Genomic DNA, 60,948 nt, shown 5'->3' with positions numbered 1-60,948 from the left:
TTGCCGGACTGGACTGGACTGGATTGTTCATCACAACTTCTTTTCTCTATTCTCAAGACACCCCACACCACAAGCAACATCCCTCTAACAAGTATCTGCCTATTCCCAATGAGTTTACTCTTCACTAATATGGAGTTTAGTTGATTTGGGTTTGGTTAGGTGTTTGATTTAAACAAGTCAAATTTAAATGATAAAAAGATCCATTTTTTCATCTTGAGATTAATGTTGTTGTTGGAGTTAATCTTATTGAGCAACTTTTTTTTTTAAATAATTTTTTTCTTCTTTGGTATTATTATTTATTAGTTTGAGTAAGACGAATTCAAGTTTAAATAAACAGTTATAGATTCAAATCAAATTTGAATTATCTTTTACCACAAAATGAATTTTTAGACATAACTGACTTAAAAGGATAATAATTTATTATTATATGCATTGAATCACATGGAACATGGAAGAAAATGAATACATATATAAGCTTTAAGCCTCCACTCTAAAAGATCACATGGGTCTTTCAGTTGTAGCTACCCCGAGTTTTTTTTAGTTTTATTTTATCTTCGTCACCTTCTTCATGAACTGCAAAATATTGAACCCAAATCATAAACTTACGTATAAAATATTTCAAGTTGCATGATTGGGATTATGACTCGCAATCCAATTTTTGGCCTTTCATTTGAAAAATGGGAGCATGAAATCAGAAGATGGATGATTGGCGTTGAAATCTTTTTTCAATCTCATAATATCATTCTACTGTCTTTCGCTCCGATTTTTGTCACAACATTTAATTGGGCTGAACTGAGCCCAATGGATTATGTCCGAACGGAGTTTAGAACCGAGTTCGGTTTCCTTCGCTTATAAATGGGTCGCGAAGGGTGATTAGTGACTGTTGTTTTTCGGCCTTACCTTCTATTAGGGTGGGTTGGAGTCAGTTCGAGACCAAATCCAAACAAGCCCCAACTTTGAAGATTAATTTACATTCAAAATGTTCAGTTTGTGATCCACGAAGTAAGACTTAAACTCATCTTGAAGGTAATCAAATAAGACATTTGATCTAGGTCAAACTCATATTTAAATGTTAAAATTGGTTTAACTCGACACATTTGAATTAAATTAGTCAAATCTAATCCAATTTTTAATTAAGAGCAATGATTTTAAAATTGAACCGGACCAAGTGGTTCAATTGATTCAATTGATTGAATTAGAAACCGATTTTAAATCTGATTTGATTAATATAAAAAAATAGTTTCTTCGTTAACTCAATCAAAACCAATCAATGGGTTTGACCAAATTTTTTAATTTTTTTTTAAATTTTCATTATTTTTGAGTAATTTATTTTTTTGTATTCAATTAGATAAATTTCTAAATGTTTGTAAAGAAAAACAAGTTCAAAAATAAAATAAAAATGAAGAAAAAAGTATTTCATATATATTGAATTGTCTTCGATAGACAATAATTTATAGAATTATATATATTTTTTGTATTATGAGATTGAAATTTTTTTATTTTAATTGTTTCATTGAAATCAAATAAAAAATTATTATTTCTTAAAAAGATTATGTTTTAATCTCCATAGGTTTGGGTATCTTGATTGATTTTATTTTTTACAAATTTTTAAATAAAATCTATTCATTATAATTTGATAATAAGTTGAACTGGTCGATTATTTGATTGAACCAATCAAACCATAAATTAATGAGACAACCAATTAGATCATCGATATAGTTTTAAAAATATTGATTAAGAGTGGATATGATACGAGTTAACTTGATTCGGATGAGTTAATCTATAATTGGAGTTTCAATTTAAAATATTGGTTTGATATTAACTTGTTTGTTAAATCAGTGATACTATTTATCTTTTTAACATTATTCACCCACCGGTATTTCTCCTATGATATTACATACAAACTCTAATAAGTTTGAGATATACATTATAGATTCAATCTAAACTCAAAATGCCCTCATACTCTTTTCAACTTTGATCTAGTCATACCATCGACTTAGGTTTATTCATCATAGTTTTCCAGTGACGTCAAACTTTCTTCTCTGAATGTCTGGAGGGCCTCTTAAGTGTTAACATATAGAATCAAGCCTTCGACAAAAATGCGTTTTCTGGGCTCTGGTCCGGAACAGCTTCATACGATTAATTAAACAATAAAACTATATATACCTATTTTGGTACATAATTTGTATATACAAATGAGGTGTTATCATGTGATTAGACATTTTTTTATCATATGATGACACATATTTTAAAATTACCTAATTACATGATAACATATCACTGTGTACATGAATTATGTACCAAAAATAGGTACACATAACATTGCTCTTAATTAAATTCCTTGGGGGCTTTTATACAAATTTTATTTTCTAAGTGCAAGACAAAGCTATATATCATTGCCAATATAATAATATTTCATAGGCCAAAGACTATTTCCGACCAAAACAACATTGAAATTGTGAATTTTCACCTTTATGTTTTGATAGTCGAAACTTTCGCTTGGTATATACTGAGTTCTGTTTGTTTTCACAAGAATGTTTTATCTTTTATTGAAATCACAAAAGTACCCTTAACTTTTATGAGAAAAACAATTACTAATTTATCTTTATTAATTTAAAATTTTACCACTTAAACCTCTTAATAAAATAAAAATCTAATTGAGTTTTTGGTTCTAGATACTATGTTGTATTGTCTAGAAATTAAAACTTCCTATAATTCTCTATTAATAAAGTGAGGAGGCTATGTCTAGTATTCTTCAAAGGAATTTATTTATACAAAATAGGGAAAAGAACGGTTTTCATATAAATTTTAGTATAAATTTAAAATCATATCTACCGTAAATAAAAAAAAATCAAATATCTATCTATGTACTAATTATCATCTAAAATTTTAATTAGAGGCAAAAATAAAATCGTTATTTTACTTATAAATCTTAGAACCTAAAAAATTTGTATCATTTCCCCTATTTAGTTTAGAAAACTCATATTTACCTTTCATGATTAAACATTGAAAATTTTACTTTTCCCCTCCTGCCAAGTTTCATCTCTAATGACTTAAGAAATCGGCTGGCAATCAGAAAAAAGTGGAGGTTTTCTCTAACAAAAAATGATCTTTCGTCGTTCAGATTAGGAAGACTTGACGAAGGACGACATTTTATTGTCCTTTGTCGCATTGTCCAAATGTAATGACTAAGGATGATGAAGCATCATCCTTTGTCGTCACATCTAGATGACGAGACAAAGCGTCATCTTTTGTTGTCATAGTTGGACGGTTGTCTTTCGTAGCTGGATTTGGAAAATAGATGAAAAACAAGGTCGTTAATTGGAATGATAGTGGCCAAAGAAAGAAACAAACCCTAAAGGTGAAATCTTGAAGTGTTAGTTTTTAAAACATGAGGGAAAATGATATAAATTTCAATATTTTAGAGTTTATGGATAAAATAACGATTTTACTTTTACTTTTAACTGAAAATTTGGACAGTAGTTAATCCACAGGTAGAAGTTTGGGTTTTTTATTGTGTTATGGGTATGATTTTGAGATTAGATTAAAATTTAAGTGAAAACTTTTCCCTACAAAATAATATCTTAATACGTTTTCACTATCTGGCAGGGGAGAAATTGAACTTTTGAAACTTAAGGGTGAAAAATTGTGTCATCAAAGTTTGGGTTGAAACTTTTATACTTGTGTTTATAATAATGGGCGCTTATACATGATTAGCATAATTGCTGTTCATTAATTTCCTCTTTAAATTTATCTTCTTATAAGCTTATCAGTTCCTTCGTCTAGAGCACGAAAATAATCTGCAACTGATTCGAGAATCGAATTTGATCTTTCAGTTTCTATAAATTGAGTTATCAGTTATTTGATTTTATCAGCAACGAAAACAGCGCGCTTGGTAATTCCGTTGGACTCTTTTGTTATTCCTTTCAATTTTTGGTATTAGGGTTTCGTTTTTGATCGGTTTGTTGTTGATTTTGAAACTTTGTTACGTTTATTAAGATAACATAGAAGGCTTAGTGGTTGTTCTGCAGTTCATTTAATACAGATGACTAAGAGTAGCTTCAAGATAGAGCATGAATTTGGTAAGTCGTTGATGAGTATATTCTGTTACAAGAATCTTCTAATTATTTGGTTATATCTTTGAGTGCTTGCGCAACTAATACGAATTGTGTCTACAGAAAAAAGGCGTGCCGAGGCTGAAAGAATTAGGGGGAAATACCCTGATAGATTTCCTGTGAGAACTGAACTTTTGGTTTTTTTTTCAATGTTTTTGTTCCCAATTTTATTTTAGTGCAATCATATGTTGATATGTTAATCGTAATTGTACTACATTGCTGCTATTTGTTAATATCTGGTACTTTCCTTTTCAGGTTTAAGTGGTAGTTTTGTGTTTTATGTACTTCGTTTGATGTGTTTTGAATAATTAACCTGTTCAATGGAATTGTTCTCTGATGTGGTCCAGCCCCAATATATCTGTTCACTTTTGTTTGAAGGATATATAATCAAGTTCTGTTTAGACCACTAGTAGATGGTGCCACTGGAGTTTTTACTAAACATTACTGATCCTTTTTCCTTTTGAGAAATCAATTTGACTCATCTAAAAAGTTTATTTTCATTGATGTGTAAATTACTGCAGCATGATGGGTTTATGAACTTTTTTAACTGTTTGAGATCTGATGTCAGATAATTATAACATTTTATTGCTATTTTATGTAAAGGCTTACTCATTTCTACATCTGTTGTTCTTTAAGTCAAAATATGAATATTGGATGACCATACTGTAGACAGCTCATACTGTCCCTTTTATCTCCTGCATGTGTCCTGGGGTGCTCTTGGGGTTCCTGGGTATATGTCTCTTGGAGTTCTGAGGGTTTACTGGAAGGTGTTTTGAACTTGTTGATACTGCTGAGGAATTGATCTGCTTTTAACTTTAGTTTTCTGTGTGGTATTTTTCTAAACCTCAGCTTGTGTTTTGAAAGGGATCATATCATTAAGACAGGATTCTATATTGATGGAATTTGTAGTTTCCTTTCTGTTCTTGGAATATATTGGGCTTGCTGGGTTTGTGAGTGTAGCTGGTGTACTGAAAATAATTTAAATTAACTAAACAGAAAAATGGTTTTTCCCCATGTTCTTCAATTTGCAAGTTGAAAGCGACCAAGATTTTAAAAAGTTCCAACCACCATCTGAAAACAAAGCATCAATGCCAGCTGTTTCTTGTGTGTTAGTGTGGAAAAAGCTCGTGGTTACAGTATTCGTTCTCTTATGCAGATAATAAATTAGACTGTGTTTTCACAGGTTTATTATCTGCCTACCAGATAAGCTCAGGTTTTGTGGATGAAAGTCTCGCTGTGCTTTGTGTCATCACCATCTTACTTCTATTAACGTTTTCTATGTGCATTATAGGTGATTGTTGAGAAGGCTGAGAGAAGTGATATTCCCTCCATTGACAAGAAAAAGTAAGTGTCAATTTTGTGCTGCATAAGCTTTTCTGTATCTTCATGTTACTGTTATGCAAATTGTTCATTATAGTGCTTATCCAATTTATGGGCCTATTACCAAATTTGGACAGAACAGACTTCGGAGTTTGTATTAACACGGTTTCCATATTTCAGATATTTAGTGCCAGCTGACCTGACAGTTGGTCAGTTTGTTTATGTGATACGGAAGAGAATTAAATTGAGTGCAGAAAAGGCAATCTTCATATTTGTTGACAATGTCCTCCCACCTACAGGTTTAAAGCTCTCTTCCATTCCCTTACTCTTTCATTATTCTGATTGATTGTGCTTGAAATATATAGCAATTTGAAAGTTTTGATTTAAAAAGACTGATATTTGTAACCGAAGAGAGATCTAAATTCGTTTGATATTGCAGGAGCAATAATGTCTACCATTTATGATGAAAAGAAGGATGAAGATGGATTTCTGTATGTTACATACAGTGGAGAAAACACATTTGGGTCATAGGTCCTGGCATAGCCCAAGTGCTTTTTCTGTTATCTATGCTCTACTTCATCTTGTATTTATTTCCTTCCGGTTATATTCCCCCACCTTGGTTATACTTTGTATATAGTTTGCTTTATGTCTATAATCTATGGGGCATCATATCGATGAATAATTTATTACCCATTTGGTTTTGAATCAGCATTTGATTTTTCACGAATATTTAATTTTAAGAAATTAGAAATGCAATCATACTCATTTTAAATTATTTGGAAAAGAAAAAAGACCTTTAATTTTCTTAGTTTTTGAACTCTATAAATAATTTTCAAATATTTTAATAGAAAAAAACAGTAAGAATAGAATTCATTATTTTTATGACATTCTAATTTTGAAAATCATTTGATGGAGCAAATGATATATGCCGTTAATTTTCTTTAAAATAAATAAATAAATTGTGCGTCCCTTTTAATGCTGCTTATGGCTCCGAGGGTCTCCTTTTGAAATATTCCATCTAGAAATTCTTTCCAACTTTCAGAATTAATTAATTTTATGGGATCTTTCGGGGTGTATGGGTCGCTTGTGTTATTGGGTTCCATTTCTTAGTCGTGTTTCCTTGGAAGAGTGGATTCATTGTAAGCTACTCAAGTTTATATTGAGGCGCGGTTTGGTTTAATTTGAATTCTTTTATTGTATCAGAAAATTGACTTTTTTTTTTCATCTCTATTGATAACAATTTCTTTTCCAACAATTTGAACAAATTAAGTTTAATATCAAGTTAGTTATTTTAGATAAATCGCAAATGAGTTGAGTTATTTATGAGAAATTTGTGGTTTAAATTATCTCGAGTTAAATTTGAGTTTAATATTGGTTGGCTTGATAAATTTGTTATTAACAATTTAAATAAAATATTAATAAACTTTTAAAAATTTTAAAATTTGATCTTTTTTTTTTAATTTGAATATAAAAAATAATTATTAAATATATGAATAATTAAAATAAAATTTAAGGGATAAAAATAGGTTTTGATATTAACTAGAGCCAACTATTATTGTGTTAAGCTTGAGCCAAATATTACTCTATGATTTGATTCGTGTGCACACTTAGTTCTTAATTGGAGCTGAGATGAATTCACTCTTAGTTAGGAGGATTGACTGAAATCTGAGCCTATGCTTAAATTCCTTGTAGGAAATGAACACAGACGCGTAAACGAGCTGATTCTCCACTTGAAGTCCACTAACCATCAGAAATAAAAGAAAAGGGGCTTCATCTGTGTTTGGAGCTTTTCAACGGCCTTGCAGGTAATGTAGTTTAAACGGCAAAGGGGTAACATAATGTTTCTCATATTTAAAAGATAAAATAATACAGGAAGTAGAGTTTGCTTCTTTTTCAGCCATTGGATCATGGTCCAAGGTTGACCATAATCCCTTGGATCATGATCCATGGGCTGCTAGTGAAGCTAGCATATCCTTCCTTCCTCCACTTGAATAAATAATTATGATAATTCTCATTGTCAGAATCAGGAACATAAGTCGATAAGAAGGCGCGGATTAAGCGAAAATTGCCGTGGGGACAACGAAGCCGAGTCGACCGAGAATGCTTGACTTTAACACGACACACCGGGTCGAGCCGATTGTCAACCGCCAAGCCCGAATCCCCAGCCACCTCGGCAGCCGAGCCTGTCGCGCCGTCGTCTCTCTTTCACAGTTACACCATCAATACTTACAGATGCATGTTACCAAACGAAAAATACCAAAGAGCAGGACCACCATTCCACGACGATCAAAGACGTGGGTTACGGTGGCCCATGTTGAGGCCAAAGTCTACGTGGCAATTCAATTAGTCACATGGGTGACTGCCGCGTGTCATTTGTGGCGGTAATGACGGTTCGGTCAGTGTTTTTGTGTTTCGCGTAACATTAACAAGGAGAGGCTCTTCCATGTATCCTTGTCTCCTCAAATCCTCAAAGCCTTTCGCTTGTCGACCGCTGTCTTTGACCCCACTCACCTAACGTGCCATGTACATTTCACATTCATTATTTGCTCTATATCATCTATTCCATTTTGCGTGACAATTTTAACGATGAAACATATCTAGCGTCACCGAATCAAGATTATACGTTAAATTAATAAAGGAAAGCCATAAAGGGTAGTATACATGTATCCATAACAGCATAAAATTATGAGATTGATTGAATTTTACATCTAAAATTCACTTGCAGAGAAAGCCATTCTCTCATATCAATTTATTGATAAACCATGAGTAACAATCCAAAAGAAAATTAGGTTTTAGGAGGATCTCAATTAATTTTATGCATCCATAATAGCATTAAATAATGTGATCGATAGAATTCCATGTCTAGAACTTGCTGCAGAGAAAACTTTTTATTTTTTCCCAATGATGAGATATATAATAATACAAATGAAAATTTAGGTTTAAATAGGGGACCTCAACCTATTTATATTTATTGTATTATATTTTACATTATTATATTATATAAAATAAAATATAATATATGTGATCTTAACATTACGAAACTCATACCAAATACAAATCAATAAGATATGTTTAATTTATATTAATACATAGGTCCAACGTAAAAAAATAAACTTAAAATCTTTATTCCAATATAAATACATGTATTATTTTAACAGGGTAATTTATTGTATGTTTTCTCGGCGAAATTTCGGCTTAGGATCATTATTTTTCTTGCTAGAATGATTGGAGACTCAATGGTTAACGAAACTATTAATAAAAATGAACATGTGCACGTTACTCTAGCCTATGCTACTTCTAGCAAATATTAAACGAAAAAACCATAGCTCCTCTATGTTTTAAAGAGAAACAGTCTAATATTTCAGTGGCATTTTCGACCAACTTGGAACGAACAAGAGTGTGTTGAATATGAAACAAATAATTACACTCGATAAGAACAAGAACACACATTTATTTATTCTGGTTTATCTATAAAGCAAGCAATATTTTTAGCAAAATTAATATTAATTTAATATCTTCTTGTCTTTCTCATTACAATGAATTTATATGTCAAAGTTATACATCATTTATGTAAGAAAATAATGTATTTATATATGAAGATTCTTATCTTTAAAACAAAATCTATTAAAATTCTTATTTTCAAGAGAAATTCTAAAATAGCTCTTTATTGTTAAACCCAAACCATAGTTCAGGACTCTCACCCATTGACCTGGCAACGAATCCTGTATAGATCAACTTGAAGAAGTGGTTACCAATTTCAATAAGACGCCAATTTCAATATATTGGTGTCCAAGTGGCATTTTGGTCTTAAGTGTCTAACATACTTTATGAATTTTTGAAGGATGTTTCGTGTCTTCTCATACCGTAAAAGGACTCCAACTTTTCGCAACCAAGTACAAAAATCACATAAAATAGTTCATATAATGATATTTTCTAGGTAAAAAGAACGGTAAAGTGCTAGTAACATGGAAACAAATGAGAAAACCAAGTAAAACTTTGAATAAATTAAGCATTTCTATAACACGTTCTCTTGGTTTATTTCTCGTATATGGACCTACTTTCTTTACTTTTTCATTGTTTATTGTTTATTATAATATTATCTCTTAGGAAAATCTCTCCTTGGACTATGTTATATCTCTCTCTCTCTCTCTCTTCCACTCTCCATATATCTACAAGAAGGCTTTATGTTGGTTCTCTTTCCCTGGTGGGGGGTCTGTTTCTTGGGACCCAATTGATTTGAATTGTGAAAGAGAAGAGACAAAAAGGGAGGGCAGCCATATCTTCATCTTCCTTTCTTACTTCTCCTCACCCATACATATGCATGTTCTACAGTAGAACATCTTAAATCTCTTTGAGAACCTGCATTTAATGTTTGCACTACAAATATTGCCACTATCACTACTATAACTCCAACACTCTCCCAAACCACCCCTTGCAATCTTAAAATCGTTTGCCTCCTGTCTCTTAATATGTCGATCTCGTATCTTCTTGTTTTCCTTTTATGCCTTTCTTTGCACACATGCAATGCTCGGCCTCTTGGTGACCCTCTTGAAAAGAAATTTCACACTTCTAATAAGGTCAGTTTCAGTTTGCATGTTATAAATTTATCACTGTTATTATTCTTTACTGCCTGTAACATCATCGCACGGCCACTACATTACTGTTGTAACCTTTCTGGCTTTGTTGCAGCATGATGAGAAGAAGGGTCTAGACACTGTACCAGTTGCACCGAAGGCAAATTCATCGTTGTCCGATGAGCTTGTGACAATGAAAGCTGAGTCCAACGACACAAAAGATGCCAAGATGAAGATATCAAATTATGAAATGGGAAAAACAACAGGTGCTGCTCAAACTGATGAGTCTCTAAGTTCAGTTTCTTGGCGTGTGCATCACGGTCAACGTCCCGAAAAAAACCCTGGTTTTAACTCGGACTACTCACCTCCAAAAACACATCCTCCTTCTCATAATTAACTAGATATTTAGAACTCTATGTTGTGTTGTTTTTTATCTAAGACTTGAGGTATCTATTTTGTCTTTCATCGTGTAAACCGGTGTAGAAATCCCAGTAGCAAGCTAGTAATGCGAGCATCAATATCCTAGGGCATGACACGTACTATATTACATAGGCTTATGATATAGCTACGAAGGCTTTGTATTTTCTATTCTATGTATATCATATATACTGTTTCTCAGCTCAATGGACTCTTTTCTTAGCTTGTTGACTACTTATGGCATTAATTTTTCTATCTGATCTTAATTTCCTCCTTTTCTTCCTTACATTCTGGTCATTATCAGCTTCAAGATTATTTCATTAATTATGTTATTAATATCTCGATAATGACCCTTGGAGTGAAATGCAGGAAACTAGCTACATATATACATGATTCATTTCTATATCTGAAGGCTAAATGTTTAGGACTCGTAGACATGTACCAAAGTGATTCATCATTAATGGTTCTTCCAGATGGATTACCAGAAATGATATGGATGATATCGTCCCTCTGCCTAAGCCACTACCATAAAAATAAAGGCAACTTAAAATATTCACACCATAACTGGCAACTTTTATCTTGCTTTTTGATGCAGCAGTTGGCGGAATTGATCATAAAATTCCAATTCACTACTTATCAAAATAGTCATGTACAAAGGTTTATGCATATGTTATCTTCTTCTTCTTCTTCTTCACCATACATGCATGCCCCAATTAGGACACAGAAAGTATCCACATAAGAATTTCATGCTACGTGAATATGCATGGTGCATGCACGTGCTTTAATCATGCATTTACATCACACACACACATGCATGCATTTACATCATGCATGTATAGATACATTGTTCTTGCCATACCATTGATATGGATATTTATTCAATCTGTGGGAAAAGTTGCAGTCATAGTGCATTTGAAAAACATAAGTCTTGTTGTGGTTGTAAATGAAAGGTATGATATCTATGGATGGGCGGACACATATGTGAGATATGGTGGTTGGTTTTTTCTTAAATGAGGGCGGCAGTTATAAGTCCGTTTTTTCCCCACTTTCAGTTGATCCTTGATTGAATCTTCTGTCACATGGTATTTGGTCTTTTTGTCTGCAAGGACTTCACCTCTTTCCCCTCATAAAGAAACTTTAATGAGGCTGCCTCGATATCTTAGTGATTTATTTATCTCTTTAGAACCTAATTTTTAAGGCTCTCTATAACTTAATTGGCTTGCGGAAAAAAAGTACTTTTGACTGTATTAACTTAATTATAGCCTAGCTTAATGTTCTTATAACCATGGTTTTCTTCATATATAAAAATTCTTCCAGGCAATCTCTAGATTAGGGTTTGATTTGATTCATGCCAAGCTAAAATAAGAGTTAATTTAAAATTAATTCAAACTCAATAAACCAAGGTTTAAACTTGGTTAAAAGACAATTTAATTTTGAATTCGATCCAAGTTATCAAACTGAAGCATAGGATTGAATCTAGCAGTGTTTCTACCTGCTGACACGGTAATAGTAGTGGGTAGACAAAGACTTATTGCTTGATAAGGACCAAAAGTTTGAAGACATGAAATGGTAAAAATTTCTCCATGGACATTGACATTTTACTCCAAGATTTAAATGTTAAGGTACTGCACATTCAATGAATTTTGTTTCTGAATTGGTCAAATATTAATTTGGTACTGCTTTTAAATTAATTACAAAGGAGTAAAGAGGCTCCCTACCTGTTTTTATTGTTCACGCAACTGCACATTTTACCTATGAGTTTATCAGAGTATTCTCAATCAATCTATAAAACATCATAGTAGCAAATTTAAAGAAATAATATACATTCAACTCAATCTATGAGTTTGTTTTGATTGTCGTACAAACTAGTTGCCACCGGAAAGCCATTCCAAATTAGAGTTGGATTTCAAAGTAGAGCTCAAACTCGAGAGAGATCTAATCTAAAAGAATTAATTTGATATTAATAAATTAAGACTCGAACTCTTCTGAAAAAATAATTTAAGTTTAGATCAAACAAATTAAGTCCAAGTCAGTTTAGATCAAATTTAAAGTTACCATTTTTTTGAACTGAATTCAAACCTCAATTTCACGATCTCAAACTGATTCTTTCATATCAAAACTGATTTGAAACTAGACCTTATTTGAATTTAATCACTAACAAATCTAGCCCTCACAATAGAGATTTACCCAGGCCCATTTGTACTATAGTGGGCTGGGTTAGACCTGCCAGCCCATCCATGTGCAGGCTTCAATAAACCATTCGCATAAATTCAGCGGGCTCATTTAGGGCTAGCTGCCTGTGCACTGAACCTGCAGGCCTTGGGCCTGGGCCAGCCATATTGACTCAACTGTTTAAGATCAGATCGCCGTTTCGTTCAAATGAATTGAGCTTTAGTTTAAACTTTTTAGTTGAACGTAATCACGAACTAGTCATTTTTTATTTAAACCGGCTTCCAAGAGCCATTTATTTGAATTAAGCTCATATTCAACTATAACTGATGCAGGTGCTCCCTAGTTTCCTGCCAAAACACATCTTTGCTTTTCAATATTCAAATCTATTTCAAGTTTTAAAATCCATCCCTACCCCTCTAGATATCCTAGAATGGACAGAGTGAGAGCGAACATACAGAGAATTGGAGACATGGATGTGAAGAATGCAGGACCTCTGGTTGATTCTCTGATGTCTTCCTTTAATACGCGAATCGCAAAGCTGCAGGAACTCGTAATTGCCTGGAAGAGTGAGTCTAACAGGGAATCCAATTGCTTGACTCATTTTTCCGTAATTAAGTTATTTTAGTCTTTCTTCAGTCTGAATTTGGATTTGTATTTGCCTTTCTCCGTGCAGTGTACCAGCTAGTAGTGTCGTTGATTTGTCGGCAGTGTGACGCGGCAGTGAAGGCCATGGAGCAGCAAATACAGGCGATCAAGGACCGATTGAACGAAGAGACCGAGGCTATTCCCAAAGCCATAGTAATTTGCTCTCTCTTTGAAAATTAGGGTTTGTTTTGTTGTGATTTCGGTTTTATTATTTGAGGAAGCTGACAAATTAACCCATATTTTTCCATTTCCTTGTTTAGAGAATGTAGAAAAATAATAGAATTTGAGTTTTTGCCCGTTCGGGGAGTTAAATATTTCGAAGTCCTTTTAGACCTGGAAAAAGCTATGATACCGGTTACAATTAGGCTCGACTTGTTGAGTTCCACTCGATAAAGCCTAAAACTCGATAACTAAGAACATCCATTTAAGTGGAGCGTTTTCGTTCCTTTTGAATTGAGATTTTAGCCAGAAAGTTATCTGGAATATATTATGTACTAACAATAGGTACATATTCAGATACGATTGAACAATATGTATATATACAGTTATAAATAATGACATGTTATTTTGTGATAGAGTGTTATATATCTATAATTCAAAATCATATACTCATATGATTACATGTCTTTTATTTGTACCTCTCGCTTGTGCACCAAGTATAATTGTTATGTCTATTGAGTGTTTGCTCTCAATTTGTTAGTTGATATCAATTGGATTGTTGCCCTGACTGCATAAACTCATAGATTCATCACCGCGGCAGCAGAAGATACTGCAAAACACGTCTGTCCATGTACCATGATACATTCAGATACTACTAGATGGAAATCCTCTACTGTCAGCTTATTATTGTAGATCATTATACTTGTGAAATTTGAATCGGATTTTAATTTTGTATTATAGTTCATGTGGAACGCTGATTTGGGAGTGCCAAGTTAATTTTAAGATGATGTAATAAATGATATGATTTGCCTAAATCAGTTAACCCACTAGTTGGGACTGGAAGTTGGGATCTTAACTTTGTTTAGTGTTATGCTGTTGTAGAATTGTTAGTTCAGCTACATTTGCCTCATATAGATAATCAATACTTGCGTAGTTTGGATTTCACTTTTCTTCCAGGAGCTCCTAAACAGCAAACCGATGTTGGGTTGATGAAACCAGACGAGCCACCAGTACTGCACAAGGAGTGTGACTCTTTTGTAAAGAACAGAAGCATAGCACTAATAGATGGTTTTACAAGAACAGAATAAGTACCAGTGTACATTCCTCTCTCTAAAATCTGCTTGTTTTGGTCAATTATAGGAGGAAAGGGGTCGTGGCTCTCCACCATTATGGTAGATTACTGCTCATCGATTATACATTTTCTTTTTGATGAATGGACTCTGTTTGCACCTATTTTATCCATTAAATTGGTTAACCTGCATGGAGCAACTAGTAGTCTATGACTGGTGATGAGGACAAAAGTTTAATTTGTTGTTGAATTCTCCAATGTGACAACAGTTACTAGATATAGAGACTGCCGTGTTTCTAAGAATTTCTTCACTGAGCATGTGTTATGATAACATTATTAACTTCAAATGGAGATACACGCTAAAAAGGATCACATGTAACCTATTTTTTAATTGTCAAATCATGCTTTATACTAGAGATTTTAATCAGGTACCATACCCTAATATGGAGTTAATTCTATAAATGATAACAAAATGTAATATTCAATGCAATTCAATTCTATTTCTTTCCCTTATCCTTCCTTATGTTCTTTTTGATGGACGACGGATTAAACACTAGGTTTGGGGCACTTTCATTATATGGTTATATAACAGTATGATAACTCTTGTGAGTTTGAGAGGAAGGCTCGCACTTGAGAAGCAATCAATTCCATGGCAACATATGCTGAAGCTAATACCCAACTAATTTGGGCTTCAAAGAATGTGAGTGTTTTCATTCATTTTGCCACGGGCTCATGCTAGGCCATCTGTAATCTGCAAATATTTATAGTTAGTAGAAAGAAAAAAATGCAAAAAATAATTCTATACTCACTGTTTTCTTTTGTTGGACAAGATTTGACATTTTATTTGAACAATTTTAGTATTGCGAAGATTAATGTCTGTTTAAATAAAATGTTACTTAATATACATAATACTGTTGTTGAAGTCTTGTTATACAAATGCCTTCTTAATAAGGATGAAAGCATATTACTGATCAACTTTATGAAGATGTTTCACAGGTCCCATGTCACGCATGGGGCATCACAGTGGAAGAATCCTTTGAAGGCCCAGCGAATGTTCCTGCTTTCCTAAATACACATGGTAATATTATTAATCTTTTATTTTAATTTTAAATTATTTCAATAATCTGTAAGCTTGTGACTAAGAATGAGTACATGTTTAAAAACTTGGGGTACAGAACCTAGAGTAAAGCATATACTGGCTTTCAATTTAGGCTTCGAATATCAATGAAATCTATTAGTTATGGCCCTGAAATAGATATATTCAATTTAGAACTCGGTAACATTGAGTATTAAAGTTGGATTTGAGTTTAGTCAAGCCAAAACAAGGTTAAGTTTGAATTTGTCTTAGATATATGGTAGTCAGCTTGACTTGGTGAATAGTAACACTGAAGAAGATGAATTGTCAAAGAAAAAGAAAAAGAATAATTTACAAGACAAGTTTTAGTATGACGATGTAAACTTGGTCATGGTTTATGAATTAGTGGTTTCGATTCGAAACTATCAATTCACGATTCAAAAAAATAAAAACTTTGAATCAAAACCGTTACAGGACGATTTGTAATCGATTTGGAATTGACAGTTCAGGTTCATAACCCTAGTTAGTAGTTTGAAACTGATATTAAACTGTCGGTTCTGATTCATAACCCCGATTTATTTTTTAATTAATAATTATAATAATTAAGAATAAAAAAATTTTAAAAAAAACTTAGACTTAATTTTTCAATTAAGCTTTTTACATATCCTATTGAGATTTGAAGAATCAAAGTCTACATAATTCTATTTACTATTTTTTATAATTAATTTTATTTATCATCTATTATTATTATTATTATCTTTTATAATTAATTATATAATTTATTTTATTCATTATCAAAAAATAGTAAATAAAATTACGTAAACTTTGATTCTTCTAAATCTCAAGAGGAATAATTAATTATGAAATTGTACAATAGAAAAATAATAATAATTAAATTATAGAAATTAAAATTAGAATTGATAAAAAATAAAGAGAGAATTTAATTAAATTTGAGATAATTTGATTGAAGAATTGAGAGAGTATTAAGAATGGAGAGAATGAGAAATGAGAGTTGAAAGAATGAATAATATTTATAGGTAAAATTTTATATTAAAGAATTAAAAAAAAAACAGTCAAATAGTAGCCATGTTTTAAACATTTGTCCTCTACAAATGTTTTAAACATTTGCATTTGTCGGTTCATGTAAATTTTTTTAAATTTAAAAAATAAAAAAATCAGTTTATGAATTTTTTGTACTGTCAATTCATGAATCGGCTATGAACCGATGATTCTACGGTTCAAAAACATTAAAATCAAAATCGAATCGTCAAAATCTGATTTTAATTCAGGTTCATAACGGTTCCAGTTTTGACCAGTCTGGTTCACGGGCCAAATCGGCTTGTGGCTGGGACTATGACGATGTTGTGAGGTGTTGATCTCAAGCCAAGCTCGTTGAGCTAATACGTATTCAACTCGAGCTTGGCTGGTTCGAGCCGAATGACAAGCTCTACTACCTACCTACTTATTCATAATTTGTTCTTCAGTTTGGTATTGATCTTCATTTACAAATGTTAAGCACAAAACTGGTAGATCCCTAACATCTAACTCAAACCGGAAGTAATTGATAGATAGGGCAAAAACCTAATCGTTGTAACCCGTGATTTGTATAATGAAAGAGAACCAAGAGTGGATAGCAAAAATGCCCAACAGTTAAAGCTACAAGAAGAAACGACAGAGACTGGAAATACTAAACTCGAATACTTACGTACAAAAACATAACAAGATTCGAAATTATCATAAATTTACCTATTTACCAGCTGTTAATAGAAAATTGCGTCTCTCAGGGATTATTGAGTAGAATTTTCATTAAATTGTAAATTGTTAGGCCTACCGAATGTGTCATCTCCAAAATATGGATTCGGAAGCTTGCCTGGTGATTGAAAATGATCATGGATTGATGGCAGGCACTGCATCACTTATAAATACCATCACCAATTCCCTTTCATCCGACATACTTGTATTATTGCAGAAACATGACTTCCATGGCTTCTTCTTCTGCTACACTCTTCATCTGCTTTAATATCCTCTTCGTTTTGTTATTAAGCAATAGGATCACCTGTGAAGCTGCCAATCAAGACGCAAAGACCGAACTAGCTTCGACCACTAATCCGGAGCTAACTTTTGTTTCAACACCATTCACTAATCAAGAGTCAACTTTTGATTCAACAACTGATCCAGTACCAACATATATTCTAGCAGAAGCTACTGATCCAGAGCCAACACTTAATCCAACCCCGACCACTAATCTAGAGTCAACTTCCGATCCAACACTAGCAATAGGTTCACAACCAACTTCTGATCTAGCACCGGTCACTACTCCACAAACAACACCTAAGCCTACCTCGATCCCTAATGCGGAGCCAATTTTTTATTCAACACCACTCATTAATGAAGAGCCAATTTCTAATCCAATGCCAAAAATTGATCCACAACCAACTTCTGATCCAACACTAGCAACTGATCCACAACCAACTTTTGATCCCATACCAGCCATTGATCTAGAGCTAACACCTAATCTAGTCTCGGTCACTAATCTAGAGCCAACTTCTAATTCAACATCACCTACTAATCAAGAGCCAACTTTCGATTCGACACCAGCAACTGATAATCTAGCAATGACCGCTAATCTAGAGTCAACTTCTAGTTCAACACCACCTACTAATCAGGAGACAACTTTTGATCCAACACCAGCAACTGATCCACAGCCAAGTGATCCAACACCAGCAACTGATCCACAGCCAAGTGATCCAACACCAACCACTGATCCACAGCCAATAATTCAACACCAAAATCTACTGCACCTGCACCGGTATCTGGTGGTAGCTGCTCCATAAATCCTATAAGAATAGCGTATTGCATTCGTTTTCTGAGATTTCCAATTTTTTTTAGCAGCAAACCATGTTGTGAAACTCTTTCAAGCTTTCTTCAAAATGGTGCTAATGGCTGTTTTTGCCCTGTAATGAAATCTATTGGGCTTGGTATGAACGCGGGTCGAGCCAAATCTGACACTGCAGATATTGCCTAACAGATGCGGCATGAGAAGCACTGTCAGTAGTATTCAATGCACATGAACCAAAAAAACTTTCATGATTTCGTTCTCTATGTTTCATTTCATAATAAGACCTGGATAAATAATGAATCATGGCACGTCGTCAACTATGTAAGACTATCCATGAAAGATTGTATCGTCAATAATTGTTGCCCTCAAAGTATTATTACTGTTTGGTCGTCTTCCATTTAAGATGATAATATACAGTTATTATTGTCCTTCAACTTTGAATTTGTGATGGCATCATCACTCGTGAGTAGACATGGATCAGCTGTGCTGGTGATTGAGAACAGGCCATCGTCTTGTTCAATTTGGCCCAACTCCAACATGTATTTTATGTTTTTAATATTATTTACTCTACCATAATAGTATATATATAAATAACGATATATTATTGTGTAATTAGTCATTATTTTTAACTTTAATTTTAAACTGTCTAATCACATAATGATGCATTGTTATTTATATATAAAATTGTATACATAGCACTACTCTTATCCCTTTTAGAACTTTCTTCTCATTTTTTCTTCTATGTTTGTAATTCTCATTTTTTGTGACTCTTCTTCTTCTTCATTGATTTTTCTAACAACTTTTTCGATGAACTCATTTATAATTAGGCAAGTCAAACTCGTTTTCAAACAAATCTTTTAAATTTAAATTGAGTTCAAATTGATAACTCAATTCAAAACTACCATAAATAGATTTAGTTTTAAAAGAAACACCTTTTTTATTTATTTATCCGGTCAATTGAATCACCAAAACAGTGTAGAAATTTTTAGTTCTAATTTTGCATAAGACCTTCAAAACAAATTGGAATGAGTACTGAATCCAAAACATTTTATTTCATTGATTCTACTTTTCGAATTGACTTTTTTTTTGTCATTCTAAATTATTAAAACACTATATAAAATATTTATATTTTAGTTGTAAAGAACTTAGTTATTTACCTGTCTTTTTTAGATTCGATAACATTTTGGCACCAATTGATATGTAATGGACATCTACTACCTATGATGAATCAGTCTACGCTAAATATAGGGCTAAAAACATCATCGATTCATTAATAATAATTACTCCTGCATTATTGCTTCAATTCATCATAATGATCAAGCTCAGTTCAATTTAAAGTAAAATTATTTTCTAATAGAATTTAAATCTTACCTCATCAATCTAGAATTGGGGTAGAATTAGGCATTGATAGTCTACTAGCATTGGAAGCCTTCAGGAACCTTTTTATCACATGAATTAAGAACCAAACTGAGGGCAATTGGTACTTGAAACTTGCTAGCTCCCAAAACATTGGCTTTAATGGCGGTACATAAACACAATGCAGCTTCAAGATCAGCAAGACCTTTAATCAAACTGCAACATTCTTTGCTGGGTTTAGTCCCTACGACCTCATAAACCAACCCTAACCAGCTCCCGCAAACACCGAACTTCAAGGTATCTTTAGGACATTTAACTGGCTTCGTTGGGACTGAGGGAGGTGATGGGGAAATTTTGGGAGGGCAAGGAACCTTATTTGATAAAACACAAATACAGAATGTGATATTGAGCAAAATGAAAAGAGCTACTGCCTGGGAACCCATAAAGCTCATCTTCAAGATTTTAAGGAAGTGTAACTGGGTATTTGTGGAGAAATAAAAATCTTGAATAGGGTACTGACTGGGTACTGGATACTGACCAATTATGTGAACTGTATAACTCTTGAAACGATAAACTATGTATATGTAATGTAGCCTGAGAGAAAATTGTGGCTGATAATAGCCATAGATACATCTTATGGATTGTTTTACGACTATCCTTTGATTTATTATCATCCGATCCGATCCTTACCTTCGATTTAACGGTGGAAAAACTCCCATCAGATTCCGAGGCCCCCCGGTTGAATTGATTTTCTTTTGTTTGTCTTGTTTCTTCAAGACTGATACAGATTGGGACTTATTCTCGGAAACAAAAAAAAAAAAAACTAATTATTACTTTAACATAAAATTGTAGGGATTTAAAATATGGAACGAAGGCACGAACTTATTAACGTCAAATATTTTATATAGAATAGAAATTAAGGGCTTTGAGTCAATATGTGTTTATTATCCTACTCTTTCTCTTCCCCCCCCCCCCCCCCCCCCCCCCCCCCCCCCCCCCCCCCCCCCCTCTCTCTCTTTTGCAGGACAGTCTTTAATAAAATTATACCTCGTAATTTTAAATAATTTCTTATGTATAAATGAAAACCTCATCAACAGTACCCTCATTTATGAGGATGGTGATGATTTCTCTTGAAATTTTTCGGCTAAAAATTATGTTAATATTAAAAATTCACACATGGAATAAAAGTTAAAGGTTTTAGGTTGATATAAACTCAATCCTCTAAACCAAGTCAATGGTTTTAAATCAAATATAAACTTATTATTACTTTTGCAAAACTTTTTTCAAAAAAAAAATTTGTATTGCCAACAAAAATTAAAACAAATAATATCTCATGGTTTAAGAAACATGCTACGACGGGATAGAATCATATTGGCGTTGCTTCTTAACATATTCCATTTCGCAAATAGTGAGTCAAATCCACAAGGGAAATTGAAATTTTTACTACTTTTTTATTCCGTGTATACAAAATTGCCACCTATCCTAAAGCTTTCACAAATATACCACAACAGTACTCACATTCCCTAAAATACCCCTCTTCAATCTTTCATGCATAAATTCTCTCTCCTCTTCTCTGCAACTTTTTTTTCTCTTCTTCCTCTTCTTCCAAAGTTATAAAGAAATCACTCTCTCTTCTCCCTCATCTTCAAAAACAAAAACAGGAAGGAAACAACCAAATTTTTCAAATTAAGAATTCTTCAAAGTAAGGATTTAAAAAAAAAAGGGGGAAAAAAAAGAGCAACCTACAAGTTAAAAAATGACCATCGAAGAAATGACCATGTAAGATGATCATGTAACAGTATTTAACTGGAAAAAGAAAAAAAATTGCTATTTAAGCATTTAAGTGAAACAAAAAAAACTAGACATTTAACTTTAAAAAAAAAAAAAGGTTGGCGTGAAAGTTGCTGTGTAACGCCAACCCTTAATATATGTATATAATATTAAATAATATTATTATATTAATATAATATATTATATACTATAATATTATAATTTATATAATTAAATTATAATATTTTATAATATAATATTACATATATAATATAAAATATATTATATATAATATATATAATTATTACAGGGGTTGGCGACATCGCCAACCCTTGGCGACGCCAAGAGTTGGCGATGCCGCCAACCCCTGGTAATATATATTATATATAATAAAATTTATATAATTATAAATATTATATTATAATATTATTTTATATTTTATAAAATATATGTAAAAACAGTCTGGGTTGACGATAAGGGAAATTGGCCTGTAGCATTAATGTAGGGTGGGCCCACCTTTTATAAAGCAAAACATAATTTATATATATATAATTATTTAATTATATATATATGTATATATAATTATATTATATATTAATATATGATATATTATATTATATTTTAATTAGAATATTATAATTATATATTATTTATATTATTATAATATTAAAGATATTCTAGTATTAATAATTATATATTATAATATATAATATTATATTAATATATTACAATAATATTATATATTATAATATTAATATTATAATATTTTATATATAATATAATATTAATTTATATTTGTATCAAATTTCAAATTAATTTAACAAATTAAAAAGGTGAAAGCTGTGGATTTTACGTCAATCCCTGAATTTAAATATATTATAATATTATAGTCTAATATTAATATATTATAATATAATATTATATATTATAATATATAATATGTATTAATATATTATTATATATAATATATTATAATATATAATTATATATATTATATATATAATATATAAACCAAAGGTTGGCGACATCGCCAACCCTTGGTCAAAATAAAAAAAAAAAAAAAGCTGGGGGCAAATGGTGGGACAAGGGAGCTGGGGAAATAAAAAAAAAAAAAGGAAAAGTTGGCGTTAACGCCAAGCTATATTTGCTATCACTCTTTGGTTTTTTTGAATGGTAGGCCCACCTTTAATCCTTCCAGAGATTTATGACAGAAGCATCAGGATTCTCTGCAAGAAAATATTGCAGAGAATAAAATATATATAATATTTTATATTAATATAATGTATATATTATATTAATAATGTAAATAATAATATTATATGTATATTACATAATAATATTATGTAATATATTATATAATTATAATTATATTATATATAATATATTATAATATATAATAAAATATATATAATATTTTAAATTGCAAATATATAATAAAATATATTATATAAAATATAATATAATTATATATTATAATATATTAAATATAATATATAATATTATTATAATTATATAATTAAATAATTAAATAATATATATTTATAATATATATAATATATATATATATATATTATATATATATTATTATATAATTATTAATAATATAATATATTTTAATATAATTATAAAATAATATATTAATTATATTATTATAATATATAATATAATATTATAATAATATTATAATATTATATATATTATTATAATATTATATAATATAATATATATTATATAATAATAATATAATATAATTATAATATATAAAATTAATATAATAATATAATAATATATATTAATATAAATACATTATATACATATAAGGGTTGGCGTTAACAATTCCCAAATTTTACGCCAAGCTTTTTTTATGTTTTTTAGGTTAAACGTAAATTTTTTTTTTTAATTTTAATTCTTAAATGTTAATTTTTTTTTCCAGTTAAATCCTACTGAATGTGATATTCTTCGATGGTCATTTTTTTCTAATTGAGTTTTTTTGTGAGTTACTCTTTTTTTTTTAAATCTTTATTTTGAAGAATTATTAATCTGAAGAATTTTTTATTTCCTGCTTTTGTTTTTGAAATTTGAAGAATTCAACATTTTTTTCCAGAAGAGAGAGTGATTGATTCTTTTATCACTTTAGAATAAGAGAGAAAAAAGTTACAGAGAAGAGGAGAGAGAATTTGTGCATAAAAGATTGAAGAGAGATATTTTGAGGAAGGTGATTACTGTTGTGGTATATTTGTGAAAGCTTTAGGATAAGTGACAATTTTGTATACACGGAATAAAAAAGTGGTAAAAATTTCAATATCCCAATCCACAATTTCTTGAAGAGAAAGTTGAGGTTCGTTGAGATAAAGTAATTTGGAGTGTACGCAAAGTAATCAAATCCACAATTAAAAAAGGAAATTCGATAAAGAATCATTTATACAAGAGAACCTATGTCATCAATGACCCAAGCTCACCTAAAAAACAAATATGCAACTTATCATAATAAAGGCCCGTCCACCTACCCAGCTGCCGACTTCCATAGGCAGCAGGCACACTTAAATATTAGGGTAATTAATTAAAATAAGCAAAATTTTAAGCGTTTATACGTTTTTAGGTCACTCTAGAAAAGTTTTACCAAAATAAGTAAACCGTATTTTTTTTACCCTTTTTACCCTTATGTTGAAAAACCAAGTAAAAATATTTTTTCGAGAATATGTGTCGGTTTATGGCGGTTACAATGGTAGCTAGAGATTTTACAGTGAAATCCTAAATATGTCGAATGTATATGGATGTTTTTGAATGTTTCGAACGCTTAAAATGATATAGTTTCGATGTTAATGGATGCCTAGAAGTGTAGCCGTTGAGAGACAAAAGCGTAAAAAGTAAACAGTGTCACGCAAAAAGTGAACAATGTCACACAAAATGTGGACAGTGTCATGCAAACTGTGGACAGTGTCACGCAAACTGTGAACAGTGCTGCACAAACCGCGCAAATACTACTCACATCGCGCAAACTGCTTGCAAAATCGCGCAAAAAATACTGTTCACAGACTATGATATCTACTTTTGCGCGATGTAAACAGTGTTTGCGCGGTGTAAATAGTATTTGCGCGATTTGCGCAGCACTGTAAATTTGTGCGCTTTTGTCTCTCAACGATTATACTTCCAGACATCCATTAATATGGAAACTACATCATTTTAAGGGTTCGAGACATTCAAAAACATCCATATACATAATTCGACATATTTAGGGTTTCAGTATAAAATCCCTAGCCGCCATCGTAACCACTATAAACCGACGCACATTCTCAGAAAAAATATTTTTACTTGGTTTTTCAACATAAGGGTAAAAAGGGTAAAAAAAATACGGTTTGCTTATTTTGGTAAAACTTTTCTAGAGTGGCCTAAAAACGTATAAACACATAAAATTTTGCTTATTTTAAAAAGAGTTTAGGCTTCTTTTGAAACCACTTAGTCTAAAGGCTTGGGCACCACGACACTAGAAAATTATAATTAGAATCCTCCACCAACCCTCCACGACACATCAAGCTTGCTTTCTGCTTTTTCCCATCTTACAATAAACATGAGCGCAGTTAAACTGGGTGTCACGTTTGTGTTAGGAACTGTGTTCGGCGCCTTCATTACTCGAGGAGTAAAACGTTGCCACTACTTTCATGGAACCCACCCACGCTGGCCTTGTCCTCGCCGCCACCCACAACAGAAAATCCCTGTTCCAACTCAAGAAGTGAAAGCCACTACAGCAACAGTGCCTATCTCCGCAGATTCGAATTATGTTAAACAATAAAATTTCATATATCATCAATACAAATAAACTGATGTATTATTATATAATTTCATGATTTTAAATTATAGATTAAATAAACAAATAAATCATCAAAGCACATCAGTTTGTTTGTGTTTTTTAATATCAGTTATTTGTACATGTATTATTTCTCTATTGCAACAAATAAAAAGCTTCCGATGCATTGCGCATTGGTTAAAGTTTGATGTGCTGGCCATAAAGAATATGCCAGACTGCGGGTTTAACTCAGTTGAAATGTTTAATTTACAGCAAATTCATAGATGCATATATTAACTTACATTGAATTAAATCCAAAATCCAAGGTGCAACGGCAATAACCGAGTAGAGGGTTAAATCATCTTTGGATTGAAACCATAATATCTAATTCAAACTCGTTCGAACTAACATATAATATCATTGAATAGTTACAATGAGATGACCAATATTGTAAAAGATTTTAACATTATCACAAAATAAACAAATAAATCAATCTCAAATTAAGCTAATGAACCATCCCTAGCAATAATCATGAATATAGGAAAAGCTGAAACCTTCTGTTCTGCAGTCTTTACTAGGGGAATTCACATTTCTAGTCACTCAAGGGGCCGTTTCGGAGTCCCGATCAAGCATTTACTGGTAAGTTTCAATTCGTTTTTTGTGCACTTTATCAGGTACAAAACTGGATAGACATCAATCCCAGGATTATAAATTATCTAAACACTGCCTTTCCAAATGAGGCCTATTTCAAACTCAGAATGACTCAAATCACTGAAACTGAATAAAAATATATAACATGGTACACAAATTATACACACTAAAAACAAAATGTTTTTGAAATTTTTCTGATACACATAACACTGATACACACATTCAACATTGAATATGCTTGTTTGAATTGCAGCTTCTAGCTTCTCCTGACTAGATAGCCAATCAAAACACCTAGGAGACCAATCAGTAGAACAAAAATTAAAGAGAAACCGCCGGCATGACTTTTGCTAATTTCCTTTTTCATCAATTCCTGTTTGTTTATCATTATAAATGACAGCAAAATGTAGAAGCATGAATGAAACAAGTTAAACTATAATTATTAATATCTCAGCAATGAGCACGGGAGAAACAAAAAAGAAAGAAATCATGAATGAAGCCACAAAGTAACAGTAAATGAACATTAAGGAATAAAAAGAGCATCAACTTAGTATCAAAATTTCATTTTCCATATACAAACATGGCAAAAGAACCATTTTTCTTGATTTAGGGATGCATAAACTTTTGCATTCAGCATTTTACATGCCCCAAAAGAAAACCTTATCCACCACAAATCAAGAACATGCAAACGACATTTACGTTGGCCTGAAGGACACCATTTCACACCAGTAAAATTATAAAAGAGAAAATCGCAACAGGAAAAAAAATAAAAAAAGAAATATAAATTCATTCCTAGAAGTCAAATTTCAGATTTTCTGTTGGCAGCATCCCCTCTCAATTCAATCACTTGATAGTAACAAAACGGCAACTCCTAAACTTAGCAAGAAACACATAAAATAAATCAATGTTGTAAAAAAAATCCTAGATGCATGTACTACACTTCAACACTTAAAAAGACTCGGGCTAGAGCATGCAGATACAATCATTCCTGATTTTAAAAAACAGAAGTTTGAATCTATTGAAAAAAATATTATTGGTTTCAAAAGCATGAAAAAGATCAAATATTACAAGATGAGGCACAATAATACAGAAACACAGTCAACATAAAGATAACTGAACCAACCAGCTCTTGCCGTAGCTTTTGATTTTGTTGAATGGCAGAAGTTTTCTCCTCTGTCAACTTAAAAATAACAGACCAAGCCTGCAGAAGAAATGTACATAAGAGAATTGGCAATCAACGGGGAAAATAAAAATAATCAAGGATCATACACAACAACAAAGAATAACATAAAGGTTAGCAACTTCCTACCAAAAAGAATAACTTTCACAAGGAATTAATAAATAAAAGCATTATTTGTTTGCGGCACACTTCAAGAAAGGCTAGAGTGCAGCTGAAAACCAATTGTATCAAACACTTCTAATATCCAACTCATCTTCCTTCCATAAAATATATCACAGTTCCATAAGTTTACATCGTTTTGGACACCAACATCATTTAATAGCCATCAAATAGAGAACTTCTATTGCTAAAGTTAAAATACTGTCAAAGAGAGTAAATACCTCTGAGGACTTCTCTTTAGTTGCCTCAAAAGATCTTGATAACTGATGTTTTTAACATATAAATCAAACACACAAGAAATAGGATATGAGATAAATCAACTATTTCATCAATAATATTCTGAAATCTGAACTTTCTGTGAGATAAAGTAAACAAAATTCTAAACAGAAACATCATGAAACACTTACATCTTCAAATGACGTGGCATTTTGATTTCCATTTTCTAGCGAAGATGCCCTAGGAGAAGATCCTTCTTCAGATCCTTCAGGGACAGGTGATGGAGGATTAGCTTGAATATAAACCACCCGCAATTTAAACTCCTCCACAATTTTACCCTCTTCCTTGTTAAACTGTAATCCAATGCAGACCATGTCTGAGTCCAACAAAGATTAAATAAAAAATTAAATTTAAATGAAAACGATTACAGCAGCAGAGCACACCATTTCTGGCACTATATGTTTTGAAGTGGTACCATCTGGTGCAAGAACACTTTGTAGGAGGAACTTGTCCTTGCACTGAAAATCAAGGGGTGTCTCTTTTTGCGCTTGCATTGTAACTGCCAGATAAGAAAGATCATTCAACAACGCAATTGGTTAAAAATTGTTGAATCCATCAATACACAATTCAAACATAAACATGTAAATAAAAACTTATTACAGTAGAAAATATTGGAATTTAACCGTAGTAAGGGATTATGGTACATAATAAATGCCACACAGCAATAGGTTGTGAAAATTAACTAAATATTGACTGATTCGTTAAGTTAAAATGTGTTAAACATAAAGAAAGTGAAACAACAATTGCCAGACCAGATGTCACAGTAGAAATTTCTCACCTATATATTACCTATACATAATAACAGCTAAAAATGGTAAATCATGTTAAAACCAGTGAGAATGTTAAGATTTGAGATTTAGAAAATCACCATAAAGAATGACTTCTACAACAAATTTAAGAAGTTACTACTGCATACACTTACCTGTAACATTGCATGTCGTCCTGGGCAAAATGACACCAGTATTGGGCCTAACACAGTATTTTTTGGGATTGGTCGTTTTAACCTATTCAGTTATAGTGTTCAGAGAATTACACATAAAGTAAGGCTTAAAAGAAGACCAGATTAGTGTAATAAACAACAATTAAAGCTTAAAGGAGTACCTTGAATGCTACATAATGATCCGTCTTGTTGGTTAATTGCACGGAACAAGAACTCTGCTTCTTCAATTCAACTTTTTTGTGACGTGCCCAGAAAATCCAAACCGAGAACCGTTACACAATGAAAATAATGCAACATAAAAAATCATATAAAAACCATTAACTCAATTACAAGCTATTAATAAAACCGAAACAATCAATTCATAATTCAAGACTTCAATTTCAGTTTAAATAAGAGTGTGACTGGGATAATAAAACGAACTAGGGTTATCAAATTTTCTGGGCAACCAAACAGAAAATTCCCGTAAATCACGAAGAGTAAAGCCTAACGACCGAATGCAACGATTTAAGTCTATTAAACTTCCATTATTTTCCCTTTCCTCTGGTTTTTGTCTTGGAATCCAAACAGAAAATTACGAAATTCATTATAAAATTAGACTTACATGGAAACTTGAGCTCCGAGGGTTGAATATTTACAAGATCTCTGGTAGTGCTCATGGCTCTATGTCAAAAACTTTTGTTTTCTTTTTTAATCTTAATTATAAAGATAATAAGATCATAATATTATAGATTTAGGGTTTGTAGGATTACGAAAGCATGAATTTACAGTGTTTTATGACATTGATTGCTCAGACTGTCATAAGCCGTGCACTCAGATGAAGTCGTCTGATACTATGGGTCCCTTAGGGTGTTTGAAACCGAATCAGATGGTGATTAAGAAGTTGTGATGGAAACGGTGTGACCGACTTGTTACGCTAAGATGATTAGACGAAGATTAATTTTTCTTGGCTTGGTGGGTTTTTGTGGTTGGGGATTATGATGGTGTGGTCTATCGGGTTGTAATAAACAGGTTACTCAACCCGCGTTATCATTATTTTGATCTGAATTGAAATTTTGATATTGAAAGATCTATTTTATATATATATATATATATCATAGTTAAATATTATCTTATAATTAACTTAAAATTATTTAATTATATTATAATATATTTATATATTAAAATATGTATATATAGTTTTAATTATTTATACTCCAATGTTTTCCTGGTCATCTCCTTTTATGGCATAAACACCAGCTGTATGTTTCAAGCTGTAACTTTCCAAGAGACACTGAAGAGATACCAATTTTTTCCAAGCTTTAAAGAGACAGTTGCTGAGGCCAGTGACCTGCCAGGCAAATTTGTCATTATCCTGTTCTGCCCGTGGACAGACGAAATGGGAAAAAAAAAAAGGAAAGAAACAGAGCAAGAAAAATCTACTCACAAAATAAAAAAACTTCACTGATGGGCGATTTTAGGATCTCCATCAAAATTTGTGGGTCATTGAGTGACTTTGTTTTTGCCATTAGAAAGCACAATAATTTCCATTTAGATTGGATAGAAACTGAGTATATCCAAATTGAGTTAAGCCTACACAAAAGTCGGATTAGGTTTAGTTTGAATTTAAAATAACATTCTTGAGTTAAAATCAGGTTGTATAATGAAAAATAATGGCAAAAAAAATCATACAAACTTTAATCAAACTAAAGTTTCACTTCAAGTTTAATTCATTTAAGCTAAACATAAATTTATGGTTGATCTAGCTTAAATCAAATTCATCTATAGATATACAATCCTCATAATATATAACTAAAATGTCTATTATCAAGACAAAATCAATACACATAAATAATTTTTTATAAAGGTGAATTTGATTAGAACAATATTTTATTATAAAAATTTAAATATTATCACAAATATAGATTAAATTGAAGATTAATATATATAAATTTATATTGTGTTTCAACAAATTGGTATGTATAAAATTATTAATAATTATTGTATTTGTCAATAGTAATAACAAAATAATGATATATTTTTTTACTTAAAATGTTCTTCTAAATTTATTAACTAAAGTTTAAATTTATAAGAAAATTAAACTTACCTCAATAATTTTTTTTTACCGAAATGGGGCATTTGGTTTAAGTTATCAAAATTTACACCGTAATCTACTTTTTATTATTGAAATTACTCTAATCTTTTACTATCAATTATAAATTAATTATCATGCCTGTTTTAAATTATTATATATTAATTTTTTAAAACAAAAATACTCTTTAAAACAATTATACTTAAGTATTTTTAATAACATTTAAATAAAATAATATCACAATAACATTTTATTATATTTAACAAAACATAATAATTATTTATTTTATTAAATATTGTTAAAATTTGTACTCATTAATTTTATAAATAAGTTATCTTTATAGTAATATTTTATTTTTAATAACAAAATATTACTTTAAAAAAATAATAATCAAATTACTTATTATATCACCTACCACATTAACTTACTAATAAAAGATTAATTTTATAATAAATAAGATAATATAAGCATTATTTCCATAAATCAATTGTTGTCCCCAAAGTAAAAGGACTAATACAAAAGAACTAACATTATATTTACAATTTTGACATAAATAATAAAATATTATTATATAATTAAATATTATTTTAATTCTAATTCAAAATTATTAAATTATATAATAATATATTATTATTTATACATAAATTTATATTTACTATTTATACTTATAATTTTATTAAACACAAAAAGTTCAATTTGAATGATAATAATAACATCAAAAATAAAATCGCCAAAAATTTTTCTAATTAAGAACAGTCAATAGCTTCAAGTTTGAATTCATCTAAAAATATGTTACCCATAATATATGAATAAAAATTCTATTATAGAGACAAAATCCATGCGTATAAATAATATTCTATAGTTAGGGAAGCCCTAATCACAATGAGCCCTCTCGTAAATATCATGAAGAGAAAAAGGCCTGTTCGTATCAGAATCCACACAAAAAAGAGAGGCAATATCCTTCACAACAAAATTGGAAGATTTTTCTTGTTCTCCGATCTCCCTCCACCGCCGCTCTCCCAGTCATTGGCCTCTACCACCACCGCATGCAACAAAGTTAATAAAGCGGAGCTCTTTGCGGAGTTTTTTTCCTTCTATTAATTAAGCTCCCCGTAATTTCAGGCACTGGAGAAGACATTGAGCGACAACCCGCCGTCATGCTGCTCCTCTTCTTCTTCGCAATCTTAGTTGTAGCAGCAGTGCAAGCTAGTGTACTGCATCCAACTCCACCATATCCTCCCGATCCAGACGATGTCCGGATCGACCCAGTTGGCTCAAGTACCGAGTCGGGTGTAACTAGACCGTTTTCAAAACCCGATTCTGGTAAAGGCAAGTACTTGCACTCAAAGAAAAACTTAGAAAGATCGCCTTGCATGCCTAAGAGATAATTAATCTGTAATTTACAGAGAAAAAACAAAAAGAGAAATTTTTATAAGAAGAAAAATAAAGTTGTTATAAAAATGTAATGAGACCCAGATGATGAAAAAGAGACCTTGCAAGAAAGAGAGCAGAAGAGATAGGAATCTTGTAGAGCTCTGTCACAAGTGCCACAAGCGTTGCCGGAAGTTCTGAGCTTTGTCTGTGGCCTTTGGTTTATAAACACCACTTTTGCGCTATTAGTTATGTATGGCTAGAGAGAAAAAGAGAGAGAGAGCATAATTGGGTTATTTATGAAAGCAGGAATAATTCAGATTTCTTGAAAGGCGCCATTGATGATGGAAATTAAGTTGGAGCTTACCTGAACATGATCACAGTCGACCAATTTGGCAGCGTCATCTAACCGAATAACATCATTGTAAACATACCTTCTTATCTGATACATGACACAAAGTTCAGAAACTAACCAAAAAATAGGAAATACGAAAGTTGGAACATACAGAAGAAGATAAAAAAAGAGAAGGGTTATTTTTTTCAAGTTTTTTCTGGGAACCAACCTGCAACAAGCGATGAGAATTGTGAAGGGCAAGCAGTGAGGGCATATACTGGTGCAACAGTCCAAACAAAATATATTTTTTTCGTTCTTTCTTTCCTCTTCATGAATTATGCAAGCGTTGAAAAACTTTTCCGTGAGAAGTACTTCAAACCAGCGAGGTAGATGTGAAGAAACCAACTGAAAATATGATTGAATAGACACAATTCAATTACCGAGAAAGAAAAAAAAACACAAAAGAAAAGAAAGGCCACCCACCATGATGTTTTCAATCTTGATGAAAGAGAAGGTTGATTGTTCTGGATTTATGGAGAGATAGCTGGATTGAACATTATTTCAGATAGAAAAGGGGACGGCGCCTGGAAAATGAGACCGGGTGGTGGTGGTGGTACTATTACCAATGAAACTGGAGGGACAGAAAGAGAGAGAGAGAAATTTGGCCTCATTTATAGAGGTATTATACCAATACACTACCAAAAATGTCTAGCCTAGCCCTATTTTTTCTTGTGGAAGTGTCCAATCGTTAACGTTGAATTGGAAAATTGAATGTTTCATGGTTAGTTGATATTCAAATTTTAATTAAAAAATATTTAATTATATAATAATATATTATCTAAATAAATAAAATTATATAAATAAAGATAATAATTTATGATTATTTTTTATTTTAAATTTATCTATTATTATTTCAGTCTGTATAAATAAAAATATTTATAGACATTTTTTTTTTATAATTTTATTATTTTTTATAACATAAACAAAAACAAAAGATTGGGAAGTGGAATCAAACAACTCTAAAATATTACAAAAGAAAACTAAAACCAAGATAAAAAATATCTTTTTTTTTTTAATTACGAGCCCATGTCCCAAAAACCAAGAAAATTATAAACATTTGTCTCTTCGTGTATGGTTCCCTTGGTAGTTTTTTCTCTCCCTCTCTCTGAGGTGTTTTGAGTGGATTCAAATTTATGTAATTTTAAAGGTGGGTTTAAGTTAGTTCTAATTAGTAATATTTAATTTTAGGTTAAATTTAAATTTGTTTAAAATGATTGATAGTATTATTAAAACATTATTAATAGAATCAAGAACATAAGAAAAAAATAAATAATATTATTAAAAAGACAAATGAATTAAATTTGAATCAAATTTCAGAATTTAAAATTGAATTCAAATTAAATTTAATCCAATCAAATATAAATTTAAATATAAGTTTATTCGATTCGAATATATTATTAGCTAACTACTTAAGTGACAACACCATAAAAATTGACTCTTCTTTGTCTTTTCCATGGAAAATTGTAAAAATAAACAAGTGAGTAGGGTTAAAAAAATGTGAATAAATTTTTTCTTTCCAAGTTTGTATATTTGTTTGTTTAGGCCAAAAGGAGGTATAATGTAATTACAAACTAATGTTTGCCAATTTTCAAAAACTTAAAATCTCATCTATGAATAATTTTTATTAAAATGTTCAATTATGATTTGAATTGGATGAATCTATATGTATGTGGTAGTCAAAGATGGGTTAGAGAGTTTTATGAAGGTTGTTGGTGGCCGAAGATAAGTGGTAAAAAAATCCTATATTTTGAGAGAAAAAATGTGACTTTTTAAAATAAAAATTTTTTAACTAATGATAAAATTATTAGTTTTAAAATTTATTAGTAAAAATATAATGAATTATATATTTTTTAATATTATTATTAAAATGATAATTTTATCCTTAATTTTAATAAAAATTAGTTTATGAATAAAATTTTGAATTTTTTAAAATCAATAGGTATCGATTGAGATTACATTGTTCGTTAGGTGGGAATAAGTCTTTTGTCCAACTCATTGTTTGTAAAAACAATATAACCATATGCATTTACACGTGACAAATAATCAAAAATAGTGCATAGCGTATTATTCTTGTAATAATTGTGTTGCTTCCAAATTCGCAAGCAAAACTTTTGCTCCAAGGTGTAGTAGTGGTTGAACAATAAAAGATTGTACCGCTATAATCAATTTGCCCAGACACAGACATTTATTCACTCTAAGTCTAGTGAATTAACAAGGTAATACTAGTTTGAGAAATCACCCACATTACACCCATTTTCTTATTTCCAACATTATTTTTAATAATGGATATTTATGTAATTATATATATTTAAACAAAAAATGTATAAACATTGACATCTATAAAGTGCGGGTATTCACCATACTTAGGATGGGACAATGTATTTTAAACTCATTAATTTATGTCCATATAAATCTTGTATTGGAAATTTGGAATTGTATATGGAAAATACTATTTCCTAAATGTGAGAGTGAATTACATTGTATGGCCCCGAAATAGATTTTCATCTATTAATTACCTAAATTATACTGTTTTAATAATAAAAAAAATACTTTTAATACTGTGTTAAAAAATGTTTTCTCTTAACATGGACAAATTTTGAATGGGAAAGTTTGATTTATATATTTAAGGAATGAAAAAGTTTTTTGAGGCCAACTTTTGGTTGGAAAAATGCAATTCATTATGTAAAATATGAAGGAAACGCAAGGTAATTTAACTAATAATTAAACGAGTAAACTATTTAAATAAATATTAAAATAATTATTATTTATATTATTATAAAATAATATTTATTTATATAATAATATATTATTTAAATATTAAAAAATACATGCTTGTAACGTTACTCTTTTAATACATTGTGCCCACAAGATGAAGGGGTTACAAGTCAAAAGCAACTGAGAGATTTGTTCATTGTGGTTGATGAAACATCATGTTGATGGCGGAGAGTGCATTTATGAAGGAAAAGAAAATGGGCAAGAGATACGTTGGCTTGAACAATGGGTGGTGCAGACAAAGCGGGGTTATGTTGGGAGCTGAATAATAGTCGTACGAATTGGCAAAAGTAGCAGGTTGTAGGGCAGCTCTGAGCCAGAGCAGGAGGCACAGCACAGCTCCTTAGGTTAAAAACAATAGCACCGAATCCACACTGTACTAATCAGATCTCCCTTTTATTGCATGAATTGACTGAAGCATGCCCCCTAAAGTGTAAAATTTAGGTCTTTGTGGTCATCTTTATACGCACTTTCGCCAAGAAACCAAATATCCCTGTTGTTCGTCATTTCTTGCAAATTGACATTTTTAAACATTATTAGCAAGATGAATAAATATTATTTAAAAAAGATTTGAATCCAATTATCAAATAAAAATTTTAATTTGGCTTTGATTTAAATCAAATTAAACATCAATTTGAGATAAATTTGTTTAAAGTCCACCCATTTGTACTCATCCCATACTTATGTTAACTTCATATATGGGTGGATTTAACCTAAGCTACACCAAGTTTCAAATGGGCTTGAAGTCAGATTGAAATCACAATGTTTAATTTGAATTTGAATTAGTGTATAATATTATTGAAAGGATATCAATAAAATAATTAGTACTATTGAATTAGTGAACATGATCTAATAATCTTGAGTTAAATTGTTGATTAAAGCTCTAAATCCAAATCGACTTATTTAAATTGAACGATGAATTCGATATAATCCAATTAGGATAGCATTCACCCATATCTTCATTAACCTCTTTCTTTTTGAAATGGTAAGTTAGAATAGCGTTATTCGAATTCAACTGCTACCCAGTAATAATAAATCTGGAAATGAGTTTTTGCCATATACAGCAATGGCAAATTCGCTGTATGTATAGGCTAGACATGAAGAAGCGCAAAAATAAGCATTCTGGACCTGCTAAATATGAAAGCTGAAAGAAAATTATATATTTGAATGAGTTAAAAGATATAAATGGAAGACAAATAAAGACAAAAACAAAATCTTCACACAGCTCTAGGAGAGCGAAACTAAGACGACGACGTAACTCCTGCGAAGTTCACATCAAAATGAATGCAGCTTCAGGCGTATATGTACTGTTCAACTTATTATTCATACATGAAAAATTCAAATCCCGCAAAATCCGACTCTTCTTTTCCAACCTAATCCATGTAAAAATTATTTACTTCGTGCTCCTATATGGAAACTGCACATCTGCATTCCGCAATTGAATATTGTACTTTTTAAATTTTTTAATAATAACAATTTAACCGTTAACGAAAGACGCAAATGAAAATCTGAAATATTAAAATGATCATTTCTTGGATTGCAATAATAAGCGCTGAAAGACCTTTTTTTCACGTAAGTTTTAATAAAATAACAAATATATATATAAGATAAATAAAAAATCTAGATATTTATTTAAGTTTTACTCAGTTAATACACTGATAAATTTTTTGCATAAGTTAAAGGGGTAAAATTATAATTTTATTAATAATATTAAAATAATTAAAATTATATTATATTTTTTCTTTTAATTTAGAAAACTAATAATTCTGTTTTTTATTAAGTTTTGAAAAATTCATTTTTTTTATTAGAATATTAAACTTGAAATCTGGTCACTTTCTTCTATGAACCGTGATATTACAATGAATGAAGACTTCATATTTTCCTCTAAACGACGTTTTATTGTCTAAATCTTTGGACAATGAGTATTGTGTAGAGATTCGAACAATGAATGATGTCCAGATTTAGACAATACTTGTAGTCCAACAAAGTTTGAGGCCTTCGACCACAAATCGCTGTTAATGATTGAAAATGTAAAGAAAAAACTTAAAGATTTGGAAAGGAAAAAAACTGTTTTTCAAAATTGAAATGTAAAGGTAAAATGTTAATTTTTAAAATATAAAAAAAAATAAAATAACTTTAATTTTTAAAATAACAATTTTATCCTTATATTTAATGATAAATTTAATAAAAGTTTAAGGAATGCGTGGGAAATGGTCCTTCGGCCCCAAAAATAAATAAAATTTGGTAAAGGTAGTTTGAGTATTAATGGTAGAGGCACCCAAGCAATAAAGAATGTATGAACTTCAAATGTATTCAAATTAAGCTATTTTCTTAAATGATACATTAGTTGTAAGACAAATTATTAGATTGATAATTTTTTTAATTTGATATAATCTATTTAACTATAAGTAGATCAAAATGATAATTTTCTGACTAAATGCAAAAATGGTTGTATAACTCACATAAGAGTTTCTCATTACCAGCAAAATAAAGAAGAAATTGAAAAAATAAAAGTTAGGAGAGAAAATGAAAAGAGTCGGATAAGAAGAAGCCAACATGCTTGCTTGCAAGATACGCATCCCTGTAAAGCAAAGGAAAGCATATTCAAAAATTGCAATCACAAATCAACATTTAGTCAAACTCATTCAAACACACAATTGATCAAACAGCATTAGAGCGTGTCCACTCACCCTAGCATTACATTTAGCAAAGACCTCAAGCTTTTTGAATGCAGCAAGTCCAAAAAAATTTGTCCAAGCCTCTTCCTATTGGCTCTTTTTCGTCTGTACCATCCTAAGAAAATAACTCATGATTTACTGTCACGAGCTAAGAACATTTGACCTCTCCATCATCAAGTAAACCCACATCTTCTTATTATTTACTTCAAAGACAAATTTGGCTGCTATTTCGAATAGGGTTTCTTGACTAAACAATCCAATGAGACAAATATATTATTATATAATTAAATATTATTTTATTTTTAATTATATAATAACATATTGTTATTTATATATCACGTTGCTTATTTTATTAAAAATATTAAATAAGAGTCTAGGATAGCCTTTCGGGTTAATATAGGCAGGCTACAGGACAATCCGCCTGTAAGAACCCAAACTAGCTTGATGGTTTAGAGGCATCTGGGATATGTTTGGGCCTTTGCTCAATCTCAAATATGTGATATTTTAGGCTTGCAAGAGATAATTGCCTATCTGTTAACGGCCTCACGAGCCCACCCAAGCTTGAATTATCTTGGTCTGTTGTTCACTGGCTATATTTATGGCCAGAGAGGCCTGAGCTCAACCAAACCCATACAAAGATCAATTCCAACTCAACTTAAATTTAAAATAATCAGTTGGACATTGATTTGGGCTCATTTGAATCTTTGGAGATAAAAAAAGACTTACCAGAAAAGAGGAGGAATCCTTGAAAACAAAAATCATTTAAATATAAAAAAATTGCTGAAAAAGAAGGATCATCAACAATACAACTCCTCGACTCATTCGAGCTGAAATTTTTTCCACTTAAACTTGATTCGTCCAAACGGAATAACAATCCAAACTTGCGTCGTCCAAACGGAATAACAATCCAAACTTGACTTGTTTGGACTGAATCCATCTCTGTTTGAGGCTACCTGATCTAAACCAGAGTAACGAATTTGTCCATTTCAGTGGGCCTCTGTAGGGAAGCCGCGGTCTCGCCAGTGGCCATTTCTATTTTTATTCTTCAATATTCAGAATAAAAAAGGAAAGAAAGTACAGAAAACAGGAGTCTTTTGTGCTGATTCATTCATTTTCTCAAATATTTGTTTAGTACAAATTTGCAATTATGTGAGGCTGATTGAGGGCCACCATGATTCTTCGTCCGATCTCCAAAATTATTAGGACTGATAATAAAAATGTGCCCAGAACCGGCCTCTATCCAAATAATATAATAATATGAACACAAGACAACACAGATTCATTACTTAAACACTGATATATGGCGGCACTCTCGTATCAGTTGTCAACTGATTCTATTATTTTACTCCATTTCAATGCAACAACCCCTTACCTACGCTCACCAATCATGCCACTGATTCTCACCAAATCATCATCCACCCTTTTTGAGTCAACTCTCTGTTTTGAGGAATCAATATGTGCTATTGGGTCTAAAGACACTCACGTCAATAGGTTTTTCTGAAAATTCTAGAGTGGAGTAATTTTTGGGCGGAGCTGCTTCAACAAGACTTTGATGCCAAAGTCAGTACTATTAAACCTATGTATTTGAATCTAGCTAAGCTTGAATATGAGTCCATTCGAGTTTAATTCAAATTTTAAACGATCAATTTAAATTTAAATTTGTACTTGTTGAATTGATTGAAGACGTCGTCAATAAAATAAATAGTATTACTAATGAGATATATAACAATATTGATGAGATAAATAATATCATTACAAGATGATTCAAATAGAATTTCAGTCAAATAATTGAACTAAAACTCTAGTGTAAATTTTGATTGAATCAAACCAAACCCCAATTTGAATTAAGCTATCTTAATTCGAATCCATCCTTAACCTCTTCCACCCAAAAGCTAGCTAGCTCAGTGGTGCGTTTTGCCCACACTTATACGCTGATCTCTCGAGCTGATTACATAAATTTCATTCTATAAGCATTGATCACGTTTTCTGGGTATTTTCATTTCTCAAATTTCCAACTTCCAGGTTGTCTTTGAGAGGCATCTTAAAAGCAAACACCTTCAGCTTCAGATAGTAAAAGTAAACCCCTATAAATTGTCTGCCAAAAGCATCACAAACATGGTTTAAAGGTTTCATAATCCATAAAGCTTGGTTGACATCATTTCAATATAAGCATGTAGAGACCAGAAAACTTTCGGAAGCTGAATCTCTCAAGTCTGAACCAAGTGCTGGCTTTACTGGACCCAGAAATGATGACACTACAATCACCGCACCCAGATGATGCATAACATACCAATTAAATTTTAATAGTGACAGATTTCTTCATTTGTAAATTCCATGTAAATAAACCAACCAAGGGCCATTTACTTTTTCACTTCTGCCTAACCCGGTACGAAGTCATACCTACCATGGAATAGTCTGAATATCAATTATGGAATCCTTAGTAAGTGGAATCTCCATTAATTTAGAAAAAGAAGTAAGTGGGTGGAATCTCCATTAATTTAGAAAAAGAAGTAAGTGGGTAATGCTCAACTTCACTTTTTAGGTGCCATTCAATATTGGTTCAGGGTCCTAATGATTTGTCAAATTGATGTATGAAGTTAATATTTCTGTATATTGGTCTATTTTGGTTAGTATTATTTATGGGTATCTATTATGTTTATCAAGTTAAATTCAATTGAGTATTTATATTATATATCATTATGTAATTTAAAATTATTTTATTATTAATTCAAAGTCATCAAATTATATTATGAAATATCATATAATATCCAATTATGTGCACATAATTTTATTATTCTAACTTAATTGTGTAATGAAGTGTTGTTTATACTGTTGAGAGTAAAAATTTCATTAATGAAAAATATACCGAATTAAAAATGTAATTTATAAAATTTATGTAAACAAATAAGAACATGACATGTGTTTTAAAGTGATTTAGCGTACTATTTGAAAATCTACCTCCACTATTATATTATTGATTATTGTTAAGATATTTCAATAAAATACTAATATGAGATCCAAAAATGTGGTTAATTTGACTTTATACCATTATGCATTTATATGATAAGAGCAAGTATTAATTGTGATTAAAAATTATTTTATCATTTTAGACGGATAATCAAATTAAATAAAATCTATTTATTATATCATCTTAAAAATATAAAAGACAATTTTTATTTGACAAAAATATAAGATAAAAATAAAAAATTATTATATGAAAACATAGGTGAAAATAGTAAGTTAAAGAGCTTATAGAAACAATTGAAACCAGCAATACTCACTCTTTCCACTACTTCTAGATAAAATGATTTCACCATTTTTAGTCTACCACAATTTTATATAATTTATAGATTGTTATATAATTATTTTATATCTCTCGATAATTCTTGTATGTATAATTTTTTTATAAAAAGTATAAACATAACTTATTTTAATTAAATTACCATAAAATTATTTAAACTTATAATAAATATTAATTTAAATAAAAATTATTATTTATTATTATGGGATTATACACACCAAATTAAATAGTCACACATGGGCAATTATTGTTTTCGTATGGAAGAAGAAAATACATCGGGTGACTGTCACGAAAACAAACTACACGGCACAGTCAAAATAGCTTTCCTCTTATTACCGTTAAATGCTAACTAAATTATTTTTAAAAAACAAAAAAAGGTCTGCTTAACTGGAAGAGGAAGTAGAAAAACAAATACTGAAATAAAATAGCAATATAATAAAATAAAAAAGGAAACAAACAAGAAAAGTTAGAGCAAGAGAAGGCCGCATTCCTTCCTTACAAGACATCCAAAGAACAACAATCCACCACCACCACCGATCCAAAGCAGCAGCAAGCAAAGCCGTACAATTCAAGACCTTTTTCAATCTTGCTTTTTTATTTGTTTTTGTATAGTCTTGAGTACAAGAAAAGCTCTATTTTATTCTCAAAGAATAATAAAGAGCAAAGCAATCTTTGCCATGCCTGATATTATGGATGGTTCCTCGGCGATAACAGCTAAACCCCCACAACAAATATCTGAAATGTTTCAGAAATTTGCTCTTGCTTTCAAGAACAAAACCTTTGAATTCTTTGCCGATGAAGCAGATCATGATCCTTCTGATTCTGAAGGTTTTACTCTCCTCGACTCCACTGAAGACTTTATCACCGACCAGAAAGTCGTGGTGATCAAGCCTGACCGGCCTCACAACTTAGGGGAACCTTCACCACCCAAATCGCCAAATTTGGGTGGTGGTAAAGTCGCAGAGACCCAGATGGTGAAATCTGAACAAACGCAGAAAAAGAAGTCTTTTATGAATATCCAGATGACTCATACTTTGATTTCTTCTGTTTTTGCTACCGTTTCGTCCTTTGAAGCGTCGTATCTTCAGTTGCAGACGGCACATGTACCGTTTGTTGAGGAAAATATAAAGGTGGCTGATAGGGCTCTGGTTTCGCATCTTCAGAGACTATCTGATTTCAAGAAATTCTTTCGGGATTTTTGTAGAAGTCCTGATTTTGTGGATTCTGGGGAGGATTTGGCTATTGGGTCTCGCTTAGAACATCAAGTGGAAGAGAATCAGAGCAAGTTGAGGACTCTGGGAACTGTTTCCGATCGGTTACAAGAAGAGATTGATCTAAAAGATAACCAAGTTGCCGCTTTGAGGAAGCAATTGGGTGAGATTCGTAATTCTAATGCAAAAATTTCGAAAAAATTATCCAATAATTTAAATTCATCATTTGATGTTCTTTTGACTGTTAGGGTTTTCGATTCTGTGTTGCATGATGCTTGTAGAACAACTCATAAGTTTACTAAGATTTTGATTGATTTGATGAGAAAAGCTGGGTGGGATTTGGATTTGGCGGCCAATTATGTTTATTATGATATTGATTATGTCAAGAAAGGGCATAATCGTTATGCTTTTCTGTCATATATTTGTCTTGGGATGTTTAGAGGTTTTGATTCAGAAGGATTCGGTTTTAGTGAGAATGAAATAATGTGTAACGGACACAAATCCGAATCTGGCAAAAGTACTACCTCGATGAAGCAATTACTTGAGCATGTATCTTGCAATCCTTTGGAGATGATCAGTAGGGATCATAAATGTGAATTCTCAAAGTTTTGTGAAAGGAAGTACCAAGAGCTCATTCACCCTACAATGGAGTCATCGATTTTCAGCAATTTGGATCAAAATGAAGTGGTTTTGAGTTCGTGGAGATCGCTGAGTGAGTTCTATGAGTCATTTGTTAGCATGGCTAGTTCAATATGGATGCTTCATAAGTTGGCCTTCTCATTTGATCCTGTTGTTGAGATTTTTCAAGTTGAAAGAGGGGTTGATTTTTCCATGGTTTACATGGAAGATATTACAAAGAGGAGTAGCTTGACGGGTAAAGCCAGAGCAAAGGTGGGGTTCACAGTGGTTCCAGGTTTTAAGGTTGGGAGGACAGTGATTCAGTCACAGGTTTATTTATGTGGCTTGAAGTGTACAGAGTAGTTGTTCATGATTTCTCCCAGTGGAGAATCAAGAATTAGATGTTCATCCTTGTCAAAATCAGGAAACAGGCAAAAGGTTGGTTCCAGGTTTCGGTTTTGGTTTGAATCTCTGCACTATGATCTGTTTAGGCAGGGATTCCTGGAAAACCATAGTGACACCTGAATCCTAAGGATTCAGTCAGGAGTGTAAAGAATACCTTTTATTTCTGAGCTCACGAAGGAGTTTATCATATAAATCATCAAGGAATGCTATCTCCTTGCCACACTTGGCACAGAAACTGGCTATATTATGAAAGATGTTTTGGCTACATTCTGATACCAAGCTATTTCCCATCTGGGTTGTGACTTTTCTTTTCTTAGGTTTCCGATGTTTGAGTCCCTTTGTAGAAATGTTTGTAAAGCATTTTTATTTCTTTACTTTTATTGTTGTTGGTTTGTGAGTTCTTCTAACACCAGAAATACAGTACCAATGTATCCATATTAGGTAATCTGATATATAAAAGTCTGACTTTAAATAAAAGATTGAATCATGAATAATTCTGTTTGTAAGATATCTTGAGACTTTAGTTTTTACACCAAATGAACTGTCAATTACATTTCCTTGGAACACCACATTTTAACACATTTTATTTTTGTTGCTTGAGCAAGGTGGACTAACACATTTATACCATGGTTCATTTGAAAGTAATTGTTCTGATGAACAATCATGTTCAGTATTGTGTTTTTTATGGGCTATAAAAACTGTGTATGTATGCTAATCTTTTCTGGTTTTTGAGGTTCTATGCAGCAATATAACTTCCGGTGTATGCCAGATGGCCAGGTGGGTATTGATTAGGATCATTATACCATGGCTTCGTTTGATTTTCTGATTAATTTATGTTTTCTCTCCTGGATTGCATTTGATTTCCTGATTTATTTACCATACTTCTCCTGGATTACTTGAGCGAAAGTGAGATTCTTTGACCTCTAATCTCTTTTTGCAGCTGTTCCCCACTATAAATTACAATCTGAAACCTTGTTTTGCGTGGAGTGAGGCCACCAATGCACATCATTTATTTATACCTTGATGATTGGTTCTGTTCATATGACAGGAATTTGTTGAATCGTTTGCATTGTCGTTTCCATCGTATATATGTAGTTTTCTATTAGTGACAATTTTTAGTGGACAACTATATATTTTAATATTAAATACCTTGACTAATAATCAAGTTTTCATAATTTAGTATTTTTTTCTAAGAAATCTGAGGATGTGTGGAATAAATAAAGTAGAAACACACACAATTTATCTAGATTTATCTAAAAGCTAGTTTTAGTAAAGTTATATTTCAATATTTTTTTATTTCTTTTTTGTTAGAATAAAAGTATTTACTAATAACTTGTTATGACTTATATAAAAGAAAAATATATTTATATATTATAAACATTATTAAAAATTTTAGGCCAAAAGACTATTTTTTACCCGAAGTATGTTGTTATTTCAAAGATTTTTTCGTTAATTTTAAAAATCATATTTACTAACTCATGAACAATTAAATTTAATGAAACTCTAAGCTCTTAATATTTTATCTTTTCCCTCCTTCTTAAAAAAAAAACCTCTAAAAACTAACTATTTCCTCTCTAGGTCAAGTTTTAAAAAATGATATTCTCCCCTAAGGTTTCGTTTACAATCCCTAGTGCCATCGACATCGACGAAGCTTCCCTGATGTATCACCATACTTCGACAGTCTCTTTTCCTTTCTCTAGGATGTCGATCAATGTGAATCCAGCCTGAAAAGACGATGGAAAGACGATCGTCTTCCCAAATAAAAACGAAAAGCTTCAGAGATGTCTGGGAAGACAAAGAGCTTCATCTTCCTGACGAAGCTCCTCATCTCCCATCATCTCTGAAGTTTTGTTGGACGTTGATCAGACGTCCAATTGAGTTGAGAGAGACGTCCATAAAAAACTAACTATTTCCTCTCTAGGTCAAGTTTAAAAAATGACATTCTCCCCTAAGGTTTCGTTTACAATCCCTAGTGCCATCATCATCGACGAAGCTTCCTGACGCATCACTATGCTTCAGCAGTCTCTCTTCCCTCCTCTAGGATGTCGGTCAATGTGAATTCAGCCTGAAAAGACGATGGAAAGACGATCGTCTTCCCAAATAAAAACGAAAAGCTTCAGAGATGTCTGAGAAAATAAAGAGCTTCATCTTCCTGACGAAGCTCCTCATCTCCCATCATCTTTGAAGTTTTGTTGGACGTTGATCAGACGTCCAATTGAGCTGAGAGAGATCGTCGGAGAGAGAAAAAACTTAAAAAGGGAGAGATTGTCGGTAATGACATCGAAAACCTAGAAACTAAACCTTAAGAGGGAACTATTATTTTTTAAAATTTAGAAGAGAAAAAATAGATTATATTTTAGTTTATTTTTAATATTATAGATAAAATAATGATTTTACCTTTAGAACTGTTAACTTTAACCAGTCATGGATAGATATTTAAGATTTTCAAAATTAAAAAAAAAAAACATAGAAAAACAATATACTTTAGGGGGAAATAAGTCCTTTGGCCAAAATTTTATTTTTAAGAGAAACTTTACTCATATTACTATTTTTAAGAGAAAATTTAAAATAATTTTTTATGAAATAAATTCTATATTAATAAATCAAAATTTTGATTTTGATAGAGGTTCTCGCATTTGCCTCTAAAGCAACCACTGGGAGGGCTGGCTGTGTAATTTTGTTTGTATCTAGGATGCAAATTAACTTTAGGGAGGTCCTTTTTTAAATTCTTTCTTAGTCCTTTACAACTCCAAAATCTAATTTCCTTTTTATTTGAGCAATCAAAACTCGAAGGGTCAAGACGTACATCTGAGTTTTGGGCTGGCATGGCATCGGCAAAAAAAGTGTCTATCATAACGCTTTCATTCCATTACTGAGTCTAATGCTTAGGTAACGACAAATTAACAACAGGATCTCACAATCTGGCTTGCTAATCCACCCCTCTGAACTGATCAAGAAGAAATCATATTAAATTTGGGGTAAATTTGTATTTGTTTTGTTTTCTGATACGCACTGACATGTTTTTGTATTTGGGTCAAAATGAAAGAAAATTTTGTCGGCAGTGGTGGTCGTTCCAAATCAAGAATGAGCAGAGGAAGACAGAAATTAGTGAGCCCACCATCCGGTATTACTCAAGAGATTACCACAAAATGTGATGGAGTAGATAAATAATGTTAAGTACATTGGGTCACTATTAAATTCAATATCAATCTTCTATATTTTCCATTTGATTCACAGTATTTGAACCATAATTCAATTGTAAGAGCTATGTCGGGTTCAGAGTGAATCATTGGTTTAATTATAATTAACTGAATATTAAACATAATTTCAAGAATGAGTTATTAAAAGTGAGAATACATAAAGACAATTAGAATTAATGAAATTGTCACGAGATAGAGTTGATAGAGATGAGAATGAAGTAATTAAGGATAAAAATAAAAAAATCAACATAAAAAGAACTATTAAAAAAAAGATAGGTGTTGAGATGATGTTAGAAATGACAAGTTCAACATAAGAGAAGCTCTTGGAGAGGAGATTCGTGAGAATGAGAAAATTATAATAACCATGACTCTACCCCTAGGCTTTTGCAAATTCCACTTTGGTCTCAACATATAATGCAAACGATAAAATCATCCCTAAAGATATATCAACTTGACCTCTAAGAAAAACAAAAAAGACACATCATCTTTGAACAGATTACCAATCCAAATCCGACCAACGAACGATAAGCCCGTTTTATTGCCGGTTCATTCAGATCGCTCGGACTATGTATGAAAACCAATTTGTGGGTATATTGTCGGATATTACTTTCAGAAACGAAATAATTGCTACTTAGGACTTCGACCAACTTAAAAAGGAGTCTCAGCACTAGGCCCAATCATGTGCCCAAACCAAAGCCCAAGCCGTGTCCCCGCGCCTACTGTCAACTGCATCCCGTCTCTTCTTAGGCTTCACAATCTCGTCGAAGTTCGTAGATTACTTTCACCTCAAGCTTGCCATTAGAACTCAAAAAATAAGAAGAAAGCCGAATCGGATGTTGCACTTGCACACATTCATTTGTTTGACAAAAATGAGGCTTTTATGTATCATTGGGAGAAAGAATGCACTCCTCACATCCAAGATTCAGGATTACCTTTAACAAAATCAATATTATTTTGAACTTTACTTGTATGAATTACTCGACTTGCCGGTTAATGGTAGGTTTTAGATATTCAGCATGTTCTACGTTCACGAAATGAGATATAAGGGTACTTATAATGTTGTCACCCTAATATATTGATCAATAAATATAATTATTTCAACATAGTTTTAGTTTGTCATAATGTAATATTCATTGTCGCGTATGAACAGACCTAAAGATTTGTAAGCATATATTGACACTTCCTTAACGAAATAAGCTTCGAATTTCAAACATGCATGAGTCCCAGCAAAAATAAATATCCATCCTCAGCTGTGTCGAAGAACAAAAATATTCCTGCACATATCAAGATGGCTTTATCCAAAAGATATTAACTCGCATCATATCTACCAGCCTTTTCTCATGATTTTTATGTGCATTATGCGAATGTTTTACTCTGAAACCCACGTAGAGCAATTCATAAAGACATGAAATCTCAAGCATAAGTCTAAAAGATTTAGATTTGACTCAACATTTTTACAAATGGATTTGATTGTATATACTAATGTTTTTTAATATGTGGGTTTTTTTTTTTTGATAACCGATGACTTCACCTATCTTTATTGGATGAACAAACTTAATATATAATAATTAAATTCATAATTATTATATTAAATAAATCAAAATTTTATAAATATAATAAAGATTTAAATCTAAACTTATATTTTAAAAATTCGAAGGCTATCTTATTTCAAAGCTATCAGATAAGTTATCGGACTGAGGTGAGAGGCCTTCCACAGGGGTAATCAGCTCCGTCAACTAGGTTACTTCTAATAAAAATTTCTAGATAAAAATATGTTAAATTTATATTACACATAATTAAATTCTAACAAGGATGTGATAGTACGTCACTCAGACATCGATCTTGTTGTTAGCAAGTGTCAATGTCATTGACGGCAAGATAGAAATGGCAAATCCGAAGTCTGACCATGTCTTGAAAAATAAAAATAAAAAATAACACTGAGACTTTACATCCCAGCTATGCTACGTTTCTCTACGACTTTCAAAAGAATATGCTACATCGGTACTTATAGTTGACAATGGATGAAGACCCTTGACTATAGTTATCACTGTTTTATAAACGAGTAAAGTGAAAACAAATGAGTAATTGATGACTAACTATAAATTCGCATTTTATCATTTATTCGGATGATTTAATTATTTATTTAAAATTATATAATTATTCGATAATATATTAATTTATTTGTGCTTATTAATATTCAACTATTTGTACATAAAAAAAATATTAATGATAAAGAAACAATACTTTTGTTTTTACCAACCCTAGCTAGCTCTACTCAAATGCTTTTTTTTTTTTGCTTGAATAAGTTGATTTTGAGTGAGAGTTTCAATTTAGTAATTCAATTTAAATTAACTTATTTATCTATTTGATAATATTATTTATCTTATCAATAATATTATTGATCTATTAACAACTCTCTAATAATATTGTTTACCAATTCGAATAAACTTAATTTAACTCAAATTTGAGTTAAATATTATGGATTTAGTTTAAGCTTGAACTGTTCGATGCTCTTCTCAAATTGAATCCACCAATACTTTATTCATTTTCCTTTAGGTCTTGAGAGACAAGTGTCTGATATATATTCATTTTTCTTTAGGTCCTTTTTTCAAGATTCATTTTACTTTAAAGCACCCAATGTTATAAAGTTGACTACCTGAATGCATGCCAAGATTTATAACACTGGTTACACCATAAGAGATAGACTCACGAGTGTTCATATTTCTCTCTCGTAGGTTTTTGGACTGTCAAAATTTTTCTTGAAACTATTGTCTTCTTCATAATAAAATGTATGCAGAAACTAGTAAGTAATGAGATGTAAGAACAGTTTACCGAGCTTGCTGTAAGTGAAGAGTAAGCACAATGCCCGAAAACTTAATCCACACGCATAGAGATTTTCATTTTTAGGTGGGTTCGACGGACCTTAGTTGCTAGGATTCACTAACATTCAAGTTTTTTAAAGACCTTCTTCCCACATCATTAGCACCAGAAACAAGCAATCCAAACTCTTGACAGTCTTCTAAGAAGAAATCTTAAACATGAGCGAGGTTCCTAAAAAACACTTAAAATAAAAAGAACGGATAGCTAGAAGAACACATAGTAAAAAAAAAACCCTAACAGCTAGCTTCAGTTCTAATTTTAGTAAGGGGTGACACCCACATTAGCTGGAGTGAAGAAACCATCTTTTATGGGCACGTCCTCGCCTTCCTATACAAAAAATGAAACAAAATTTCTCAAGTCAGAACCCATGTAGGAATGTAAAAGGGATAACTACATTAATTATCACCTTTTTTTCAATTGAAGTGAGCAAATTTTATTTTATTTATTGAAAATATTAAAATTTCAAATTTTATTATTAAAATAACCCAATTTTACTATTTTTTATTAAAGATATCAAATAAATACAATTAGAATGGTTGTTTTGTTTTGTTTTATAAGCAAAATGATTAGTTAAATGACTTCAATAAAAGATAATTAAAGTTATGTTGCTTTAATAGAAAAATATAGAAGTTCCATACTTTCAATCAAAACTCAAAAATTTTTGCCTCTTCTAATAGAAAATTAGAAAAGTTTAGCGCACTAAATAGGAACAATTGCTCTTATCCCCTTTGTAAATAGTTTACTTGAATACTGTTGAAAAAAAACTCTGTGGTGTGAAACATTAGGGTTTTGAAGTACCTGTTGGCGCATATTAGTTTTCTTCACGGGTTGATCAGATGGCATAAGTCCGAAATGGATATGTGGGAAATGAGCCCACTGGATGAACAAATGGAAGATAAAATAGCTAATTCAGGAACTAATGAATACTAACTAAAATAGAAAATCAACAATTATTCGACGAATGTATTTCTTTCTTTCTTTCTTTATCAAGAGAGGAATAATGGGATTCTTGGATCTCACATTTTTTGCAGCAGCACTAAAGGCCTCTCTGTGGCTTATATCAGGATTTCCAGCTTTGATACGTTGGATCTCGTCCCTGCATATTGGTAGATGCATGTCAACACCAGGCAATATAAATCACCTGTTTCAAATTTTTTTCTTTTTTAAAATCTCTTTTAACTTACTTGATGAAGCGGTTGTAGGCAGATGGGACTCTCTGTCTCTTCTCCGGAGCTGGACATGGAACAGAAAGACAAAATACACAGATAAACAGACAGACACGCTAAGATCACTCTTCTGACTTTTTGTGAAATTGAGCTCATTTTTATCTCTCTCTCCATCATCACCTCATTATTATTATCTCCTGCAACGATCTATCTCTATGGATTGCGTATCTATGTTCCGGGGGCATTTAGATTTTGATGACTATTTCAAATGTAAAATTTTAAAAAATATTCATGCAATCTGGATTTAGTCGCAGATCTGATGGTGGGTTTCTGGTATATGGTATATGAATCTGGAATAACATAAAGAAGAAGGCTAGACATGACATCAATACAATGATTCACACCCTTTGAGGGAATCATAAACAATGTTGAGTAGAAAAAGCCAAGAAATGATAAATTTTAACTTTGTGAAAACTTTTTCTTTACAAGGAAAAAGTCTATTGTATATTCAAAAGGCTTTTGTTTAATTTTTACTTCTCCAGAGGAAAAGTAGAGTTAGAATGAAAATTCATAGACCTACAAAGCCATGAGTTATGGTGCTTGTAATAGCCGCGGACCATATGTAAAATAGAAATGAATGATAAAAATATGTGAAAAATCTCACGTCTGTTAGCCACCGGGGGCTTGGGGATCTCCTGATCAACTCCTCGACCAGGCACAAACGATTCAGTTGGATTCGACTGGTTAATCATCATCATGTTAGCTGGCACGTTTCGGATCTCCTCCTAGTTTGTATTTTAGTCAAGAAGGGTGAAAAATATAATCAAATTGAAGTTAAAGTAAACACCATAAGCATATCAATTCACACCCAGAAGATTCTTCATGTACCAGAAGATTCTGAGGAGTAAAGAAAGGATGACCCAGGTGAAGTTGATTAGCCGTAGCAGGAAGCAGCAAGGCACGCATGTTCACAGACAAAAGATTGGTGCAATGACCGCATCGAACCGTGACAGTCTTGAACAAGCTAGAGCTAGGAACACTTACCTGAACCACACAAGAGCTAAAAATTTGATCAAAAGGCCTTTGAAAGATAAGAAAAAATGAACAAAACACAAGAGAAAGAGAGAGAGAAAAAACAAAGAATATGATACCGCGAGGACAGTGTCGCAACAGTTGCAATGGACGTAACAGAGTTGCTCGGAAGAAGAGAGGTGGTCCGGTGAAAAAGCAGATGTTGAAGAAGACATCCTTTATGATTCGACTGAAATTTTGATTTGACTGATTGATGGATTGACTTATCAGTGGACTAATAAGATTGTAAAATAAAACGTAACTCGATCTGGTCTCCTTTATCGTTGAGTTCCAATAGATATAAAGGAGAGTTAGTAAGAAGATAGAGAAAGAAAAGAGAGAGAGAGATGCAACTAAAATATAGCAGGAGATAGAACAGACCAAGAAAGAGCTTAACTTTCCTTCTTTCTCCCTCTAGTATATTTGTAAGATGGCTAATATTAGGTGTGGTAATTTTGAGTTTATTATAGTATATATACCATTATATAATTAAATATTATATTATTTTAATATAAAATTATATAATTATATAATTAAATATTATATAAATATCTGCAGACCTATGTATCTGAAATATTATACATAATATTGTTGTGGTAAGATGGAGTATGTATACATAATGAACGGTTGAGGTTGAGGGTAAAGAAAATGGATGGAAGGCAATAGGTATTCCCAGTGGATTTGTGTGTGAAAGAGAGAGAGAGCGCAGAGGCGGCAGAGGTGGGGGAGAGGAAGTGAGAAAGGGACGTGTGCATGGAAGTGATTAGCTTTGGCTCATTCATCTGTTGTTTTCACAGTAAAAAAAGGGATCTGATCGATGCCTTTTCTTGGTTTACTACAATTCCATTGTGAAGGTGATGAGCCCTCAACAAGCCATTATATGAATCTTTGTTGACTTGTGTTGTTTTTTAACTATAAAGCCCGAAATGACGGGCACCTATCCTCCACTGAATCACTAATCAACATTTGCCACCTAGCCCTTTTGGGGGCTCCTATGTCTTTTTATTGCTATGATAATTTGACTAAATGAATTAGAATAATTTGAGACATCAAACTATTATTCATATATTTTCTTATTAAAGAACAATTTTTAGTATAACCTCTTGAAAGTATCAAATAAATATATTACCATTATTTTTTTTTTTGGGTAAAATAATTAGTTTGATTTTTTTAATAGAAATTTGTGAAGTTTAGTTACTTCAATAATAAAATTTGAAAGTTTTAATCTATTCAATAAAAAAATTTTAAAATTTGATTTTTTAATTAAAAAATTGGCTCTTTTAATATGATAGTTTGATACTTTTATAGACATTATACAGCTTTTACTAATTGATGAATCATAACAATGGTGATTTAATAGAAAAAGCTTTCATTAATCAAATCTAAAGACTTGCGAAAATGTGAGGTTTTCCTTCTTTCATGTTTTGTATTTTAAATGCTAGAAGCTTCAATATTCATATAGTTGGAAGTAGCAAGCTTCTTTCATTGCATATATATATATATAACCTTTTTTTCATTTTGAAAAATTTATTTGTACATGATTTAGTTATTGTTTGTTCATCATCCGTGATGATAGATTCTCTATAAATAATCCTCTCCAAATTTAAGTCCCAAGTTTTTCATATTATTTATGACCATTTTCCTTCCTTCGAGGCTATTTTAGAAACTTGCGTCCGGCTACATGTGGGGCTATTCATTGAAGCATTTAATCGGTCACATGCTGCTCAAAGAGAGACACCTTAATGACCATTGCACGTAAATTATGATATGCAATATCTCTACCCTAGTTTCAAATATAGCTATTTATCCAAGTAGGGTTGGATGTAAGCCTTGTTATTTTGGTCTTGAATTGATGTTTTGATTTAACAAATCGAATTTGAGTTGGGATAGTTCTAATTTGAGCTCGAATTAAACTAATTTGAATTCAATAAGTTTTTAAAAATTAACGATAATTTCATCTTTTTTGACAAGATTTTTTTTTTATAACTTTTGTGATTCTTTTTGTTTTTTATCTCCAACAATCCTTTTCTTTTCTAATGCTTTACTTTTTTGATGATTTCATTACTTGAGTTAAATTTTTTGGATTTAAATTAAATTCAAACCAAACATTGCTCACTTTACGCGAATCCACCCTTAGTTGGAAGACTTTTACATATTTTTTTATAACAAAAAACTTCATCTGAATTTGATCATATTTTCAAAAAAAAATCAATTATATTAAATAGGTTAAACTTTAAATTTAATAATTAATTTTATAATTATTAAACTAAATAATTATATCAAAATTTAATTTTAAAATATCATAAAAAACTTAATCTCATACTCTATTGAATCTTTTGCTTTTTATTAATTCAAACTCCTCTTCAAAACCCTAAACATACATACTGCAATTCTCAACAGTAGCGCTAACTAAAGTATTTAAGCTTTACTCTTTGCATTTCTTTTTCCCGATTTGACAACTCATCCATTCATCACTCTTTTTCTCTCTCATATGTGCAGAGATACGTAGTTGTCAGTGACAACAGAACTACAGAATGCAGACATCTTTTAATTAAATTAAATCACCTTTGTCCTCGCATGGATTTGTATTCTTTAGGCGGTCTATTATCAGCTGATTTAGCTAGCCTTCAGCCTACATTTTTATCTCTTTTCTACACTATGCACTTTCCATCACAAGAATGTTGTGTGGTAACCCTAATCTTACTGTAAAAAGTTAGCGGCAATTCCCCAACATCTTTGAAAACTATCACAATCTCAACCTGATCATGTGCCCAGCGCAAATTGAAGGGCTTTCTCTGCTCCAAAATTTCCCTTAAAGGTATAAATGACAATGGCTCTTGTACAGTAAGTATTCTTAGCACCATGGATATCTGTAATTAGGGCTTGCATATTGATATTTCAGCTCAGCTGGCTCATTGTTTAACGTTTTGACTTTTGGGCACCCAGTAGTAGTCCTAGTACATCGGATTAACCTCAATAATTTTCGGGCAATATAATGTCATGTTTGATGACTTGACATGTTGATCTTCAATGCATACAGCAAGTCCTTTCGACTCATGATATGTCATGACGAATATTTGTCCAAAATTTTTTGGTTTTTTAAATAACTTAATTAGCAATGATCTAATGGGAGCAGGTTCATTGGATATATTAAGGGGAGACAAAGGACATGTGTAATGCATTAGCTTATCTATATGTTGACATATCAACATCTTTTGTTCGTACATACTAATTTGTCGTGGGACAAAGCTGAGAGATGGAGATTGCTCTCAGAAATAATTGATTGCATCTCCTGGAACTTAAGAGACCTTTCAAATGAATGTCTTCAATGACTAATCCAATCCAGCATGACCTACTACCCCTTCAAAGTACATTATCTCCTTCCACCTATATATGTGATTTTTCATTTATTTTGGTTGACACTTCATTGGGTGATTCTGTAACGGGGTTTGAGAGGATCAATATTCCTGACTTTTCACAAGAAATTACATGTCTTGATATTACAATTTATATGGTTTACCTTTACATTCATACGAATATTCATACATAACGGGAAATATGCACAAAATTGATAATGAGGATTAATATTAGTATAGTAATTTTATATCCACTATTTTAGGATTGTGAGTGGAATTTACGATGAATGAATGATGTTATGTCAATGAATGTTGAAATGTGGTTTAGTCTTATGTATCTCTGAGAAAAATTCCAACAAAGTAACAATTAGTAGTATAACAAGATTTTTCATATGCCTCTTCACCTTTGTACAATACTTTATATTTATAGGGTAAAGTGATAGCTAGTTTTACATTTCTTATACGTTACCTCTATTAAATTTGAATTTGATTTTCTTTTTGGTTTGATATAGAAATAGGAAATTATAACCCAATTCGGTAAAAAATTATTGTTTTAAATAATATGCATGATAAAAACAGAATATCTTTCGATAGGCCGCTGCCTCTGGGCAAAAACTTCTACCACATACCAAATTAATCTGTTTGCTATGACGTATTTGATCACTATCTATGTAATTTGTTGCTTTAAAACAATTTATCATTTTATGATGACTTATCAACTTTCTAAGTATCATTTCATGAGTTTGGTCAAGAAAATCATTTTTCACTTGTGATTAGGGCTGGATTCGAAGCGAGCTTATTTGGGCTCTGAACGAGCCCAAGCCGAGCTTCCCTTAAATGAACTCGAATATGAACGCAAGCTTGGATTTTAAGTGAAAAACGAATACGAGCCCAAACCCGAACATGGATTGAGCAAGCCGCTCACTCAAATGAAAAAAAAATTAACTTGGAATAAATGACACCATTTATTCCCTAAAATACGAACCTAAAGTTGAGCTTTCGAGCTTGAAATGCTAGCCCAAGCCAGAACACACAAGCCCAAACATTAAAATTATGAAACAAACTGAACATGAACATATGTTTAATGAGTTCGGTGAGCCCAAGTTTGGGCTCATAAAAAACGAGTCAGGTCTTGTTCGAACTCGATTCGATTCGTATCTAGCCCTACTTGTGACACAATAGTAGTTTTGATTCATAGTGTTTTATAAATGAAAAACACTCCTACTATGAGTGAAAATATGTTACAATATCCCCGTTGAAGTAAAATAGTTCAGTTGAAGCCATATGAAGAGAGAGTAAAATTTTTAGGTTATGGTAAATCTTGGGGTTAGCCCAGCTTTTGTCGTGCATGTGCTCGAAGAGTTGAAATGTGCAGAGATATTGTAAATGTGGTGTAAATGTGGAAGTGTACCCAGTGCTTACCTGACAATGACTTGAGATAACCCTAAATTTCTCTACTGCTGAGGCACTGACCTTACCTAATCACCCTCTAATAAAAAATTTTCATTTTTTTATTTTTGCCAAGTGTTGTTGGAGAGGTAAAACTGGAAACCTAAACAATGAAAAAGGCCTGAGTTAGTCGTGGATAATAAATGATTGAGTTTCCAAGAATGAGAATAAGAATTCAAATCTCCTCCAACACTTCAAGACTTAACAAGAAAGAGGATTTGACACAAAGAAAGGTTTCCTATTAAAAAAATTCATTTTCTTCATTTATATAATAATAATAATAATTATATCATGCTTTCTAGAGTTATGATTTTTTATTTTGAAAATCAGAAAATGTGATTTTGAACTATACTCCCTTGCAACTCTTCACTTGAGAATCATAATATTACTAATAAAAAGTGGAAAAAGTTAATATCTCGCTATATCTTTTGGAAATTTTCAAGTTGGAATATAACTTGAAATGTAGAAAGTTCAAAGAAATTTCAGTCAAGTATTTAATCTCAACTCTAATGTATTTTTAAAACATTGTCAACCGTGCATGTGTTCTCAATATGAATTTCCATTAATGGAAATATTGTTTGTGTTATATTTAGTAAATACCTAGATATGAGCAAAGCTACTCACGATTTGGATCGTATCGAGTTGGGTTTAAGTTTGTTATTGTTGCGTTTGATGAATTTGCAAACTATAAGTTTTATTCAAAAATATCTTAAATTTTAAATTTCTAAAATCTTATTTTGTTTTCACTCATTGGTCATATATATATATATATATATATATATATATATATATATATATATATATATATATATATATATATATATATATATATATATATAACTACTAATTTGTGAATCAAGTTCAAGTTAAGGTTAACTTTTAGCCAAGTTGACTTGAGCTCAAGTTTAACATGTGTTATACAGTTAAGCTTGAGCTTAGAAGGTGTTGGACTTGTCAATTTGTAAGCTTATTAAAATTGAACATGAACTCGGCTGAACTTAAATATTTTCTGACTCAAATTTAGTTTGATCCTTAAATTTGAAGTTTAAAATTCGGTTTGAATTTGTGACTCATATTTAATACTCGGATTTGTAACTTAAGTTCATGATTTATTGATAAAACAACATTGTTTTAACAAATAATATGAAAAATGATATTATTGTGATAATTGTTTGACATAACTCGATTGAGTCATGAGCAAAGCTTGAACTTAGTCAAACCCATTTTCTCAGCTCATCAATCGAAATTTCTCTAACTCAAATTTAACTCAATTTTAGAAATATGTTAACCCTCCTAATTAATGTTCAACTTAAATGAATTTAAACCAAATCAAATTGAATTTACTTGAGTTTGGCTTGACTCTCTTAGGTTGAGTAGAACTCAAGTTTGTAGAAGTTCAACCTTAATCTGACTCAAATCAAACCCTAGCTTGAATCAATTGGTTCCATCTCGTGTTCAAACTCAAATCTGATATATACTCAATAGAGTCAAATTTGAATTCAAATCGATTAGAACCCTACTTTGACAAGCTAGAAATTTCAAATAAAGCGAGCAAGAGAATACAAGCATTAAATATGGCAGCCAACACTCCATCTTGTTCATTTATACGCATGTACATGACAATGTGAATGTTGATTACAATTCATTAAAGGTTCTTCTCCTTGAAGAAAACCCCTCCATATGAATAAGACATTCGTCTTAACATCCAAGAAAATAATTGACATATATATAATAATTGTCTCCAAAAAAAAATTTAATGGTATTTATTAAACCAGAACTCACATATTATTAAAAATAGCAGTATACAAACGGTGTATTTGAATGGTTATAAAGAAATTCACGTATTTAGAACATCATCTTAAGTTAGGTGAAAAAAATCACATAAAAATTCAATATTTCTTTTTGAAACTCTTATTTAAAATCGAGGCATTTTCAAGATTGTTTTTTTAAAATTAATTATCAAATTCTTACTATTGTTATTATATTCTATTTTATACAAAACTCTATATTATATAAATCAATTCACGATAAGATATTTCTTTAATAATACTTATGGTACATCAATTTAATTGTATCAATTAATATCCACAACCTATACATAGTGTATTATTGCATTCAGATTCTTCCCAAAAAATTTTACAAAAATTCGCTTCCACTCTTGTCAACATAAAGTCTTTTAGATGTATTAAAAAAATTTGATAATTGTTAGATGATGTCATGAATCATGAGGGATGGATTCGAGGAATACTAGCTCAAGTTCATTTGCTAATTCGGCTTGAATAAAGATAAAACAAGCTCAATTTTAGTGAGTCTCAAGTCTAAGAGTTTTGTATTATCGAATTTTAACTTAAATTTGAGGGTATTTAATTTGTTAAAGTTGCGAATCTTTTAAAAAAAAATCTTTTAATTTGAATAAATTAAAACGATATTATTTTGATCAATATGAATTAATATAAGGTCGTTTTGGCTTAGATACAATGTCAAGTGAAGCCAAAACTCAAGTTCGTTTTGATATTATAGTCAATCTTGAATCCAATTTGAACTCTGACTACACTTAAATCAAATTAAATCAAATTTGAATTTGTTTAAGAGAAGCTAATCAAACTTGACTCTAGACTTAGAACTTAACTTTTTCTAATCGAGGCAAATACAAGTTGATTTGGTTGGAATGCAGTTTAGTTGTGATAACAGTAAATCAGAAAAGAAGAAAAGAAAATAGTGGGGTTGATGGTAAGCAAGCAAATACTTTGGATATAAACATGCAGAAGACTAAACATGACAACCTGTAAAAAGCCTGCGAGATAGTTGTAAATTTCTCTCTCAGACCCACATGATTCAACCGAGTCATTGGCTAGAAACCCAATAAAGAGGACACACATATATATATTTAGAGAGCACTGGGTTCCTCTTCTGCGTCTGGCAATTCAATCTCTGTGTGTATAAAATCACTGGGGCAAGGGCAACAAAGTACGTACTCTGTTTAGTTTTGTCAATGAAAAGCAATGATTTACGTACTCAGTTGGGAGCTAGCTATAAGCCTCATACTGATAAAATTATTCAGTACAATAGATAGCTAGTCTTGTTAGATGCCTCTTCTCGAGGAGGAAGAGGCACGTCGCAAAAGCCTATCCTGGTGAACGCACTTACAATTCCTGGTGAATGAATGGTTACAGAAAACTTCAATTTCAACCGTTTCTAACAGACTGGTTAGTTTCCCCAGCTTTTCTATTTCAATTTGCTTCTTTTAAGCAATGATTTAAAACTGGTATGGGCTTTAATCCAACCAAGAAGTCAATCCAAATCCAACATGATCCAATTAGACGGACCGTTAAACTGTTTAAATATAAATTAGAATAATACGTAAAATAAAATTGTCTTCATAAATATAATATAGAAATGTGATCCGGAGATTGAAGTTGAAACAAAATTGGCCCATCCCGAGCCACTTGAGTACATAAAATGTATGCACCGATAATGTATTATAATTTCATTAAAAATTATTTTATCTTTAATTCAAAATTATTTAATCATAAAATATATACACAAATATGTATATTTATTTTGTATATTCAAAATGTGTACATATAATTATATAATTTTATTGATATTCATTTTGCAAAGAATTTCTATCCAGTCATATATAAAAATAAAAATCTGTCAGCCAAAGCAAACTTTCCATGAATGCACAGTATAGGTAAGGCTAGAAGTTAAAGGTTCATTGTCTGTTATAGTTCTCAGAACCAAAATTTATAAAAGGGCATGCTCACACTACGCCATAGCTCCCTTTTGCAGAGGCACACAAAAAAATTAACTTTTCCAGGTACGGTTAAAAAATGATATGCCTATTCAAGGAAAAAAAAAAGCCGCATCAACGGGACGCTTATGGCCCTCTGTTAAAAAAAGCCCAGTAAGAATATAATAACAAGAAATTTACCCGCCCCTTTACGTTATATGAGATTAAAACAGTGGATTTTATCTAGGGAAAAAAAGACTTTCGCAGGGCTAAAACAGTAGAGGCAACAAGGTTTGATGTAGCTACAGACTATGAAGCTACATACTAATTTGGACCACAACAAGAGGAAGACATGGATGGATCATTCAACTGTAGCAAACCAAGAACTACTATAACAAGCACAATACCTTGGCAATCACATGCAGCAGCATCAGCAACACCATCTGGCAAATCTTGTGAGCAATGAATATAAGGGGAAAGAAAAGAAAAAAAAAATCCTAGCACATGCAAGTCATAAATTTAAAAGAGAAACACCCTATGCAACACGGTAAAGGCAGCTCATACTAGGCCAAAACCTGCGACCACTATTGACATTGACGCATGATAAGGAACCAACTTTCAAACTGGTGTTTCCAATGCACTTCATGTTTACCTAATTTCCCCACATAATTCCTCCCTGCAAATTCTGAACATTAATATTTAACCGTCTGGAAGAGTAATCACATATTTTATATATGAAACAAGATTAGACTTTCCATTTCTCTAGGTAATGGCACC

General features: G+C 31.4%; 10 protein-coding genes and 1 long non-coding RNA gene across 18 annotated transcripts in view; 6 read left to right on the top strand and 5 right to left on the bottom strand.

The window, feature by feature from the left end:
* Positions 1 to 3,706: 3,706 nt before the first annotated feature.
* LOC123215463 (autophagy-related protein 8f-like) lies at positions 3,707 to 6,162 on the top strand. Of its 2 annotated transcripts, none has more exons than XM_044635564.1 (6): positions 3,707 to 3,895; positions 4,046 to 4,082; positions 4,179 to 4,234; positions 5,407 to 5,459; positions 5,616 to 5,734; positions 5,875 to 6,162. In XM_044635564.1, exons 2-6 carry the CDS (start codon positions 4,046 to 4,048, stop codon positions 5,964 to 5,966), a joined length of 357 nt encoding a protein of 118 aa, XP_044491499.1. In that variant the 5' UTR covers positions 3,707 to 3,895; the 3' UTR covers positions 5,967 to 6,162. The 2 variants fall into 2 exon arrangements, with proteins under 2 accessions (XP_044491499.1, XP_044491498.1); XM_044635563.1 differs by having other exon boundaries at positions 3,708 to 3,895; positions 4,032 to 4,082.
* An 806-nt stretch (positions 6,163 to 6,968) lies between these two features.
* LOC123215274 lies at positions 6,969 to 8,041 on the top strand. Its single transcript, XR_006502001.1, has 2 exons — positions 6,969 to 7,240; positions 7,457 to 8,041. It is a non-coding gene; the product is annotated as an uncharacterized LOC123215274 (long non-coding RNA).
* Positions 8,042 to 9,647: 1,606 nt separating this feature from the next.
* On the top strand, positions 9,648 to 10,660 carry LOC123217766 (root meristem growth factor 10). The gene is made up of 2 exons (XM_044638892.1): positions 9,648 to 10,012; positions 10,125 to 10,660. The coding sequence occupies exons 1-2, from the start codon at positions 9,905 to 9,907 to the stop codon at positions 10,404 to 10,406; spliced, it is 390 nt and encodes a 129-aa protein (XP_044494827.1). The 5' UTR covers positions 9,648 to 9,904; the 3' UTR covers positions 10,407 to 10,660.
* Positions 10,661 to 12,858: 2,198 nt separating this feature from the next.
* On the top strand, positions 12,859 to 14,755 carry LOC123216725 (spindle and kinetochore-associated protein 1 homolog). Of its 4 annotated transcripts, none has more exons than XM_044637260.1 (3): positions 12,859 to 13,164; positions 13,272 to 13,396; positions 14,337 to 14,755. In XM_044637260.1, the coding sequence occupies exons 1-3, from the start codon at positions 13,029 to 13,031 to the stop codon at positions 14,367 to 14,369; spliced, it is 294 nt and encodes a 97-aa protein (XP_044493195.1). In that variant the 5' UTR covers positions 12,859 to 13,028; the 3' UTR covers positions 14,370 to 14,755. The 4 variants fall into 4 exon arrangements, with proteins under 4 accessions (XP_044493195.1, XP_044493196.1, XP_044493194.1 ...); XM_044637261.1 differs by having other exon boundaries at positions 14,360 to 14,754; XM_044637259.1 differs by lacking the exon at positions 14,337 to 14,755 and adding an exon at positions 13,987 to 14,258.
* Positions 14,756 to 14,796: 41 nt separating this feature from the next.
* Positions 14,797 to 20,411, bottom strand: LOC123216724 (putative lipid-binding protein At4g00165). Of its 2 annotated transcripts, none has more exons than XM_044637258.1 (2): positions 19,757 to 20,411; positions 14,797 to 15,222 (listed from the first exon to the last, which is right to left on the bottom strand). In XM_044637258.1, exon 1 carries the CDS (start codon positions 20,191 to 20,193, stop codon positions 19,801 to 19,803), a length of 393 nt encoding a protein of 130 aa, XP_044493193.1. In that variant the 5' UTR covers positions 20,194 to 20,411; the 3' UTR covers positions 14,797 to 15,222; positions 19,757 to 19,800. The 2 variants fall into 2 exon arrangements, with proteins under 2 accessions (XP_044493193.1, XP_044493192.1); XM_044637257.1 differs by lacking the exon at positions 14,797 to 15,222 and adding an exon at positions 17,129 to 18,567.
* Positions 17,520 to 18,816, top strand: LOC123216722 (cell surface glycoprotein 1-like). Its single transcript, XM_044637252.1, has 2 exons — positions 17,520 to 18,082; positions 18,119 to 18,816. The coding sequence occupies exons 1-2, from the start codon at positions 17,520 to 17,522 to the stop codon at positions 18,378 to 18,380; spliced, it is 825 nt and encodes a 274-aa protein (XP_044493187.1). The 3' UTR covers positions 18,381 to 18,816.
* A 5,643-nt stretch (positions 20,412 to 26,054) lies between the features above and the next one.
* On the bottom strand, positions 26,055 to 29,505 carry LOC123216723 (vesicle-associated protein 1-3). Of its 3 annotated transcripts, none has more exons than XM_044637256.1 (8): positions 29,100 to 29,501; positions 28,660 to 28,730; positions 28,481 to 28,562; positions 27,942 to 28,057; positions 27,690 to 27,851; positions 27,504 to 27,545; positions 27,067 to 27,144; positions 26,055 to 26,237 (listed from the first exon to the last, which is right to left on the bottom strand). In XM_044637256.1, the coding sequence occupies exons 1-8, from the start codon at positions 29,152 to 29,154 to the stop codon at positions 26,229 to 26,231; spliced, it is 615 nt and encodes a 204-aa protein (XP_044493191.1). In that variant the 5' UTR covers positions 29,155 to 29,501; the 3' UTR covers positions 26,055 to 26,228. The 3 variants fall into 3 exon arrangements, with proteins under 3 accessions (XP_044493191.1, XP_044493188.1, XP_044493190.1); XM_044637253.1 differs by having other exon boundaries at positions 26,055 to 26,316; positions 29,100 to 29,500; XM_044637255.1 differs by lacking the exon at positions 26,055 to 26,237 and adding an exon at positions 26,491 to 26,814 and having other exon boundaries at positions 29,100 to 29,505.
* Positions 29,506 to 31,387: 1,882 nt separating this feature from the next.
* LOC123217655 (protein RGF1 INDUCIBLE TRANSCRIPTION FACTOR 1) lies at positions 31,388 to 32,897 on the bottom strand. The gene is given in 6 exon segments (XM_044638746.1): positions 31,388 to 31,959; positions 32,059 to 32,196; positions 32,305 to 32,379; positions 32,501 to 32,526; positions 32,529 to 32,676; positions 32,755 to 32,897. Coding segments are annotated over 6 exon segments (726 nt in total). The 5' UTR covers positions 32,758 to 32,897; the 3' UTR covers positions 31,388 to 31,623.
* Positions 32,898 to 41,485: 8,588 nt separating this feature from the next.
* Positions 41,486 to 43,793, top strand: LOC123217791 (protein GRAVITROPIC IN THE LIGHT 1). The gene has a single exon (XM_044638918.1). It carries the CDS (start codon positions 41,760 to 41,762, stop codon positions 43,272 to 43,274), a length of 1,515 nt encoding a protein of 504 aa, XP_044494853.1. The 5' UTR covers positions 41,486 to 41,759; the 3' UTR covers positions 43,275 to 43,793.
* Positions 43,794 to 49,332: 5,539 nt separating this feature from the next.
* On the bottom strand, positions 49,333 to 52,081 carry LOC123215822 (axial regulator YABBY 1-like). The gene is made up of 7 exons (XM_044636072.1): positions 51,714 to 52,081; positions 51,451 to 51,606; positions 51,227 to 51,347; positions 50,581 to 50,629; positions 50,417 to 50,492; positions 50,195 to 50,272; positions 49,333 to 49,723 (listed from the first exon to the last, which is right to left on the bottom strand). Exons 1-7 carry the CDS (start codon positions 51,807 to 51,809, stop codon positions 49,655 to 49,657), a joined length of 645 nt encoding a protein of 214 aa, XP_044492007.1. The 5' UTR covers positions 51,810 to 52,081; the 3' UTR covers positions 49,333 to 49,654.
* Positions 52,082 to 60,869: 8,788 nt separating this feature from the next.
* Positions 60,870 to 60,948, bottom strand: part of LOC123215727 (Golgi SNAP receptor complex member 1-2) — a 3,310-nt gene continuing 3,231 nt past the window's right edge. Inside the window, exon 6 of the mRNA XM_044635937.1 lies at positions 60,870 to 60,948. This exon is cut by the window's right edge and continues 228 nt beyond it. The gene's annotated coding sequence lies outside the window, so the exon portion shown is untranslated.

The sequence above is a fragment of the Mangifera indica genome, chromosome 5 (assembly GCF_011075055.1).
Source record: "Mangifera indica cultivar Alphonso chromosome 5, CATAS_Mindica_2.1, whole genome shotgun sequence".
Lineage (NCBI taxonomy): Eukaryota > Viridiplantae > Streptophyta > Magnoliopsida > Sapindales > Anacardiaceae > Mangifera > Mangifera indica.
This window is presented reverse-complemented; position numbering and strand designations above follow the sequence as displayed.

Coding starts and splice junctions, on each gene's coding strand:
- LOC123215463 (XM_044635564.1), top strand. CDS start 4,046: ATGACTAAGAGTAGCTTCAAGATAGAGCATGAATTTG. Junction 4,083..4,178: donor CAAGATAGAGCATGAATTTG/GTAAGTCGTTGA, acceptor TTGTGTCTACAG/AAAAAAGGCGTGCCGAGGCT. Junction 5,460..5,615: donor CCCTCCATTGACAAGAAAAA/GTAAGTGTCAAT, acceptor TCCATATTTCAG/ATATTTAGTGCCAGCTGACC.
- LOC123217766 (XM_044638892.1), top strand. CDS start 9,905: ATGTCGATCTCGTATCTTCTTGTTTTCCTTTTATGCCTTTCTTTGCAC. Junction 10,013..10,124: donor AATTTCACACTTCTAATAAG/GTCAGTTTCAGT, acceptor GCTTTGTTGCAG/CATGATGAGAAGAAGGGTCT.
- LOC123216725 (XM_044637259.1), top strand. CDS start 13,029: ATGGACAGAGTGAGAGCGAACATACAGAGAATTGGAGACATGGATGTG. Junction 13,165..13,271: donor ACTCGTAATTGCCTGGAAGA/GTGAGTCTAACA, acceptor TTCTCCGTGCAG/TGTACCAGCTAGTAGTGTCG. Junction 13,397..13,986: donor AGGCTATTCCCAAAGCCATA/GTAATTTGCTCT, acceptor ATAAACTCATAG/ATTCATCACCGCGGCAGCAG.
- LOC123216722 (XM_044637252.1), top strand. CDS start 17,520: ATGACTTCCATGGCTTCTTCTTCTGCTACACTCTTCATCTGCTTTAAT. Junction 18,083..18,118: donor CTAGTCTCGGTCACTAATCT/AGAGCCAACTTC, acceptor ACCTACTAATCA/AGAGCCAACTTTCGATTCGA.
- LOC123216724 (XM_044637258.1), bottom strand. CDS start 20,193: ATGAGCTTTATGGGTTCCCAGGCAGTAGCTCTTTTCATTTTGCTCAAT.
- LOC123216723 (XM_044637253.1), bottom strand. CDS start 29,154: ATGAGCACTACCAGAGATCTTGTAAATATTCAACCCTCGGAGCTCAAG. Junction 27,546..27,689: donor ATGCCACGTCATTTGAAGAT/GTAAGTGTTTCA, acceptor TAAAAACATCAG/TTATCAAGATCTTTTGAGGC. Junction 26,317..27,066: donor AAAAGCTACGGCAAGAGCTG/GTTGGTTCAGTT, acceptor ATAAACAAACAG/GAATTGATGAAAAAGGAAAT.
- LOC123217791 (XM_044638918.1), top strand. CDS start 41,760: ATGCCTGATATTATGGATGGTTCCTCGGCGATAACAGCTAAACCCCCA.
- LOC123215822 (XM_044636072.1), bottom strand. CDS start 51,809: ATGTCTTCTTCAACATCTGCTTTTTCACCGGACCACCTCTCTTCTTCC. Junction 51,607..51,713: donor GTTGCGACACTGTCCTCGCG/GTATCATATTCT, acceptor TGTGTGGTTCAG/GTAAGTGTTCCTAGCTCTAG. Junction 51,348..51,450: donor TTACTCCTCAGAATCTTCTG/GTACATGAAGAA, acceptor AATACAAACTAG/GAGGAGATCCGAAACGTGCC.